The 71,032-nt window shown below is 40.9% G+C and overlaps 1 protein-coding gene across 1 annotated transcript; it reads left to right on the top strand.

The window, feature by feature from the left end:
• Positions 1–11,602: 11,602 nt before the first annotated feature.
• On the top strand, positions 11,603–48,002 carry CMPK1 (cytidine/uridine monophosphate kinase 1). Its single transcript, XM_006051659.3, has 6 exons — positions 11,603–11,906; positions 39,325–39,471; positions 43,317–43,469; positions 44,754–44,830; positions 45,067–45,163; positions 46,906–48,002. Exons 1-6 carry the CDS (start codon positions 11,736–11,738, stop codon positions 46,945–46,947), a joined length of 687 nt encoding a protein of 228 aa, XP_006051721.1. The 5' UTR covers positions 11,603–11,735; the 3' UTR covers positions 46,948–48,002.
• The last annotated feature ends 23,030 nt before the right edge of the window (positions 48,003–71,032 follow it).

Genomic DNA, 71,032 nt, shown 5'->3' with positions numbered 1-71,032 from the left:
GCGCCTTCACCGCCATTATCTTAATTGATTGTCTGAATAGCAGAAGTAGGTATTACTATCCCTATTTAACAAGGGAGGACATGTAGAAGATCACACAGGTAGATAGTGCAGAGTCCAGATTTGAAATGTCACTTACATTTCTCTAGACTTTTGTTAGTTTCCTGAGCAATGTGGGAGTGTCTTAATGTCTGAACTGCACTTTTAGGCTGTTTTGTACGACTGTGCATCCACCCTTTTGAGAGAGTGAAAACACTATCTTGAAAAATGTATCAAACAAGCCAAGAAATATGTGCTCCAGTGTCAATCTCTGCTTTCCTGGAAAAATTCCTAGAACCTAGGGAACACATTTTAAGAGAAATGCTGGTGAGTTCCTCAGATCTGGTGTATGAGCAGGAAGAGCCTCAGACAGTGATGCATGTCTGACAAAGCCTTGGATGACCCAGTGGAGAACTCTAGAGCAAAGATTGCCCATGAGAGGAATCCCACATTAGGCAGAAACGACCAGAACCCTTGCTGTGCCCAGTCATTGCCTGGAACTTACCATAAAGAGCAAGCACCATCGTTAAGGCAGATCTGGAACACCACAACAAGAGGCTGCCAGCCAAGTGTACTGTTTGCTGCTAATTGTCAAGTTCTTTCTAGAGATAGATCCAAGTGACACACTTTGATGGCTGCCATGGTTTACATTAAGTGCAAAGGCCCTGGGGTGAGCATTTTCTGACATCTTCAAGGAAAGGCAGGAGACCAGTCTGTGCTGAGGAAAATGGGTTAGAAGACTATCAACAGTTGAAGGACAGGAGGTGTTGGTAGATCATGGGGCATTTCAAGGACTTAGCTACAGTCTTGAGTTCTACAGGAAGCCAAAGGAAGATTTGAAATAGGGGACTGTCAAGATCTGATTTTAGGTTTTAAAAGCATCACTATGGAAGGGGACGACAGAGGATGAGATGGCTGGATGGCATCACTGACTTGATGGATGTGAGTCTGGGTGAACTCCGGGAGTTGGTGATGGACAGGGAGGCCTGGCGTGCTGCGATTCATGGGGTCGCAAGAGTCGGACACGACTGATCGACTGAACTGAACTGAACTGAACTGATGGTTGCCACATAGAGAATAAACTGTAGGGAGCAAAGGCAGAAGCAAGGAGACTAGTTAGACAGCTGCTGCAATGACATAAAGGAGAGATTGACAGCTTGAACTGGAATGGTGGCAATGGAGGTGGTGAGAGGTTATTGGATTCTGCATATATTTTGAAGGCAGATTCAAAATTTGATTAGAGATTGAACTTAGGATGTAAAAAATAACTTTGTGTGGGTGCCTTATGATTTATGGGTTTTTTTTTAAGAACTACTTTAAAATATCTGAAAGAGAAACATAAGATGATATGAATTAAACAAAAAGGAAGGGGCAAGCATAACACACAACTCCCTACTCCTTAGGTGTAGGCTGGGCATAGTCACATCTTTCCAAAGTGGACAGTATGTTAAGGAGCAGAGGAAAGAGTAACTTAACAGTGGAGAAACCTGACCATTAGTATTTCAGCCATGTGATCAAGGTCAGTATTAATAGTCATGCTGACATTGTGTATACTTGATACGGTATGATGAAAATGGCACTTCACCTGTGTGGTCTTCCTTCCAATAACCTATAAATCCAAACTTATCTTGAGAAAAACATCATACAAATTTCAACAGTGAGGAACCCTAATAAATGTCTGACCTGTACTTCTCAAAACTCAAGGTTATCAAAACAAGGAAAGTCTGAGAAACTAACTAAGAGGAGCCTAAAGAGATAACTAAATGTAATGTGGTATCAAGACTGGAATCATGAAAGAGAAAAAGCAGACCAGGTTGAAAACTAAGAAAATGTAAATAAATTCTGGACCTTAAGTAATAATAGTGACCAATATTGGATAGGTTAACTATAACAAATGTACCATACTAAATATGACCTGTTAGTAACAGGGGACTCCTGGGGTTGGTAATGAGAATCTGTACTATATTCTCAAGTTTCCTGTTAATCTAAAACTGTTCTTAGAAATAAAGTCTGTTTAAAAAGAAGAAAGGGGCCGCCACACTCGCCCTCTGTGATGGCGCACATTCTGTGGAGTGTGTTTCTCTCTAAACAAATCCACTTCTTACCTATCAAAAAAAAAAAAAAAAAACTAAGAAAGGAATGGGCAAGAGGAGAATTGAAGTATATGCTAATTTTTTGAACAACAGCAATAAATAAATGCCTTCTTTTATGCTTAATAATAGTTCAGTTCAGTTCAGTCACTCAGTCGTGTCCGACTCTTTGTGACCCCATGAATCGCAGCACGCCAGGCCTCCCTATTCATCACCAACTCCCGGAGTTCACCCAGACTCACATCCATCGAGTCAGTGATGCCATCCATCCTCTGTCGTCCCCTTATCCTCCTGCCCCCAATCCCTCCCAGCATCAGAGTCTTTTCCAATGAGTCAACTCTTCCCATGAGGTGGCCAAAGTACTGGAGTTTCAGCTTTAGCATCATTCCTTCCAAAGAAATCCCAGGGCTGATCTCCTTCAGAATGGGCTGGTTAGATCTCCTTGTAGTCCAAGGGACTCTCAAGAGTCTTCTCCAACACCACAGTTCAAAAGCATCAATTCTTCGGCGCTCAGCTTTCTTCACAGTCCAACTCTCACATCCATACGTGACCACTGGAAAAACCATAGCCTTGACTAGACAGACCTTTGTTGGCAAAGTAATGTCTCTGCTTTTCAATATGCTATCTAGGTTGGTCATAACTTTCCTTCCAAGGAGTAAGCATCTTTTAATTTCATGGCTGCAGTCACCATCTGCAGTGATTTTGGAGCCCCAAAAAACAAAGTCTGACACTGTTTCCACTGTTTCCCCATCTATTTCCCATGAAGTGATGGGACCAGATGCCATGATCTTTGTTTTCTGAATGTTGAGTTTTAAGCCAACTTTTTCACTCTCCTCTTTCACTTTCATCAAGAGGCTTTTTAGTTCCTCTTCACTTTCTGCCATAAGGGTGGTGTCATCTGCGTATCTGAGGTTATTGATATTTCCCCTGGCACTCTTGATTCCAGCTTGTGCTTCTTCCAGCCCAGCATTTCTCATGATATAATAATTCAGACTTCAATTAAACATTTTATTACCACTGGACTTCTAAGCAGGATATACATTCAATGCTATGGATTAAAAAAAATGCTATGGCTAGAGTGCTGCTGCTGCTGCTGCTGCTAAGTCACTTCAGTCGTGTCCGACTCTGTGCGACCCCATAGACGGCAGCCCACCAGGCTCCCCCGTCCGGGGATTCTCCAGGCAAGAACACTGGAGTGGGTTGCCATGTCCTTCTCCAATGCATGAAAGTGAAAAGTGAAAGTGAAGTCGCTCAGTCATGTCCGACTCTTCATGACCCCATGGACTGCAGCCTACCAGGCTCCTCCATCCATGGGAGTTTCCAGGCAAGAGTACTGAAGTGGGGTGCCATTGCCTTCTCTGATGGATAGAGTAGATATTCTTAAAACTGAATTACAAGTAATTACTGACTTCATTTTTGAATTGGAATGATTCAGCTTCATATTTAGGACAAGCTGGAGGAATCCAAAGGGCTTATTCCTTAGGTATTAAAAATTTTTTGGAATATGATACAATGTAACAAGCATTGACTTTGGGCATCTGGCCCCAGTTCTGTCATTTAAACTCTTTAAGATTGATTTTCCTTTTTTGCATATTGTACATCATCATAAAAAAGAGTTAAATCATAATAGTGTGAAAATTAATTAAAAGACTACCTATATATATTAAGTGTACCAGCTGTACTAACAACTGACAGTGTTAATAAATAAGCAACATATTGCTGTACATACATAAAGATTAAAGGAATAATTTGTTAAATTAGAGAAGAAGCTTAGTGAACTCAAATCTACAGATGCTCTACCAAGGATCTACTACAAATTAAGCTTTGTGCTAAATGGCATGGGGGATTGGAAGGATGTGTTCTTAAGCAAAGAACAAGGAAAGCCCAATTTTATAGGGGCGCGCAATAAGAGTAATTATCCAAAGCAAATATGAATTATTGTTAGATTGCAGCCTATTAGATAGACTGAATACATACCGTGGTATTCTTTGATCCTTGTTTATATAGGCTGCTGCTGCTGTTTAGTGACTAAGTCATGTCCAAGTCTTTGCAACTCCATGGACTGTAGCCTGCCAGGCTCCTCTGTCCATGGGATTCCCCAGGCAAGAGTGCTGGAGTAGGTTGCCATTTCCTTCTCCCAGGGATCTTCCTGACCCAGGGATCAAAGAAGCATCTCCTGCTTGGCAGGCGGATTCTTTACCACTGATCCACCTGTTTTATGTCATTTCAGGACACCATGGAATTGCTATGGCTATTGGCCCCTACACAGAAAAGCTATCAGTCTTATTTTTCAAATTTTAAGAGCTTTAATTTGCTTCACAGAGAATCATTTCCAGTATGTCATGCTTTTTTAAAAATGTGTTTTTTAAAGTTGTTGCACAGACAACACTATAAATTAAAAAAAAATGTAAAGGGAAAAATTAATCCAAAGTTCTACATTCTAACATAACAATTGTTTTCATTTTTCCTATTCCCTTACAGTCCCTGAACATATGACATGGTCTTTAAGATTAGACCTGGTAAATGTTCAGTGTTATAAACCCTGATGTGCCTGCTAACAGGCTCGTCATGGGAATTAAAGAGCTATTGTTATCACCAGGAACAGGGAAGCTGGAATCAGTTACCAGTTCTGCCCTTATTTACAAAACACCCAACTTTCCCTGTCTCTATTTACACTTCTAAGCTAAGCTGGACTGGTGCTTTTAGAAAATGACTACAGCTTTGCTTTTAAGGAACATCATATTTTTAAGGGGGATTGTTAATCTGTCAGTTTATGTAGAATTTCTTTGAGACTCAAACCTCTTGGGAGAGGTAATAATAACAATTAATGTGTCAAGTCATGTTGACTCATTTTACTTATTTTTTGAAAGCTTGGAGTGTTTTGGAATAAAGACAAGAAAGATCAAATAACATATTGGTAAATTCTCTGTAAATAATGGCTAAGCTGATTTTTTTTTTTTAACCATCATCCTGATTTTGCAGACAAAGAAACTGTAGGTATAAGCAAACTACCTAGGCTTGCAAAGTTGTAATAGGCAAAAAACGCTGGAAGACTTGCTGAAGACCATCATTTTCCTTCACTGGTCAGCCTGCCATTCTGCAGTATGCAGACTGAGCTCAGCTGACAGCGTCACTCCCAGGAGGGTAGGTGAATTGTCTGTTGCCACATTTGGCACATCAGCTTTTAAAAAATCATGTTTCTTTTAACCAGGGCTCTCAGAATCTTTGATAAAAGATACTTTGATAAAGCATTACAGCAATAACTGCAAATCTGAATAACATCGAGTCTTCATTTTAGAACCTCCATTAAGCATCGGGTTATGTAATGGGCTAAGCATCCCTCCAGGAAATAGATCACAATGTAATAGATGGCTATGAAGGCCTCAGGGCAAAGCATATGGCCTGCCACCTACCCACCTGTGCCACCCACACACCTGCCCTGTCTTTGCTCCATCACCCAAACTGATCCTAGAAACCAGTTCCTAGCTATACTCAAGAAAGGAATTACAGGGCAGCAGTTGTCAAAGACCACTGTAGATAGAACTTGAATGGCAGGAGCCAAGTTACATATTCTAAATCTTCTAAGAACCTTGGAGTTTCCTTAAGAAAGTAAATCACGTTGTAACAGTAACACATTTGTTATGTTGTACAGAATCATCAGACATAGTCTCTGCCTTCAAAGAGCTCTAAACCAAGTGTGTGGATACACGGTACACCACAGTGCTACAACAGAAGTAAACATGGGATGGAGTAAGTGTGGGCCGGGTGGTGGTAGTGGGGGTAGAAACACAAAAGAGAGGCACCTAACCCAGTCTTGCGAATTTAGAAAGCACTTCCCAAAGGAGGTAAAATCTGACCTGAATCCTGAAAAATGAATAGCACGTCAAACAGATGTTGTCAAAAATGGAAAAATCAAAGTATGGAACAGATATTTAAAGTGCAAGTATGATAAATAGGACATAAGTGGCGAAAAGGCCCTACTTCTTAAGACCCTTGAGAGTTCCCTACGAACACAGCTATACTCTGGTAATAGTATGCACATACTGAATATATGTTCCAAAGACTTAATGTACTTGATAAATAAACACATATGGGTAGGAGTGAGTTTTGAGGATAGCTCTTATTTTTATGTCTTTCTGAGATCAGTCTTCACATCTGTTACAGAACTTACTTTGAATGGATTTTGTGCCTATGGAACTTTTTACCTCCTAAAGGTTCAGTACTGTATAGGATGAATGCATATTTTGAAGCTGTACATTCTAAGTTTGAATTTGACTTTGCTAGCTAACTGCCTCTGTGTCTTTAAATAAAATACTTCCACTTCCTGGCTCTTTTTCCATCTGCAAAATGACAGCACTAACTTCATTATGCGGATTTTATAAGGCAAGGCTGATATTCAGCCAACACACAACTGGTAAGATTGTGTTGGTGGTTAAAAGTTAATTATTTCCATGTGAGTTGGATATAGCTACTTCCCTGAGAACTTGGGACACCTAGGACCTCCTCATGATCCCAGAACTAGAGGACTGATGCCTGGCATAGCAAATCCTGGCACAGAAATCGCAACAAATATTCTGATTGTATTAATTATTGAAAAGTTTGAATGTCATCCAAAAGCTAAGTAATAGAGTGAAATGCTTGGCACATAGGGGATATTCAATAGATATTAATCGAATGTATTTAATCTATGGATTCAATCTATGGATTTAGATAGGGAAGAGCTTCTACTAGGTGATAGCCATTTATTCAATATATACTCATTGGCACATTCCTATTGGGGGTCTGATTGTTTGCATCGAGGGGGAACTCACTGAATCTCTGCCACTCCAAAGATTAAGAGCACTGATATAAGGCTAAAGCAAAATGAATTCTTTGGGGACAAATCCAGGACTAAGGTGCTAAGAATTAGACCTTTCACTGTGGACAAGCAGACAGGTTAAATGTTCGAGCATCAGAGTAGCAGTGTCTTTTATGAATGCTTGCCTCCTTGGCTTGGCTCCATGGGAGCCATAATAAACAGGTGTTTCGGAAAACCTCTTCCATGTGTCTCCTCTCTACCCACAGCACTACTCACACTGAACACTCTGGTCACCAAAAGTGTGTGATACTTGGGCTGGGGGCAGGGTTCCCATACCAAACATTCCTTGTAATCCATTAAGGTTTGTTATATAGCAAAAGATAACCAGAGTAGGCCCAAAGAGACAACAAATAATACATTGTTTTCTGCTTAGCCCTGATCTTTCTGGAAAACCCTTGGTAGAGATGGGTATCTAGGTTTCACTTTTTTAATATCTTTCTTCTTTAGTTAATTTTCCTTAGTTGCCTAACATGGTTGGCAGGAGATGGGCACAGTGCAAGATTCTAAGTACTGAGCCCTTGTAGTCAAATTCCCAGGGAGTCAAAGAAAAGTTACTACAAATTGCTATAAGTATACAATGAAGTTTTGCACCCAGACTCCTTCCTATGCGGAATCCTTAGCTCTGGTGGTCTCTATCAGGGGAGCTAGAAAGATTATCTTTTTGTCTCTTTCCTAATTTATGTAAAAAGGGCACAAGCCCTTCATCAAAAACCAAAGAATAGCCTCCTAGACCCTTTTCCACAGATCCCATCCCTGTAACATCTTTCAGCTCTGGCAATTATACCAGATGAGATAGAGAAAAGTCATGCCCAAAAGAAAAGAGGCACATTTGCTTCAATATGGCCTTTTTTTGTACTCCTACCACCTCATAATAATATGACCAGTCATTCTCATTTTCAGCTGACATATATCCTACGTCCTCCTCCCTGGCAGGTGGAAGATTGGGAAACTTCCTCTGAGCTTGAATTGGACTTTTACCACCAGGCATTCTGCCAGGCCAGAGGGTAGCAACTATAGCCTGTGGGCACCTGTTTTGGTATAGAGTTAACACGCTAGCAGTGGTTTCTACATTTTTAAGTGGATTTAAAAAATGAGAGAATAACATTTTGAGACAGGTGCAAATTGTATGAAATTCAAATTTCAGTGTCCATAAAAAAAGTTTTTTGGAACATTATCACATTCATTTGTTTATGTATGATCTGAGGCTGCTCTTTACTATAATGGCAAAGTTGTGTAGCTGAATGGAGATGCTAAGCCACCCAAGACCTAAAATATTTATTGTCTGGCTTTTTACAGAAAAAGTTTGCAGATCCCTATGCTAAGTACCAGGACATACCTTCAAGAGGCACAGTAGCAGCAATTGGATAACTGTCCTTCTTCTCATCAAAAAACTAAACACAGTAGGATGGTGTGAGGTCATCTATACCAAGGCTTTCATTTCACCCTTCTCTCCATTTCCTAGTTGGAAGATGAAAAACTGAAGTTCCAAGATTAGCAGGAGTTTCCTAAGGTTACAGTGATTTATTGGTAGCATAGAGACTAAAACTTAGGTCTCCCTATTCTAACTCAGATGCCCTTGCCTATTAATGCTCCTTGAGTCCTAATATTTACTGTACTAAGTGGGAAAAGATCTTGGAGCAGGAATGTACTTTGTTACCTGTCACCATATGGTAACATGAAGACTTTGGACTTAAGAACCCTACCATTCCTTTCAGCCTTGATGTTCTCTGCTTTTAAAGGAGATAATGCTGACTCTATAGCAACAACAACGAAAACATCAAGCTGAATTCCAGTTCCTCCTGCTTACTGGCCAGCTGTCTTCAGACAACTTTTGGCTTTGGTTTCATTCACAAAATGAGTATAATAGTAACATCTATGTCATTAAATCAATACAATAGTAACTATGATAGGGCTCAATAAACAAGGGAAAAACAAGGGACTGAAGGGAGAAGGGATTAGAGAGGCAAAGAAAGAGGGTGGAGAGAAGAAATGGAAAAGAGAAGTAGATGGGGAGAAGGAGGGGAAGTCAGAAATGGGAAAAGAAGGGGAGGAGGATTGGAAATAAGTAAAAAAAAAAAGTGGATGAGATGGGGGAAAAGATGAAAAGAGGCCGAAAATAGTGTGTGAGGGAAGAGGAAAAGGGTTGTACAGGGAGAAAGAGAGTGGTGGTAGCCAGATAAGGCTGTGCCACCATCTTCCCCTCCTGTCTGTATCCCTTCCTGGCACTCTGCCCTCAAGAACTTAATTTCACTCTTGTAGTCTCTCTCTTCAAGCCAGTACTATCTCACTTAAACTTCTACCTGGATGATAAATTGAACACCCTGGCCTCTCAATTCTAATAACAGGGTGTGTATCTGCTTCAGTCTTCCACTCCCATGGGCTCATCCCAGATATCAGCAGCAGCAGAAACTCACAACCTCTGATACTTCAGTTCCAAACATCCCACTCAGATCACCGGCTCATGTGCTCAAGTACTCCACTGCCACCACTCTTTGACATCAGTACTTCTAATATCCTCCCTGGCTCCCGTCCACTTCTCCTCTGTTAGCCCTCACATGCCACCATTTGCTTTTCTGCCTGATTTTGATTCTGCATGTGCTGTGCTGGCGCAGTCGCTCAGTTGTATCCAACTCTTTACGACCCCATGGACTGTAGCCTGCCAGGCTCCTGGGTCCATGGGGATTCTCCAGGTAAGAATTACTGGAGTGGGTAGCCTATCACTTCTCCAGGGGAACTTCGAGACCCAGGAATTGATCCGGGGTCTCCTGCATTGTAGGCGGATTCTTCACCATCTGAGCTACCAGGGAGGTCCTTGATTCTGCATAAACCATCATAAACATTCTCTTGCAAACATTCCCTTAGTCTTCTCTCTTTCTGTTTTACTTGCCTAGCAAAACCCCAATCCTGGATTAGCCCAACTGTTTGCCTGCCCTTCTCTCTGCCTGTGCCTGAATAGTCTAATGTCTTTAATGATTTTAAATCCATGATCTCAGAAAACAAATGAGCTTTTAATACTTCCCAGAAGTCCTATTGATTAGTTTTCTTTAGAAAAACACATTTTCTACTATCAAAGATGTCTATTTCATACCTTTTCTCTCCTCAGATATTCTAGTCCCTTCCCCTTCCCCTCAGGTAATATTGCCCTTTCATTACAAGAAAAAGAAAGCTATCAGACAGGAACCCTTCCTACCTTCAAAACTTCCTGAACTCTACTCTTCTTGTTATTCCTGTTACAAATGAACATCTTCCTATCTAGGACTTTTAAGTCATCTCAGGTCCTCCAGGTGTCTTAGATGTGTCCAAGTCCTTTGGACTTGCTCATCTGATTTTTCTCCTCAAGGGGTTACCTCTCTTTCTTTCTTTCAAATCATTCCTAACCCCTTAAGCATGAGCTTGAGTATAGCTTTGACCATCAGAACTTTTTGTGATGACAGGGTTGGTATGTATGCTGTTCAATACAATTTCCACTAAACAAACACAAGTGATTACTGAGCTGTTAAAATGTTGTTATTACAACTGAAGAACTGAATTTTTAATTATTTTTAATGTAATTAATTTAAATACCCATATGTGGGTAAGGGCTACCATATTAGACAGCATGGCTCCTATCACCCATCCTAAATAAACTTTGTCTTGACCCTTATTTTCTCTATTATTTTCATTTACTCATCTCCTATCCACTCCATTTTCAATCAGGCTTCAAATTAGATATAATGTATGATTTGCTTTGGGCAGAACTCTTTGTAAGTCCCCCTGTTGCCAAATGCAGTTTTATCTGTACTCATTTGTGTTTAACACAGTGTTGACTACTATTCCACCACAATCCCACCCTGAACACTCTCTTTGCTGGAACAATGTATTCTGGTTTTCTTCTTACCTTTCTGGCTCTGCCTTCTTGGGTTCCCCCTCCACTCTCCAACATTTAAAGGTCTATTCACTAAGACTCATTCATTGAACTCTTTTTCTTCTCGAAAATTTTCCCTAATGCAAGGGGCAGGGAAATGGAGTTATAGTTAGAAGGACTTCCCACTGCAATTAGCATATAATTCAAACTCCTTTCCTTAACCAAAGGGCCTGACTGACCCGTCACCAGCCAAACTCTTCCACCTTTCATTCCCTCGCTCGTTTCACATAGCACTGATCTTATGGGCCTTTCAAGTGCTCTCACAGTTTAAAGTCTTAGGGGTTTTGCAAAAACTAGCCTTTTTTCTCTTTGTGGGACACTCTATCTCAGTGTTTGCCTAGCTTTGCTCTTTCCTATCCTTACATCTTGGCTTATATATCATCTCTTCAGAAGTCTGACTACCATAGCCAAATTACATTCATCTCTTGTTATTCCTCCGTTTGGTTCCTTCAAAGCCAATATTGCTATTTGCATTTATTTATTCGTGTTGATTTGTTCAGGTCGGCTGCCTACCCTCTGGAATTTAAACTTGCGAGCAGATATAACGGATCGTGCTCTCCCGTACGCCATGTGCCAGGAGCCAGCACAGGCCCTACACTAGCTGGCTCAACACCTGCAGATAGAACGAATGAATGAGCCCTCAGAGGGGCGGGGAGGACTCGGGCGCGGCCAACGAAAGAGCAGCGGAAGCCCCGCCCCTTCCGTCTGTAGCGCGGACGCCTCGGCAGCCACGGCGACCGGGCCGCGGCGGGCGCCGGCTCGGCCCGCCCCTTCTCCGCGCCCCGCCCCGCGCCAACGCCGGCCCGGCTGCTGTCAGCTCTCTCAGCGTCCAACCCAGCCGCGGTGCATGCTTAGCCGCTGCGGCCGCCGGTTGCTGCACGTCTTAGGCCTTAGCTTTCCGCTGCTGACCGGCCGGCCACTTTTCCTCTTCCCGCATCGCTTAATGAAGCCGCAGGTCGTGTTCGTTCTCGGCGGTCCCGGCGCCGGCAAGGGGACCCAGTGCGCCCGCATCGTTGAGGTGAGGCCCAGGCAGCCGGCAGGCTCCCTGGGCTTGACCGGACACCGGGCTGGCCCGTCCCGCCGCGCGTGGCTGTGCGCGCCACCCCCCACCCCACTCCCGAACCGCGGACTACGAGTCCCGGCGGCCGATGCACAGCGGACTTGGCGGTGGTCGAGGGTCCGCTGGCGCGCTGCATGTCGGGACTGGTAGTCCACGTCCGCCCGCCCCAGGGGCGCCCAGAAAGGAAGGGGATCGCTTGGGGTTGCTTTGTTCCTGCACCCCTCTTCCCTTACATTTTGGGGGCCAAGTCCGTCTCGAGAGTGGGCTGGGAGAGGGATCCCAGGAGGGTAGAAGGTCGGAGTACCACTGGTTGTGGGGCAGGTGGAGGCGGCAGCTGTGTCGATTTGGGTTAGAGGTCGGGGTGTGCCCACAGCTGCCTCAGGAGAGACCGGTTTTTTCAGCCCTCCCCTTCCCACAGGCCCTCTGAACTCTAAACAGGTAACTAAATTGGTCTTTACTCTAGAAAGGAGCCCCGGGTGACAGGGCTTTAGGTGTTCTGGGATCTGCTGATTGCTTTTTCTAAACCCGTCATGGTTAGTGCCCAGCCCGCTTTCGTGAGGTTGGAAAAGCGTGGAGTATGAGATGAAACTTCAACCTCTGGCCCAGCTGCCAACTCACGCCTAGTCTGTGGCCAGGTCACTTCCTCTCTCCGAGTCTCCGTTGTCCCCACTAGAATAGTAGAGGCTGTGCACGCAGATATAAACTCAATATGAAATGCCTCCCAACTCTAAAATGGTGTTATTCTCCCCCTCCCCCACAACGTGTGATAAGGTTACCGGTTCAATTCCGTTAACAATTTTCGAATAGATATGTGGTTAGCTGCAGTGTGGGTGAAAGACTTACTGGAGAATCCGGGGAATGTTTGGGAGAGGAGGAAGACAGGAGATATCTAGAAACAGAAGAGGGGACTAGTCGTGCTGTAAAACACCAGAGAATTCTTGTGAAACTCAGACCAAAAAGATTTTGACCCAGAACTTCTAAAATTATTCCCTCCTCTGTTCTAGGAAATGGCTTTTATTCAATTCGGTTCAGTTGCTCAGTCGTGTCCGTGGACTGCAGCACGCGGGGCTTCCCTGTCCATCACCAACTGCCCGAGCTTGCTCAAACTCATGGCTTTTATTAGCTTTGGGATTTTAGTCCTCTCTCAGGTTCATACAACCCACTCCTGTACTATATTTTATTCTCTAAAGAGCATCCAGAAATAGTCGGATGGTAACATAAATATCTTCATTATGTGTTTATAGCTGTATTGATAATTGTTGATCAGTTGTAGGAATATAAGTGGAACTAAATCAACCAAGAAATAGATAAAAAAAAAAATTCTCCTTATTTTTGTTGGTTCTTTTCACTTTTTAAAAGACATGACAATTTATTTCAAGTTTTTGTTGTATGTATGAAATAACTCACATGTAAATGGCATGATAGGGGAAGGAGAAAAGACTTTATTTTTGTTTGTTTTTGTTTTAATTTTTACTGGAGTATAGTTGATTTACAGTGTTGTGACAGTTTCAGGTGTAGAGCAAAGTGAGTCCGTTTTACATGAAGGACTGATCCTGAAGCTGAAACTCCAATATTTTGGCCACCTGATGTGAAGAACCGACTCACTGGAAAAGATCCTGATGCTGGAAAGATAGAAGGCAGGAGAAGGGGACGACAGAGGATGAGATGGTTGGATGGCATCACCGACACAATGGTCATGAGTTTGAGGAGGCTCCGGGAGTTGGTGATGGACAGGGAGACCTGGCATGCTGCAGTCCATGGGGTCACAAAGAGTCAGACACGACTGAGCAACTGAACTGATACATATATCCACCTATTTAAAGATTCTTTTCCCATACAGATCATCACAGAGTATTGAGTAGAGTTTCCTATAGTATATAGTATGTCCCTTTCGGTTATCTGTTCTATATACGTTAGTATCTAGCTTAGTTGCTCAGTCCTGTCTGACTCTTTGGGACCCCATGGACCGTAGCCCACCAGGCTCCTCTGTCCATGGGGATTCTCCAGGCAAGAATACTGGAGTGGGTTGCCATGCCCTCCTCCAGGGGATCTTCCCAACCCAGGTCTCCCACATTGCAGGCTGATTCTTTACTGTCAGAGCCACCAGGGAAGCCCAAGAATACTGGAGTGGGTAGCCTATCCCTCCCTTCTCTAGGGAATCTTCCCGAACTAGGAATCGAACCAGGGTCTTCTGCATTGTAAGTGGATTCTTTACCAGCTGAGCTACCAGGGAAGCATTCTATACACAGTAGTGTGTGTGTGTCAATCCTAATATCTCAGTTTATCCCTCCCTCATTCCCTTCCCCATTGGTAAGTTTGTTTTCTGTATCTGTGACTCTCTGTTTTGTACCAAATTTTTTGGATTCCACATGTAAGTGATATCATATGATTCTTGTTTTTCTCTGACTTACTTCACTCAGTATGACAGTTTCTAGATCCATTCATGTTGTGGCAAATGACACTGTTTCCTTCTTTATTATGGCGGATTAATACTGCATTGTATGTATGTATCGCATCTTTTTCATCCATTCCTCTGTCTGTGAATGGTTAGGTTACTTCCATATCCTGGTGATTGTAAATAGTGCTGCAGTAAACGTTGAGGTGCAGGTGTTTCTGAATCATGGTTCTCTCCAGATATGCCCAGGAGTGGGATTGCTGGATCATATGGTAGCTTTATTTTTAGTTTTTTAAGGAGCTTCCATGCTGTTCTCCATAGTGGCTGTACCAGATTACATTTCACCAACAATGAAGGAGGATTCCCTTTTCTCCACACCATCTCCAGCATTTATTGTTTGTAGATTTATTGATGGCCATTCTGACTGGTGTGAGGTGACACCTCATTGTAGCTTTGATTTACGTTTCTCTAACAGTTGGTGATGATGTAGTGATGCCTTTTAGCCATCTGATGTTTTCTTTGGAGAAATGTCTGTTTAGATCTTCTACCCATTTTTTGATTGGAATTTTTGGGGTTTTTTTTTTTTTATATTGAGCTGCATGAGCTATTTGTATACTTAGGAGATTAATCCCTTGTTACTTTGTTTGCAAATATTTTCTTGAATTCTGATGAGCCATTTACTAGAATTAAAACAAATGTAGGTTCAGACCATAACCCTAACTATTCCATTTGCTATCACTTTAGTCCCAGAGAAATTGTTACTTTTAGCTTGGTTCCTCTGTAAAAAGGGAGAAATAATACCTATCTGGTATGGCATTTGTGAATATAAAATGAGATAAAATATCTGGTATAAGTAGATGCAAATAATTTTTTACCTCTATTTTAGAGTTCCTGTTCTTAATTTATGAGATTGGTTATTTTTACTTCAAAGTACACTGTAGTATTACTTTTAAAAATTGGTTTATGATTGATATATTTGAAAGCATTCAAGTATTTTGTTTCTGACTCATAATGTGACTTTTAAGTGTCCACACCCAAGCTAATGATACCCATATTACTCCACTGGATTAAACATTATCTCTACATTCTGTAACTAGTATTTATTCTTTACTCTGATAATGGCTGGCAAGATTTTAAACCTGTTAAGAATTAGAAGATTTCCGTGATGAAATATGTTCTATATTATCCTATTCTTTAAAATTTCAACAATTATATGAACTTAAACTCTTTTAAACTGTTACTTTTTATTCCAAATAGTTTCTAATTTAGTAATTGCTGTCTTCTAGCAGATTAAACAATGGAATGTCTATGGTCAGTCAAGTCAGAGGTTTTTTGTTTTTGATTTTTCTTTTATGAGTCTATTGCATTTTGACTCAATGCTTTATTATACAGGCAAATGTAAGCTGAATCCCAGACAATATAATTTTTGGAACTAATTATTTTTCTGTAGGGAAAAAGTTATATAATAAAGGTTGAAGTCCCCAACTATCATGCCATTGCTAATTCAGCTCACAGGGTACCTGAAATGTGGCTGAAATAGAATTATTCCTTTGGGAAAATTAAATTAATTTCCAACTCAGGCCACCAGAAGTACTTCTTTGGGCCCTGGCCACAGAACCTGAGACTGTCTGGCTCTCTAATGTCCTGGGACTTTGGGATTGTGGTTGTGTCACAGAGGGAAGCTGTTGCTTATTGTTGTTTTGTTTTTCTGGCTGTGAATTCTAGCTCTGCTTCTTGCTCTCCCAGACCTTGAGGAAGAAAAGGCAAATCTGATACAGTATCTTCTGAAAGTGTTGTGAACTGGGAAGGAAAGATTGAAAGGAGGCTTTGAGGTTAAATTTTGCCCATTTATTTGAACTGATCTTTTTCAGTTTCCGGAGAAGGCAATGGCACCCCACTCCAGTACTCTTGCCTGGAAAATCAGTTTCATTTTATAACTAATTGTTTTAAGTCTGTTTTCTCATCCTCATTTTGTTTATGAAGATTAACCATTTCCTAAATCAGTGCAATCAAGACTCAAGTTCTCAGAGTGGAGTTATTATTATTGTGACTAAAGGGGACAAGAGAGGATGAGATACTTGGATAGCATCACCGACTCAATTGACATGAGTTTGAGCAAACTCTGGAAGATGGTGAAGCACAGGGAAGCCTGGTGTGTGGCAGTCCATGGGGTCACAAAGAGTGGGACATGACTTAAAGACTGAACAACAACAACAACAAAAATCTGATGTTAGGATACCATGTCAGTTTTTAATTTTTTAAATTAAGCTTTGTTTGTATTGTTTTGGCCCAAGAAAAATCATGATGCCATAACCTAAACTTGTCCAAAAACAATAACCACAATTTTGCATCTGTTATCTGAGATGTTTAAATCTACTGTCTTTTAAAGATGGTGAACATTTTGGTTAAATGAACAAATTATGCTAAAGCTTATATTCATGCCAAATTCCTTTTTGAAGCACCCCAACAGCATTTTTATCATCTTCTGTGTTATAATTTCCTCCAGGACCTCTATGAGTAGTTTATATTTTGTATTCTACATGCTGATCAGTTCAGTCACTCAGTCGTGTCTGACTCTTTGCAACCCCATGGACTGCAGCATGCCAGGCCTCCCTGTCCATCACCAACTCCCAGAGTTTACTCAAACTCATGTTCATCGAGTCGGCGATGCCATCCAACCATCTCATCCTCTGTCGTCCACTTCTCCTCCTGCCTTCAATCCTTCTCAGCATCAGGGTCTTTTCCAGTGAGTCAGTTCTTTACATCAGGTGGCCAAAGTATTGGAGCTTCAGCTTCAACATCAGTCCTACCAATGAACGGTCAAGGTTGATTTCCAGGATTGACTGGCTTAATCTCCTTGCTTTCCAGGGGACTCTCAAGAGTCGTTTTCCAAAACCACAGTTCAAAAGCATCAGTTCTTCGGCGCTCAGCTTTCCTTATGGTCCAACGTCTCACCTTTATATGTGACTACTGGAAAAACCATAGCTTTGACTATATGGACTTTTGTTGGGAAAGTAATGTGTCTGCTTTTTAATATGCTGTCTAGGTTTGTCATAGCTTTTCTTCCAGGGAGCAAGTGTCTTTTAATTTAATGGCTACAGTCACCATCTGCAGTGATTTTGGAGCCCAAGAAAATAAAGTCTGACACTGTTTGCATTGTTTCCTGCTGTACTTAGAAAGTTTTGGGTGATGCTGACTTTAAGTATGCATTATAGAAATCAGAAACTCTATTTTATTTATCTTTTTGTCTCTAGTGTTGAACATTGTGCCTGGTACATAATAGGTGCTTATTAAGTGTTCTTTGAATGAACAGTTATATAGCACACCAGTTTGTCTTGAGGATGTAAAAAAATTTAAAACTCAGTCCCCAGGGGGCGCCCAAGTAGCAGTGCTTCCAGTTTCAGGATCCTAAGTGTTTGTTGGAAACCTCTTTCTCTGATTTCTCATGTTAACACTTCAGTTTACTCTCAGTGAGTAAATGGTATAGTTGTAAAAATCTGATGAGCATTCTAAAATTATCAAACTCCTGATTACAAATCCCCAAAGCAAACTATCACTCATTAAAGAAACTAGGAAGATCCACTGGACAACTAGATTTTAAGTTTGTTTATTTAAAGAAAAGTTTAAATCATCTCTAAAAAGAGAGTCCATAGAATCCTCAACTCTCCCAGATCACTGTCATCTCATTAAAGGTAACTGTATTGTGGAGTTTTTGTTGTCCTTAAGAATTTGGAGGAGGGAGAGTATATTCAGATTATTTACTGTTCTTACCTTTGAAAACTTTATTTTTTTTTCTTTCCACTTTAAGTTACAATTGTAATACATAGTTGTTACAATTGTAATACATAGTTGTTGGTGGCTCTAACCTGAGGTCACCAGTATTAACTGTCTGGTATTAACTCTTTCTCAGTACTTTTACAAATAAAAGTGCGTATGTTTACCTTTTTTTACCTCCAAGTGGGATTATTCTGTTTTTTATGGAATGTACCATGGCTCTCCTCTTAACTCATTTTTATCAGTAGCTACAGAACAGTCCATAATATGGATGTTACCGTAGCATAGTTGTACCATTCCCCCACTATTGCTAGACATTTAGCATACTTTTCAGGAATTATTTTGCTGTTGCAAACAGTGCTTCAGTAAACTTCCTTGTACATATAATATTGCATATGGATGCTTTTATTTTTGCAAGCAAGATTCCTAAAAATAGGATTGCTAAGTCAGAAGATAAATGCATTTTTAATTTTAATTGATAATAGTTTGATTACTTTTCAAAAACATTGTACTTAATTACATTTCTACAGCGGTGTATGATTTTTTTTTTTTACTAGCACTGGATAGTTATCAGTCATTTTAATTTTTGCACATTTGTTAATCTCCTCCTCAGAGTTTTCCTGAATAACTCTTTTTCCCCAAGAAGTCCATTAAGGTGAAAGGCATAATTAGACTTAAAAAAAATTTCCCTGTACTTGTCGTTTATTCAGAAAACAGTCTTTGAGAGCTGGGCACTATGATAGTTGCTAAGGTGAATAAGGCATGGACCCTGCTGTCAAAAGTTTACAATGAGCTGGGACATATGAAAGTTAAACAGTGACTACTACAGGAAAAGAGTGGTAAATCCTATGATGGAAAGAAACCAAATAGACCGTTTAGATAAGGGACATTTAAATTATAGTTCATTTGGTCAGGGAAAGCTTCCTGGCGGGCAGTGAATATGTATGAGCTGACTTTTGAAGGACAGTAGGAAAGAAGCAGCCAGGAGATGTGTTGTACTGGAGAACACTTAAAGCCGAGTTACCCTTGCACAGAGGAGTTGGAGCTTTCAATTCTGAGAAAAGCCTAAGGAGAGTAAACTGATGCAAGTGAGACTGACCCAGAAAACACTTCCTAAATGCAAACTATTTGCTCTGTGTTGGGAAATACTACCCTCTCAGTTCAGTTCAGTTCAGTTGCTCAGTCGTGTCCGACTCTTTGCAACCCCATGAATCGCAGCTCGCCAGGCCTCCGTGTCCATCAACTCCCGGAGTTCACTCAGACTCACGTCCATCGAGTCAGTGATGCCATCCAGCCATCTCATCCTCTGTCGTCCCCTTCTCCTCCTGCCCCCAATCCCTCCCAGCATCAGAGTCTTTTCCAGTGAGTCAACTCTTCGCATGAGGTGGCCAAAGTACTGGAGTTTCAGCTTTAGCATCAGTCCTTCCAAAGAAATCCCAGGGCTGATCTCCTTCAGAATGGACTGGTTGGATCTCCTTGCAGTCCAAGGGACTCTCAAGAGTCTTCTCCAACACCACAGTTCAAAAGCATCAATTCTTCGGCGCTCAGCCTTCTTCACAGTCCAACTCTCACATCCATACATGACCACAGGAAAAACCGTAGCCTTGACTAGACGGACCTTTGTTGGCAAAGTAATGTCTCTGCTTTTGAATATGCCATCTAGGTTGGTCATAACTTTCCTTCCAAGGAGTAAGGGGCTCTTAATTTACAGTGAAGATAGACACGTACTTAATATAATTTCATGAGAAAGGATATGAAAGATTTTTGCAAATATTAAAGTTTAACAGATTGTTTTAAAATCGTTCATTGGGAGTTCCCTGGTGACCTAGGGGTTAGGATTCTGCACTTTTCACTGCTGTAGCCTGGGCTCAGTCTCTGGCCAGGGAACTGAGATCCCTCAAGCCATGCAGTGTGGCCAAAAACAAAACAAACGAAAAATTATTTATCTTTTAGTTATGCCTCCCAAACTAGATTGTAATGTCTTCAAGGATAGGGACCCTGTCTTTTGCTGTTGCTCATTCTACTGCATGGTGTTTGAAAAGCCTACTTATTCTTCAGTTCTTAGCATAATACGAAGATTCCCAAACATTCACAGTTCATAGTGTCCTTCGTGTCTCTGTACTTTTTTTTCACAAACAGCTTAGTTCAAAATAAATATATTTATTAAGTAATTATATTTATCTATTAATTAATTATATTTATCCAGTAATTAGATCCAAACAATGCTTAAGTATTTCCTAACAATCTAGTAGCTGTTTAAAGAAAAAGTACATATAAGCTAAAAGAAAAATAAAGCAGCTAAATAAATTTTAGCTAAATAAGCTAAAATAAAGCAGCTTTATTTCATTCTCGATCACTTACTAATATATGCCTGTTAGGCACTGTCCAATTTCTCATACCTTGGAATCAGATTGGCCACTTCCATCCTCATTTCCTTTTCCACTTTAATTTTCATGTGGTACTTAATTTTTATTACAGCAACTGCCCACCAAAAGGTCAGCATCACAAAGATGTGTCTTCAAAAAGAATGTGCATGATCTAAAGTTGAAATTGTGAGCTACCCTGAGCTAATAGTTCACATGATATCTAATAGATGTTCAGTATTGCTCTATTTCCCTTAAAAATGTAAATCCAGGGCACTCTTGTGAATTTGCTGCAGTGCTCCAGGGCACTGTGGCATACAGTTTGGGAACCATGAGCTAAAAATGACTTCCTCAATGAAAATAGCCCTCAATTTTTAGACTAGGTCAGATTTCTCAATTATGGGCTCTATCAGTTGTAATTTTTTTGTCCTTTATGATAGTTACCAGTTTTTAATTATGTTGTCCTTTATAACATATATCAGTTTGCAGGCCACCTTTAACTTTATGATTATTGGATTGTCTCCTCCATTAGACCATAAGCTCCATAAGGGTGAGAGCCTTAAGATTTCTAAATTTACTCTCACATCTTTAGTGTATAGTACAATGTCTGGCATAAGTTGATGCTCAATAAACATTTGTTAAGTAGATTTTGAAGCCAGTCATAAAAGATTTTTGCCATTTTGTGAGTTATTTAAATTTTTGGCTCTTTGGTTTTCTCCTCTGGACATTTGTGATACCAATCTACTCTATAGGGTGATTATGAGGATTAACCAAGAGAATCCACGTAGTAAAATGTCTGGCACAGTGCCTGCTCTGTATTAGTCACTTCTCATAACGTGGGCATCTCTCTCCTTTCCTATTCTGTGCTTGCCTATCCATAGTCAATGAAGGAAGTGTCTTGAGCAATGTAAGTAGCTACACTTTGGTTGGCATTCTTGTTGTTAGACTGAAGAAAAATGGATTTGAAAGGACATGAACAAATGTCAAACTGTCACACTAGTGTATTGTCTACTAGGCAGTATGTAGAGTTCAGACTCGAGAGTTAGACTGTCTAGTGTGTGAGATCTTAGCAAAGGTTTAGTTTCTGTGCCTCAATTTCCTCACTTGTAAAATGGGAATATTAATAATATATACTATCTACTTCAGAATGGTTTGTGAGGAGTATATGAGCTAATGTACATATAGTACTTAGAGCAGTGCCTGGTACATGGTAAGTCCTTTATAAATATGTTTATTATCATCATCATCATTTTACTTTTCCTGTGTTAGTTTTGCCTACTCTTCTGCCACCCCTACTTCCTCAACCTTCTTTTGAGTTGCTTAAGATTTTTTTCCCTCGTGATTTATTCCTTCCTACTTTGGAAGCTCTACAGTCTCTTTTTAGTGGTTACACTAGAAATTTTAAGCACACATATTATTTAACTTGAGTCTAATATTAATATTTTTACTTTTCTCTAAACAGTGTACCTTAGGACACTTGACTCTATTTTCTATCTTATTCTGTTTTCTCTTTTTTTTAGGATTTTGACTTTTTTTTTTTAATCCCTACAAATGACCTGTTAATGTTTTCTACAAATGTTTGTTTGGAATAATATGCATGCTGCTGCTGCTGCTGCTAAGTCACTTCAATCGTGTCTGATTCTGTGCAACCCCATAAACGGCAGCCCACCAGGCTCCCCCGTCCCTGGGATTCTCCAGGCAAGAACACTGGAGTGGGTTGCCATGTCCTTCTCCAATGCATGAAAGTGAAAAGTGAAAGTGAAGTCGCTCAGTCATGTCCGACTCTTCGAGACCCCATGGACTGCAGCCTACCAGGCTCCTCCGTCCATGGGATTTTCCAGGCAAGAGTACTGGAGTGGGGTGCCATCGCCTTCTCCGGGAATAATATGCATAATTATAATAATAATAAATTGTTATAATAAAAATACATACCACTTTATTAACCATTTATTTTTGCACCTCAGACCTTCTCACTGAGATCATTTTCTTTCTTGAAGTATATCCTTTAGAAGTTTCTTTAATCAGTATAGGCTTGTAGTTAGGACATTTTGCTGTTTTCTCTGCTGGTAGGTTCTCTTTTCCTAGGTCAAGCACCAAGGGTATCATGGTTCAGAGGTCCTGACTTTATGTGGAACTCATTGATCCGAACTCCAGTCCTACTTAGGCCTCAGTCTTTGTCTCTTCTCCCTTCTTTGTGGCCTATTAAATCCTAGGCTCCAGCCACTTGTGATTTGGGGATGGGGACATCCCCAGGGCAGCCACAAATCCAGCACTCTCTCATTCGTCTGGACTTGTGCTTTCTTATTTATATGAAGTTGAATTAGTCTTTTTTGGCCAGCTCGGTCATGCTTTGAAAGGTAATAATAAATTATATGTTAATAACTACATGAGTGTGCTGTGCTCGGAGGGATTTTGAATGAATATTCTGGCCCCATCAAAATTAGACACCTCTACCTAAGTCTGCCCTAGCTCAGAACACCTCTTTAGTTCTGGTTCTTCCTCGTATCCTTACTCCCACTGAAATCTACTTCATTTACATCCTTCGAGTTAATGTTTTTAGTGACGGTAGTCAATTAAAACACCACATTCTAGTTAAGATGCTAATAGGAGAGAACTGCAATCTGAAAGCTCTCCGAAAGTCACAAAGGAGTACAGTATTTTTTTTTTTAGGATTATAGTATTTGTAACAGTGTCCTTCTGAATTGAAATTCAGAGCATTTCAGAGAAACCTCTCTTGTAGTGAGACTTTTAGACCAGATAAGGGAAAAAGGGTGGAAGCAGGAGTTATTGTCCAGTCTCTAGGTCATGTCCTACGCTTTGCAACCCCATGGACTGCAGCACCAGGCTTCCCTGTCCTTTGCTATCTCCCTGAGTTTGCTCAAACTCACGTCCATTGAGTCAGTGACGTCATCCAGCCATCTCATCCTCTGTCACCCCCTTCTCCTCTTGCCCTCAGTCTTTCCCAGCATCAGGGTCTTTGCCAGTGAGTTGGCCCTTCGCATCAGGTGGCCAAAGTATTAGAGCTTCAGCTTTGGCATCAGTCCCTCCAATGAAAATGCAGGGTCAATTTCCTTTATGATTTACTGATTTGATCTTCTTGCAGTCCAACAGACTCTCAAGAGTCTTCTCCAACACCGCAGTTCAAAAGCATCATTTCTTCAGTGTTCAGCCTTCCTCATTTCTTCAGCGTTCAGCCTTCCTTATGGTCCAACTCCTACATCCTTACATGACTACTGGAAAAACCATAGCAGGGGGCAGGGGATAACTGTCTTATTCTTTATGTCATCACACTGACTCTTCTTAGCTTTAAAGCTAGTACTTTTAGCCCAGTTACCATATGAAAATGTATTGACTCTAACATTTCAGTGAAATTAAGAACATATTTACAGACTAAACATGCGATAAGAGCGTTTAGAATTTAATAGGGAACAGGTGTGACTGGACATACTGTTTGCTGACAGTTTGCTGCTGCTTGTTGAACTTTGGTAAAGGAAGAAGCCCCAGTTACTATGTTCCATTCTCAGAAACTTTGAGGGACTGGGTCCCCCCAAAATACAGGGTTCCATGCTTGGTTTCCATCAGCCATCTCCAGAAGACCAGTAAGTTGGTTCTATTCATCATTAGGGTGTATTCTGTACCAACAAGCAATTAAATATGCTCAGTTTGGGACTTCACAAAAAGACTCCTTCCTTGCTCACTTTTTGTTTGGAACTTCCATGATGTATCAGTCGGTGTTTGTCACTGGAAAGTTCTGTGTATTTACTTTGGCCTATAGGATTTACCTTTATAATCAAGTATAGTTTAGGTAGATCTTGATCATAACATGAATTTTTTCCTCTTGGTGTCTACTGGGAGTAAAGAGACAGCCCAGTTATTATGTAATTGGGAATTGACTTGATGGCTAATTTAGTTTTTTATTTTTAAAATAATTTTCATTTATTTATTTTTGGCTATTCAGGGCCTTCACTGCTTTGCATGTACTTTCTCTAGTTGTGGTGAGCTGGGACTACTCTTTGTTGCAGAGCACAGGCTCTAGTCATAGATTTCAGTAATTGCAGCCCCCAGGCTCTAGAGCTCAATAGTTGGGGCACACAGGCTCAGTTGCTCCAAAGCATGTGATATCTTCCTGGACCAGGGATCCAACCCATGTCCCCTGCCTTAGTAGGCAGGTTCTTATCCACTGTGTTACTAGGGAAGTCCTAATTTAGGTTTTTAAATTGGAAATTTTTATTTGCTACTTATTGAATGATTATTGGATGAGGCAAGTGGAAATGGTGTCAAGAGTGGGAAAAGGCAAGAATGAAGCAAATGAAGCAAGGATGGTCAGAGTCTGGCTGAGTGGTGGGTCAGATATGCCTAACTCTGTGTGTGGATAAAGTTCCTGATCTCATCTCCCTGCTAGGATACAACAAAATGATAAAGTCCGTCAACTTGAAGTCTCCCTTTTAGTTTCCACTAGCAGATTCTGCGGAGAAGGCAATGGCAACCCACTCCCACACTCTTGCCTGGAAAATCCCATGGGCGGAGGAGCCTGGTAGGCTGCAGTCCATGGAGTCTTGAAGAGTCGGACAGAACTGAGCGACTTAACTTTCACTTTTCACTTTCACACATTGGAGAAGGACATGGCAACCCACTCCAGTGTTCTTGCCTGGAGAATCCCAGGGACGGTGGAGCCTGGTGGGCTGCCATCTCTGGGGCCTCACAGAGTCGGACACGACTGAAGCGACTTAGCAGCAGCAGCAGCAGATTCTGACATGCAAAGGCCACAGTAGCTTGATGGCAAGATTCTGTCTCCTTGTCTGTCACCTAGGAATTACCTCAGAGGTCCACTGTGGAGTAATAGTCACTGAAAGTCACAAGACCTGGGATCAAGTGCCAGTTTCCGCTAATTAGCAAGTCAGCTTATCTCAGTTTCCCCTTTTGTAAAATGAGGAGTTTGAAAGTAGATAGTCTGGACAGCCCTAAAACAGATCTGTATACCCAGACTTCAATGTTAGATAGTAATCCTGTAATCCTGTGTAGTCACATTCAGGAGGTATATTATTCAGTCACTATGAATAGGTATATATTCTTTGCCATTGTATGCTATATGAATGGGAGCACCAAGGAATTGTACTTAATAAATTCCCACTGAATTTCATATTTACATAGAACTTCAGAGTGGTAACAAAGTATGTATAAAGGCGGGAAAAGGAATAGCTTTTTGAAATGGAACAATTGTGTATGTATGAATTTTTTTAATTAAAAATATTTAAGAAATGGGATGTTGAGCCAACTTTCTTACAATATAGTATAGTATTAGAAAGAATGTAGACTTTGAAATCAGATGTTGGCTCAAATCTCAGTCTGCCATTTATGGCCATATTGCTTAACTTTTCTGATTCTGTGTCTTCATTTGTAAAGTGATGATAATAATGCCAGCTTCACTGGGTTGTTATAAAGATGATGCCATAATGCATCTACTGTGTTCAGCACAGTACATGGCCCTCAGTAAAATGTGTAAAGAGTAACATTATTTTAGAAAAGGTCTATGGTAAAGAGCTCAAAGAGTAATTTAGATTAAAGTAGTTTAAGGAAGCATTGTATTCCCATTGTTTACTATGGCATAAGGAAATGATTACCCACACTAGTCAGTTTACAGATTTTTAAAAACTCAAGGTGGTATTTTAGAGTCTACCAAATATGAAAGGTCTTTCTACTTAGAGAAAATATTTGGAGTTAGCTTAGATTTAAAAATCCTAGAATGGGCAACTAGATTTAGGGAAAAGCTTATAGTATAAAGTATACTATAAAGCTTATAGTATAAATGCTCTTTATATTCAAAATAGGTTACTCGATGCCAAATGGAGCGAATGACCTAATGATTGGGTGTCATAAGCTAAACCTGTATATATACCTTAACTGTCCTCTTATTAACGATGCAAGTGCTTTTACTTTTGGTTACTTTTTAATTATACAAATAGTACACATACGTTATAGAAAAATTAGAAAATACAGATGAGTAAAACAACAGTGTAAAAATCACCAGTAATCTTACCACCCAGAAAAGACCACCATTAATGAATATTTTGGGACATATATTTCCAGAGATTTTTTTTTTTTAGTAGGCTCATACTCTGGAAACCTGCTTTTTACTTATAATATCACAAGCATATTATCATGTTAGTAAATGTACTTTTACCACATAATCTATATGATGATATCATATTCTATAGATTACATACATTAATTAGTTGGTTCTTTGTTTTAGACATTTTGTTTCTGATTTTTCAGAAATCATATTCTGTGTTTTTAAAAAAATAACTTGGAAATATAATTTACATACCACACAACTCATCCACTTAAAGTGTACAATTCAAAGGCTTTGCTATGTTATTATGTTACTAATTTTTTTTAAATTGTGATAAAATATATCAAGGGTTTCCCTGATGGCTCAGATGGTAAAGAATCTGCGTGAAATGCAGAAGACCTGGGTTCAGTCTCTGGGTTGGGAAGATTGGCCTGGAGGAGGGCATGGCAACCCACTCCAGTATCCGTGCCTGGAGAATCCCCATGGACAGTGGAGCCTGGCTGGGCTATAGTCTATGGGTTCGCAAAGAGTCAGACACAACTGAGCGACTAAGCACACACACAAAATATATCATGAAATTTGCTATTTCAACCACTTTAAGTATGTAATTCAGTGGTATAAATTGCATTTATAATGTTGTGCAACCATCACCACGATTTCTAAGACTTTCTCTTCACACCAAAGACTCTACCTTTAGGCAATAATTTCCCATTTCGTCCCTTCCCCCAGCCACTAGTACCTTCTAGTCTAATTTTTCCTCTGAATTTGCCTGTTTTCGGTACATTGTGTAAGTAGAATCATACAGTATTTGTTCCCCCCTGTTTTGTTTTGTTTTTTTCACAGCTTATTTCACTTAACATAATGTTTTTAAGTTTCATCCATTCCTTTTTATGGCTGTATGATGGTTCACTGTATATGTATATTACGTGTTGTTTATCCATTCATCTGTCGTTGGATGAGCACTTGCACCTTTGCACTATTTGGAGTCGTGCTGCAGTGAACACTGACATGCAAGCATCTGTTTCAGTCGTTTGGTTATATAGCTAGGAGTGGAATTGTTGGATCATATAATTCTGTTTAACTTGTTTGAGGAACTGCCAAACTACTTTCCCCAGCAGCTGTGCCATTTTTCCTTCCTACCAATGATGTGTGGTTTCTTTATCTTCACCAACACTTATCATTTTATGTTTGTTTGATTGATTGTCACCACTCTAGTAGGTGTACAGTGGTGTCTTATTGTGGTTTTGACTTGCATTTCCCTAATGCCTTAATGCTGTGAGCATCTTTCATGACTCACATGGCCTTTTTTTTTTTAAATAGCCATTTGAAATGAAATTTCTGCAGTGACCACATAGGGAGAGGAAATTCACATGAATAAATTGCTTGAATCAAGGCATAAGGAAAATAAATAAATAGCCATCCTAATGGGTGTGACTTGGTATCTCATTATGGTTTTGATTTGCATTTCCCTGATGACTGATGATGTTGAGCAACTTTCCCATACTTATTGGCCATTTCCGTATCTTCTTTGCAGAAATGTCTGTTTGGATCATTTGTCCTTTTTCTTCCCTGCAGAATATTGCATTTTAAAAAACTGTCTTTTGTAACTTTTAAAGCTGGGTTGTTTTTATTACTAAATTGTAAAGTTTTTAAAATATATTTTTGGTATAAGTCCCTTATCCAGATATATTATTTGTAAATGTTTTTTTCTATCCTTTGGGTCATATTTTCATTTTCGTGGTAGTGCCCTTGAAAGCACATAAATTTTAACTTTGATGAAGTCTGATATCTTGCACTTTAGAACATACAGTATGCTTTCTATTGCCTATGGAGCAGAGATTAAAGGATTGATAGTGAGGCCAAAACTGTAAAAGAGGTATAATTGGTGAGTGTCTGTATTGTGCCTGAGACTGAGAGTTGAGGGTGGAAGAGAGAGGGGATAGTGTAGGTGGAAAGGAAGAGTGGGAGTAATAGATTTGTCTTACTTCCTTGACTGATTCCAGGGCATAATTGGGTCTAACCTCAGTTGGTAAAGAATCTGCCTGCAATGCCAGAGACCCCTGCATTCAATTCCTGGATTAGGAAGATCCGCTGGAGAAGGGATAGGCTACCCACTCCAGTATTCTTGGGCTTCCCTTGTGGCTCAGCTGCAGAAGAATCCGCCTGCATTGTGGGAGACCTGGGTTCCATCCCTGGGTTGGGAAGATGCTCTGGAGAAGGGAAAGGCAGGCTATGGTTCATGGGCCATAAGAGTCGGACACAACTTAGCGACTAAACCACTACCCACTCCAGTGTTCTGGCCTGAGAATTCCATGGACTGTATAGTCCATGGGGTCTCAAAGAGTCGGGCACAACTGAGCAACTTTCACCAAGTCAGACTAGAGAGGTGGGAGAGGTTGTCCATTTTTCAAAATGATTTCCAGCATTCTTCCTGTTGTGTAGTTACAGCAGGGAAGACAGTTTTCCATAAAAATTACCCATAAACTTATCACTTATTAGGACATTTCCTGCATGTGAGAAAGTCAGATTCTCATCAAGAAACAAGAATCCCTTATATTCTGGTCTACATTATATAAATGGGTATAGTTGTCTGTTTAGTTCAGTTCAGTCGCTCAGTCGTGTCCGACTCTTTGCGACCCCATGAACTGCAGCATGCCAAGCCTCCCTGTCCATCACCAACTCCTGGAGTTTATTCAAACTCATGTCCATCGAGGCGGTGATGCCATCCAGCCATCTCATCCTCTGTCGTCCCCTTCTCCCCCTGCCCCCAATCCCTCTGAGCATCAGAGTCTTTTCTAGTAAGTCAACTCTTCGCATGAGGTGGCCAAAGTACTGGAGTTTCAGCTTTAGCATCACTCCTTCCAAAGAACACCCAGGGCTGATCTCCTTTAGAATGGACTGGTTGGATCTACTTGCAGTCCAAGGGACTCTCAAGAGTCTTCTCGAACACCACAGTTCAAAAGCATCAATTCTTTGGCACTCAGCTTTCTTCACAGTCCAACTCTCACATCCATACATGACCACAGGAAAAACCGTAGCCTTGACTAGACGGACCTTTGTTGGCAAAGTAATGTCTCTGCTTTTTAATATGCTATCTAGGTTGGTCGTAACTGTCCTTCCAAGGAGTAAGAGTCTTTTAATTTGTCTGTAGTCAATGTTAAATCCCAGGCCGGGCTAGAATTTGATAGCTGTACCATCAAAAATATGTATTCGTAGACTGACTGTAATTTTCGATTAAGAAAAATGTAATCATAAAGGTAAATTTTATACCAAAGTTTTTTAAAAAACATGTACTACTTTTTAAAAAATATTGATTTTCTTCACACCTCCTATTAGCACAGGTTGATGAACTAAAAATGAAGATGATTCTTTGTTGTCTAAGCTAGATTAATTTTCTCTTTCTTAAAAAAAAAAAGAAAAAACAGTTGAGAGAGGCTGGCACAGTAAAGTTCTGAAAATGCTCCAAGGGGTCATTTTGGAGACTAGAAGTAGTGTGGTTACATTGTCTGCCATGGCGGTGTCATTTCCAGAACATCCTGCTTATAATTTTGAACTCAAGTGCCTAGTGTATGGCTTCACTGAAATATGTTTCCTTTTAAAATTCTGCTGCTGTGCCTTTTGGATCCTCTCAACTCAGTGTGTCTCTAAATTTCCATCTGTTTCTAGGCTATAAAACTGGACTGTTTTCTGTCTCCTTCTATAACTCTTGACTTCATGCCCATGCAGTGTGTTTCTGTGTTGCTGTATTATACTTTGTTTCTCCTTTGTTTGAGGAATGAATCACTTTCCAGGGAAACTTTTATCCAAACATTTGAATTGATTTTTGCTGCTATTCTCAACAGTGATTTAGTTTTAAATTCTAAATAAGTTTGTGATTGTGCAGGTACTGTTTTTCTTTTTTCATGGAATTGGATAACTTTTTATGTAGAAATATTTATTCCTAATGTTAGGCTATTTATTTTGCTGTTCTCTTAGGATCTGGTATTAATAAAACACTTAAACCATCAGTCTTACTTTGTGATATTTGCCATTTAGAGACATGTAGATAGAATATAACCTTTTTTAAATTAAAAAACTTTAAAGTTTATATGTATACATGTACTTTGAGATTCAAACAATTTGAAAGTACATAAAGTAAAAACTGAAAGTTCTCTAATTAACCTTAGCTTCCTCTCCTTATGTAATCACCTATCAGCATTTTTATGTGTGGCTTTCTGGTCCTTTTTTGATATATTTATACACAGATAAAAATGCATGCACAAATACTGCCTTTTGTTCCATGCCATGCATTTCTTTGCTTAACAGTATATCTTGGATAGCTTTCCATATCAGCACATGTAGATAGCTCTACTCCATTCATAATATATACAATACTCTATTTAACTATTCATGTATTTGTAGGCATTTAGATTTTCTGTTTATAAATGATGCTAACATCAACTGTCATGTACATGTGTCTTTATGCACATGCACAACTGTTTCAGTAGCATAACTCCTAGAAATGGCATCACTGAGCCAAAGGGTATACAGACTTAAATTTTGTTAGACTCTACCGAATTGCCCTCCAAAACTGCTTAGGCAGTTTATACTCCCACAAACTGTCAAGGTGCTGGGTTCTCCCCCACCCCTGGTCCTTGGCATAGCCAGATACATCTTTTTATTTTAACCAATCTGACGTGTGAAAAATGAAATTACTTTGCTTTAATTTGCTTTTTCGTGATTACCGGTAAGGTTGAGCATCTGTTCTCTCCTTTTCTCTGAATTGTTTGTTCTTATCCTTTGCCCACTTTTGTATTGAGCATTTTTCTTTGTTAGTAGGACGTCTTTATATACAGTGTATATTACCCTATCACCTTTATATGGTGAAAATATTTACCCCCAGTTTGTTGCTTGTCATTTGGTTATATCTATGTTGTCTTTCTTTGTTCAGAAGTTTTTATTATTTATATGGTCAAACATGCTGTTTTGATTCTTATTTTGGAGTGTCTTTCTCACAATCTTATTTCCCCCTGGTACTATCCTGTGATTGGGTTTTGTTGTTGTTTTGTTTTGCTTGTATTGGGTTGTTTTAGAACTTTAATTTACCTGAAATTTAGTTTTGCATATGATGTGCAAGAATCTAATTTTTTTTTCAGATGGTAGCCAGTTGCATAGTATCATTTATTAAGTAGTTCATCTTTTCTCTGTTGATCTTTAGATAATAACTATCATTTATTGAATTCCCATTTATACTTAGGTCTGTTTTTGGACTCTGTTGAGTTTCATTGTTATGTTTGTCTATTTTTAAACCAGTATCATACTGTTTTATTTATTTATTTTAAATTCATGTCCATTTAAAATTAAAAAAAATTTTTTCATACTGTTTTAATTACTATAGCTTTATAATATTTTATGTCACCTGGTAGGACAAGTTTACATTTGTGTTTGTTAATATTTTAGAGTTTGGTCATGATCTCACATTTACCTCTTCTGTTAAACTTGAGAATCAACTCATCAAGTTTCATTAAAAAATAAATAATCCCAGTTGAATTTTGATTGAGGTTGCTATCAATTTATAGATTAATTTGTGGAAAATTTATATATTTACTGTATTTAATCTTTCTATCCATTATCTATGCCTTCTTTTTATGATATTGATTTTAAGTGTTTCTAGTTTCTCCATATAATTCTTACATATTAGTATCCCTAAATTTAAGTTTTTAGTACTGTTTAGTACCATGTAGGATTTTTTAAACTGAGGTAAGTTGACTTGAATAGGATCTTTTAAAATGTACATTTTCTAATTAGCCATCGCTAGTTGATTGGAAGGCTATTGACCTGTTTGTTTATAAGAAGAAAGTAAACAAGATAAACACATTGTTATAGGTTCTCCTAAGTTTTTTAGTGTACTTAAATACATCTATGATGCCAGTTTTTGGAGCCTGTGTGTTTGAGGATATTTGCATAGTGAATTGGATTCATGTATCATACTTTCCTTATTCTGTAGTTACTCTTTGACTTTACACCTTTATTGGTATGTAATTTGTAGTTTAGCCACTGGTTATCCTGGAGTTTGCTCCAAGAATAGCCTATACAAATTACTATAACTCTTCCCTGATCTGAGTACTCTCATGGTAGGTCTTGAATCTAGTAGTGTAGACCACATTTTTAGGAGTGTGTTCTTCAGGAGAGGCTTCTGATTTTAACAGCTGACAATGATGTTTGGCTGTGGCTGATTGTGTAGTACAGTATAGGTATGATTTCTGGTAGTATAGATATTATTTCTATTTTAGAAATGAAGAAACTGAGATCTAAGAAAGGTTAAATAAATTTCCTGAATTCTAGGCTCTTAGACCACCTGCAACAATATTTGTGTTGTGCTGATGTAAGTGTGTTGTTTGTAGGCTCTGCAGTGACTTTAAGAATTGATCATTTAGTTACTAAGATAAGTGTTTAAGATTAATAAGACCTCTGTGCCTATCCATTAATGTTGGAAATTTTCAAAATATTACCCCTAATCTCCTGGAACCACTGGAGTTTCTGGGCCTCATCTTCCTTCATCTTCGACTGTTTTCCATCCCTTTTTGATATAGGGACTGTGGATTAATTCCGAATGGCTGAAATGACTTAAAAGAAATAAAAATACTGGAAATGACCAACTAAAATGAAATTTGAATGTGAAAATTCCAATTCACAGTTGCTGTAGGGGCCGTTTGGTATGTAAATCAGATGCTAAAGTCCTCAGTGTTCTGAGAAGCCGCCTGCAAAATGTTAGAGGAATATTGAGGCCTACACAAATGAAAGAACAGTCTGTTTCATAGCTTCTAAATCAACCATTCTTTAAGTTTTATTTATTGTTCTGTTAGATTGGTGCAAAATAATTGTGGTTTTTGCATTTTTGAAGTTTGCTATTTGATATTGAAATACATTCTTAAATGTGGTTATGTTATACATCATTTAAATGCATATTTCTTTGCTAATGACTTATTACTTGTTTAATATTTATTTTAGACTAGGGAAATGATGTTAAACAAAAAGCAAATTTGAATGATTTTCTTATTTGAGTTCAAAATGGGTCGTAAAGCAGCGAAGACAACTCACAACATCAACAACGCATTTGGCGCAGGAACTGATAACGAACATATAGTACAGTGGTGGTTCAAGAAGTTTTACAAAGAGACGAGAGCCTTGAAGATGAGAAGCACAGTGGCTGGCCGTCAAAAGTTGACAGCGACCAATTGAGAGCCATCATTGAAGCTGATCCTCTTAAAACTACGCAAGAAATTACTGAAGAACTCAACGTCGACCATTCTACAGTCATTTGGTATTTGAAACAGATTGGAAAGGTGAAAAAACTTGGTAAGTGGGTGCCTCATGAGCTGACTGCAAGTCAAAAAAATCGTCATTTTGAAGTGTTCTTTGAAGTCTTCTTTTACTCTGTGCAGCAACAATGAACCATTTCTCAATCGGGTTGTGCTGTGCAATGAAAAGTGGATTTTATACAACAACCAGCAATGACCAGCTCAGTGGTTGGACTGGCAAGCAGCTCCAAAGCACTTCTCACAGCCAAACTTGCACCAAAAAAAGGTCATAGTCACTGTTTGATGGTCTGCTGCCTGACTGATCTACTACAGGTTTCTGAATCCTGGCAAAGCCATTATACATGAGAAGTAAGCTCAGCAAATCGATGAGATGCACCGAAAACTGCAGTGCCTGCAGCTGGCATTAGTCAACAGATAGGGCCCAGTTCTTCTCCACAACAGTGCCTGAGTGCACGTCGCACAGCCAACGCTTCAGAAGTTGAACGAATTGGGCTACGAAGTTTTGCGTCATCCACCGTATTCCCCTGACCTCTTGCCAACTGACTACTGCTACATCAAGCATTTCAACAACTTTTTGCAGGGAAAATGCTTCCACAACCAGCAGGAGACAGAAAATGCTTTCCAAGAGTTCTTCGAATCCCTAAGCATGGATTTTTATGCTACAGGAATAAACTTATTTCTCATTGGCAAGATTGTGTTGATTGTAATGGTTCCTATTTTGATTAATAAAGATATTTAAGCCTAGTTATAATGATTTAAAAGTCACAGTTCAAAGCCGCAATTACATTTGCACCAACCTACTAACCTTCTTATCATTCCCCAAGCAGACAGTGCTGGTAGAGACTGAATTCCTTGAGGAAAGTTAATGCAAATATGAAAAATTGACTTTATTAATTAATAGTAGAGTTCAACTCACTTTAAATATGTAAATCACTATTACATCCTTTGTGAGTATAACCTAAATATCTCCCCAAATTAGCGTTTTTGCCTGGCACTTTGTAGAGACTCAGTAAATACTTGTGGATTTAAAATAAGTTCCACGTATTGCCTGAATTAAGGTTTTCTTACATGAGTAGCAAACATTGAGGAAAATGAAATAGTGCTTTAATTGTCTACAGTTGAATGGGTTATATCCCTCCTCTTTTCTCTTTTGCAGGATGTAAGCTTTTAAAATATCACTCTTTAATTAGAGAAAGAAATATGCTTCATGTTAATTTGGAGTCTGTCTGCTAAAGATTTTGCCTAAGAAAAGATTTAGCTTGGTTTATAACTTTCATAGTTTGTAGTTAATGTGCCGATTTGTAATTAAATAGGCATGGTCAAATGTGATGTACATATTTGGAAATACAGTGAGGGCGAACTAAAAATGAGATTGGAAATCCACTGGCAATTTGAATCAGATATTCTTTTTAGCCTTTCTCCCACTGGGTAGTCGCTCTGTCTTCTTTCCTTCCTTTCATCCCTCCTTCCTTTTCTACCCCCTCCCTTTCTCTCTCTCTATCCATGCCTCTTTCTCTCTTTCCTAACCACCATATAATGGTGATGATAAGAAAAATCCTTTTTTTAACCCTCTCTGGGTAAAACTGGAAGGAGCCCTGAACAGTTGACCAGTTTTAAGCATCTGGGCACTGTACAGCAGTTCTTACAGTCAAAAGTAAGTTCTCCAAGACTGGCAGATAAAGTTACTGAAAACTGCTAGTCATACATTTCAGTAATTGGAAGAAGTTCTATTGGAAAAGCCTTTGAAGTAAATGACAGCCTTACATGAAATGTTGCTGGGATGCCCTAAGCTCTAAAGCTATTGTTTGCAACAAGTGCCAAACCGATGAGTCTGAATGGCCCCAGGTAGCATTTCTAGGCATTATGCTGAAGGTGCATTGTTGACAGTACAGAATCAGAACTAGATTTTTGAAGTTCATGAATCTTACAGGGAGTGCAAAGTAAACTTAGATGCTTCATTTACATGTGTCAGCTGTTTAAAGGACACCAACAGTTTTAACTCACTTGGTTGCTTTAAAAATACATCTGTATCTGCTATCTCTGCTGCGTTCCTTCTACTTTCTAATTGCCATACTCACAAGAGGAATTGCCTGGCATCTGGATTTCTTCCTGCCCCCAAGGACTTGCCATTTATGCATCATTTGTACCTTGAACTTGTTTTTTTTTTCCTTTGGTTTTGGTCTTGATTGTTTTTCTTGTCATTTTTATTCACGTAGAATGACATTACCTGAATTTAGAAAGACGGAAAGAGAAGTTATTGAGATAATTTGAAATTTGATACTATAAAGTTGTCAACATTTGTCTAGTTGTAGTAACATAGGGTGCTATTCTGTACTTGTTGAGAAGTAGTGCTTTTTTCCTCTCTCCTAATCTTAGTGCCTGATTTGTAGAAGTCATTGAGTTGTTTCTCAACATCTTAAAGAAGAAAATGAAAGTAAAAATTTTAATGATTACTCTAATTAATGAATTGTTTGTACATTTGTCACTAGAAAACTACTATTTTTAGCTGAACGGTAGCCTGTAATTGCAGTTATTATAGTTTATAGTATTTATAACCTGCTGTGGTTTGAATGTTGCTTTTAAGGCTATAATTAGTAACCTACTAGATTTTAATTACTAGGAAATTTCAGAGAATGTGAAAACGTTTTGATTAAACCTGAGAAACAGCCATTCTTGCTTTCCTTAAAATTGGCATCAGTGACTACTTAATGACAGCAGAATGCTTTGAAAACATGCTGTTTAAAGTCTACCTATTATTAGATACCATAATAACTAGTGTGTAAGTGATAGTTCCTTTTTTGTTGTAGAAACTCTGTGGTAAGAGGAAAGCTTCAGCAAAATCCTTAAGGAAAATATAGTATAAAAAAGTAACTGGTAGATAGAATAGTTTTTATAAATGAATGTAGATGAGAAATAGAAAGATATATATACAGATTTGACATGATTATATTTATTTAAATTCCTTGTCTCCTTGAACTTTGCAAATAAGGTTCTTTTTTATGTAATTAAAAAAAAACATTATTTGTACACTTCTACAATTTACAGCTAGTCTCTCTTTTTAAAAAGTGACATGCCAAAACCCATTGTAATGTAATATAAGCTTGCAAATTTGAGCTCTTCAGTGTCAGGAAACAAAAAGTGTGTATACTAATTTCTAAATTACTAGCTGGGTTTCCGAATGTATGTGTTGTTCCTCCATCCAAAGCAGTCTGTACAGAGCGGTCTGTATCGTTGGCGTTTCACTGAGTGTTTGCCATCGGGTAGTACTGTTTGTCTCTGCATTTATTCAATATAACCATATGCTATCATCTCTAGACCAGATGAAAGCATCCGGCAAGCATAGACTTCCAAGTAGGAGCCAAAGTAAGCAGTTGGAAATGAAGCTGCTATAAAATTTTGTGGACAGTAGTTGCAAAATGCTTTCTGAAATTTGTACATAGTAAATGGCAAAGTAGGTCACATCTCATTTTTCTCAGTAGTCTTTTCCATACTCGTTTTTCAAAAGTATACTTGGTATAGCTTATACTTGGTGATAAAAAATCGGCATTTTAAAATGGTGTGGTGTGAAGATAATTTTAAAATAACAGTTTAAATAATTAGGTACTTTTGTATTTCCATTTTCTGTAAATGATGGGAGTGTTTTTAAAAGCCTGTTACAACAACTGAATACACTTTGGATCATTTCTTCTAATGCAACGAGCTATATGCCTAAGAGAGACATGAGCAATGCTGTGGTTTTATTTACTCTCATCAAACTTTATATCCAATTTTAGTCAGCAAATAAACTATTTAGAATTTGTTTTCCTTTGCTGACTACCTTATTGTTAGCTTACTTTTAGTAAACAAGAGCAAGTTTAGCCGGCAATTTTTGGAAATGGAAAAGGGGTAAAGAATGTGTGGCTTCTGCAGTCCAAAAAAAGAGAAAAACACAGAGAGAAAATTCACTATAGCATGAATAATTGAGAGAGTTATTTTTTTTGTAAAATATATGATTGAAACATTCTACTTTGGAAGGAGAATGGTGGGAGTGTGACCTGTCTCAAATCTTAACACTGAAATTAAAGATAAAATTTATCAAATGTTTACTGTACATTTAATATGGATGAGATAAAAACTCATTTAGGGAGTTTTAAGAGTTTGGGATGTGATGATTGTTGTAACTGAACATTGAATATAGATCTCAATATCCTGATATTTGAGAGTAAAAATAGATTTTAAAAATAGATTTTATAGCTCTTTTGATTTAATAAAAGGAAACATGCAAGTTCATGTGGGGGAAGAAGCTTTTCAGTAATTGTCTCTCAGGTCTGTATTGGTTTCACTTTCTAGCCATGCAGAAGTGGCAGAATAACACTATATCGTTTTATGTAATAGTGAACTATTAACCTATACCCTGACCTAATACATCATTTGTAAACCTCAGTAATACAGTCATCACAGTCATACTAGCCATACTGCTACTGTACTACTGACCCTCTGCCATGTATTCATATCTGTTATCTGGCGTAAGTCCTTTGATTGGTCTTTCTAGCTGAACCTCTAAAGTGAATACATATACATCACACAAACATATATATAATAATATAAGATGGTGTGTATATACAGTACAAAAATGTTTCCAGATTATTTAAGTATCTTCATGATGGCAAGGAGATAATTGTTGGCTTTTATCTCCTACTATATATCAGGCTCTTTGGTAGGCATTTTACATACATTATCTTATTTAATCATCACTACTAAATGGTAAAATAGGTATCTGTATTCCCATTTTACAGATGAGACCTCTCTAGTCACATCTAGAGAGGTAGGAAATGGCCTTTGAGAATGATAAGGAAAACACTGATCTAGATGGAGAGACAGTGATATTCTAAGACACTATTTAATTGTGTGTCCACTCTCCAGAGTGGTCAGGAAAGCTAATTTTGTGGAGGGGGTAGGACTTGTACTGTTTACTGAGAAAGGGAACAAAGCAGAAGAATGGGGTTTGTGTAAGTGCTGACAAGTTCAATTTAGATGTGTTGAATTTAAGGAAGGAAAGGAAAGATTTTACAGAAGGTGGGTACAGCCAACTGTGGTAAGATTTGGGCGGCGGGTGGGGGGAGGGGTTTGCCTTGAATTATATAGATTTTTTTAGGCCTTTCTTTGAATATTCTTGATTACATTTAAACTTTGTATTTGTGAAGGTATATAATGAGCTATTAATCCTTGAATAGTTATATAAATTTTGGGATGATTGCATGATTTTGAACATTATAGCTACCATGCCCTATGTAGGTTAAGGATATTTTTTAAGCAAATGGGATTGTATGAAATCTCTCTAAAATTTTTCCTTATTATTTATTTTATTATATAAGCAAAGCTTGTTTGTTGTAGAAAAATTAAAATATAGAAATTTCCATGAAGGGAAAAAAGCAATAGTCCTATCACTGGGTTGAATGTATTTTTATTTTTTTCTATGTGTTTTTTCTTTCAGAAATATGGCTACACACACCTTTCTGCAGGAGAACTTCTCCGTGATGAAAGGAAAAACCCAGATTCACAGTATGGTGAACTCATTGAAAAGTACATTAAAGATGGAAAGATTGTGCCAGTTGAGATAACCATCAGTTTGTTAAGGAGGGTAAGGAGTGTGAATGCCAACCAGTTTAAACCAACAAGAAAATGAGAAATTAAATCTTCCCTTTCTTTGAGTAATGGAAAAATTAGAGTATTGAATTTCTCGCTTGTGGAGGGTGGTCATGGTATTCGAGAATTGGCAGAACTGGAAATTCCACTTTCACCTGGGAAGCAGTTGGGACAGTAGGAAGCATTCTCTGCCTTGGTCTAGGATCAGCTACAACTCAACATTCATATGTGTGCACTTGACCCTTCCCAGTGTGCAGACAGTCCATCCTCCTGTTTCTGTTTCTTCTTCCTTTTCTCCTCCTCTTCTCCCCCTCCTCCTTTCTCTTTTCTGTTTCCTTCCTTCCTTTCTTCCTTCCCCCTGTCCCTCCCTCCCGTGACCCTCCCATTGTTGCCATTCTCTCAGTCATGATGTTTCCTTTTCTGGTATATTCATCCCCATCTTTAGTGCTAAATGCTGAGACTAACAGCTATCAGACTAAAATAGGTCCCATCTGAAAACCAGATACCTTGGGTCTACATGACTCTCCACTAAAGATTCTCAAGATTATAGTCATTAATAGGTATTTTCACGTACAAGAAATGTGAAGGAGAAATGGATAAGTGGGAACAGCAAGAAATAGTTGAAAGTTGATGGAAAAGAGATGTATGAGCTTCTGACTGGAACCAGAGAAACTTGAAGAGTGGCTCATTCACACACATTCTTACCTCTTGTCTCAGAGATTAGAGTAACCTGCTACCATTCAGAGTAACAAAATCCTCTCTCCTTATTCTCTGAATATAATGCCCTTTCTCCACTTTTATGCCTAGTTGTGAAAGAGTAATCTATATTTTTTACTTTTTCCGTTTCTGCTCTTCAGCTCTTGGCACCAAGATTCTATTTCCCTTTTCACCTAAACTATTCTGATGTTACCAGTGATCTTCTCTTATCAAATCTAGGGGATATTTTCAGTCATTTTTCTTTTAACTTACTGTCTTTTTGAAACTTGTTCCTCCTTGTTCTCTGTGACACAATGTCTCTTGATTCTCTTCCTCCTTCAGTGACTGCTATTTCTTAAGTCTCCTTTAATAAGTCTTCTGGAAACCATGATGCTTCTCAGGTTTCATCCTTGGTTTGCGTCTTATTTTATACATTTCTTGCTGGATGGTGTTATCCATGCCCAAGGTTTTCACTGTGCTAATGATGCCAAAATCTGTAACTCTAGCACAAATCTTTTTTTTCTGAACCAGACCTATGTTTCTAACTATTAGGCATCCATCTGAGTGTCTCAACAAGTGTCTCAAAATCATCATGCCAAAGGCTGACTGTATCATCTAAAATGTGATCACCCTTTATTTCGTATCCTGGTTAATGGTTCTGCCATCTACCCAGCTGCCCAGGCCAGCAATCTGGGATCCATCCTTTATTTCTACCTTTTCCTCACTTTCCCAAATCTGTTCAGTGAGTAGATCCTTTCAATTATCTTTCTCTTTACCCTCTTCTATTTAGCATTTTTTCTTTATGGCTACTATCATCTTAATTCAGATCTTCTCTTTTTCTTACTTGGACCATCACTAGAGCCTTATCATTAGTCTTTGGCCTTTGATCCATCTTTGTCCCTTTATTCATCCTTTATGGTGTGGTCAGAGTTGTTTTTTTTTTTTTTAAGGTGATGGGAACATGTTCTCCTACTGCTTAAAATCTCTCAGTGGTCCTGTATTGTTTGCAGAATAAAAACCAAATGCTTAGTGTGGTACAAGTTTTTCATTAATTTTGGCCCTACCCACTTTCTAGTCTAGCTTGCTTCTTGGAAGGAAGGCTATGACAAATCTAGACACCGTATTAAAAAGCAAAGACATCACTTTGCCAACACAGGTCCATATAGTCAAAGCTATGGTTTTTCCAGTAATCATATATGGATGTGAGAGTTGGACCATAAGGAAGGCTGAACACGAAAGAATTGATGCTTTCAAATTGTGGTGCTGGAGAAGACTCTTTAAGAGTCCCTTGGACTGCAAGGAGATCAAACCAGTCAATCCTAAGGGAAATCAACTCTGAATACTCATTGTAAGAACTGATGCTGAAGCTGAAACTCCAATAGTTTGGCCACATGATGCGAACAGTCAACTCGTTGGAAAAGACCCTGATGCTGGAAAAGATTGAAGGCAAAAGGAGAAGAGGACAGCAGAGGAAGAGATGGTTGGATGGCATCACCAGTTCAGTGGACATGAACTTGGGAAAACTTGAAATGGTGAGGGAGAGGGAGGCCTGGTGTGCTACAGGCCGTGGGGTCTCATGGAGTCGACATGATTTAGTGACTGAAAAAACAACTTTCTAGTCATATCTCCTGCCACTCTCTACATGCATCCTAAGGTTCACCTCTACCAGCTTATTTCAGATTCATCAAAGCTGTTATGCTTCCTCATTTCTGAGCCTTTAACATCCAGTTGACACATTCTGGAGTACCTTGATCCCTGCCTGCCTGCCATTTTATTATTCAGAATTCAGCTTCACTGCCATCACTTCAGTAAAACTCTTTCTGGTGGTCTCACAGGTAGTTTGTGCCGGCTTTTGGGTTTTATCACAGCATCCTTGCATACCTCAGTATAGAACTTAGCACACTGACTTACACATATTTGTTAACCACTGGACTATAAGCCTTCCAGAGGCCATGACCTTGCTCTTCATGTTCCGTGATGGTTAGACCTTGAATGAGTGTATGTTGAGTGAGTAGAGTATCAGTGTGCCTCTTCAGATATCTTCTACTACCATAATTGGGATAGAAATGCTATAGCAGGGACACAAAAGCATTCTGTGAAAGTTTTGTGAATATTGGAGATGCTAGATACTAGGATAAAGCCAACCCCCAGATAAAGGAATTTACGTCCCGACAGCCATTGTTCTTCTTGAGGAACCAGGATTGTTTGAGCACTGAGGGAACTGGTTGTTGGTTTGCTTTAGAATAGAGACTCCTCTGGAGTTTGCCAAAGTCATACATCTGTGCTTATCCCATGGTGGTTGATAGTGAAAGAATTAGAGATTCAAGATCTGTATCTCCCATTCACAGATTTCCACATTCTACCTGAATTCAGACTTTGGAAGAGGATGGTGAAATAATTCTTGCTATCTTTCTGAATGTATTGTTTCTCTTGCTACCTGTGTTTTGGGATAGCCAGTGGCATTTAGGTTTATTTATTTATTTTTTAATATTTATTTATTTTACTGCACCAGGTCTTAGTTGCAGCATGTGGGATCTAGTTCCCTGACCAGGGATCAAACCAGGGCCCCCTGCATTGGGAGCTCGGAGTCCTTAGCCCCTGGACCACCAGGGAAGTCTGGCATTTAGGTTTAAATTGGCTTCAGTTATGAAAAAAAAAGTATTTACTCCTACACTAATAATTAATGCTAACAGTCTATATGTCCAGAGTTTTTTGCAGTTGTACTTGAATTACTGCAGAGAATCTGAGTACCTATAGAAGCAGTGTACTTCCTACCATAGCTAAATGACTTGGGAAGAGGAAAAGGAAAGTATGATATGGGTCTCTAGTAGCTGGAGCAAGAATATTGATTAATGCTTATTTTTCTTTTCTTGCTGTTAATAATTTCATGAAAATAATATATGCTTACTATAGAAAATTTTTAAACTATAGAAAAAAAATTGTGTGTGTATGTGTATAAAATGGGAGAGGGATACATACCCATAACTCTTGTTGGCTGGAGGCAAACATGTTATTTCCTTTACATTTTTTTTTCCTGTGTACTCTCCACATTTACGATTTAAAGAATAATAATAAAACATACTCTGCTTAAGAAATTGCATTTTGTTAATGTAGCATTGAATTCAAATCTTCCTTTTTTTTTAGGAAATGGATCAGACAATGGCAGCCAATGCTCAGAAGAATAAATTCTTGATTGATGGGTTTCCAAGAAATCAGGACAATCTTCAAGGCTGGAATAAGACCATGGATGGGAAAGCTGATGTATCTTTTGTTTTGTTTTTTGACTGTAATAATGAGGTAATGAAAATCTTCATCTGCCAACATGGGCATTTAAACAGCTGATGGTCAACTATTAGAGAAAAAGAAAGTGATTTATTTTACTTACATTTACATTTTATATTGGCAACAGTATTTTTTGAACTGGTAAGTTGGATGGACAGAACAGCATTGTCTTACTGTTGAATTATTGAAAGCTGTTTGGCATCAGCACCTTGTGGGCCTAAAATTTGCCTTATTTTCAAAATAACAAGAGCTTGTTTTGTTTTGAATTAAGAATTGACTCATAATAATATTAGGTAATGAAGCTGCACTGTTACTTCTTGAGTAGACACTATTATCAGAGAGTATCTTGTCTTAGAGTATTGCTTAGTGGAAAAGAAACACATTTTGGGGAAGTTGGGAAATCTTTCTTTTTTAAAGAAACATCTAAGATAGCCTGATTTATCTTTTAAGAGTGAAATGATATTGAAAAAAGCAGGAAAGAAGAATTTCTTTCTGGCACTTCTAATAACATACTCAGACATACTTTTGAATAGCTGAATGAATTTCTTGGAATCCTTTTTTAGGGGGGGAATCATTTAATTAAAAGACCTGACTCTGTTTGACAGCTGTAATATAAACTTTATTAAATCAATGCCAACAGCCTGAAAGAATAAGAATCAGCAGTAGTGCCTTGAAGGAAGTTGACTATTCTTAGGTTGAATTGCAAATGCGCTTGTGGTGGAGAGACTTGCTGCAGCTTTTGAGTTGTTTTAAAACGTAACTCTCTTCTTCCAACCCCCAAAAATATGTTTTCACTTACTCTTCAAAGTTACTTTTAGAATGTTACCACAGCTTTATAACTAAGGAATGTTTATTCACGATTAACAAGGGATACTTTATTCAAATGCAAATATGTTGACTCAAGTATTTAGATATTTATGGAATTATTGAAAATAAGCAAAAATGGAACAAAGTTTGAGGCATGTAATTCATACCTAATAAGTTAATAATATATCCTAGATGGAACCATACACATAGAGATCATCTTTTTATTGCGGTTTGAAAAAAAAAGTACACAGGAAAAACTGAGTCATGAATGAATTCTTATTATGCTCTGTACTTATTTAACCTAGTTTATATAAATTGAACCACATGTTTCAACTTTGCATGTTGATTAATGAATTAGACACATTGGGTTTAAAGCAGGGTTTTGTTGGTAATCTCTTCAAACTTTCTTCTCTTTTCAGGTTTAAAAGATTGCCAAAAGACTGCCAAATTAATATCTTTTAAAAAATAACTTTTATATATTTATGTTTTTAGATCTGTATTGAACGATGTCTTGAGAGGGGAAAGAGTAGTGGTAGAAGTGATGACAACAGAGAGAGCTTGGAAAAGAGGTACTTTGCAGTTTTTACCCATACCCACTGTGCCTCAGTTTGAAACTTGAGTAACAGATTCAACACTTAACGCATTTTGGTCCAGAAAAAGAAAATGTCACGCTTAAATATAGAATGGCTTGTCTAAAAAGATGATAAGGGAGGGTGTCATTTGGGTTTTATTCTGTGTTGTCCCTTGATCTATAACCAGGGAGAGAAGTATACTTAGGACCTTGCAATATTTGCTTCTTTTGCAGAATTCAAACCTATCTTCAGTCAACAAAGCCAATTATTGACTTGTATGAAGAAATGGGGAAAGTCAGGAAAATAGATGCTTCTAAATCTGTTGATGAAGTGAGTACCCCTAGCCTGCCTAAAAGTAAAGTAAAATGTGATTTTGGGAGGGGAGGGAAGCAGTATGCAGGAGAAAAAGAAATACAGTGTTATGACAGATTATTTTGCTTTTCAGAACACTGGAGACTGAAGGAAATGCTAAGCTTTTTCTTTTTTTTCTAATTGAAATATGTATGTTTTATTGATCCACAATATTGTGTTAGTTTCAGGTATATTTTTGAATAGATTCTAAAGTTGGTTTTACAATTTCAGACTTGTTCTTTGTAAGAAGTAGGTGGTTTATTATTTCTAACCTCTTTTTTTGAGCACTGGAAAATTGGCATCTTCAGAGCTGTGATTTGGACCATGATCATTTTTGAAAAATCTGTAACATGAAATCATCTAGCTGAATCGCCCCAACTGTTTTCACCACTTCCATCCTAGAGTATGTAGCTCCAGAGGTGCAGGGTTTCCACAACTCAACGTTTGTCTCTTCCTTCATGAATCAGTGGTCTCTGAACTGTGGTTTGCAAGCCCTCAGTGTTCAGTCACTATTTCTAGTTTCTCTTAAGTCCTAGTGTCTCTGATTCCCTGAATCATCTTCCTCTGGACTTTTTTTTTTTTTTTTAATTTGCTTATTTTAACTGTGTTGGGTCTTAGTTACTGTGCACAGGATCTTTCACTGGGCATGCAGCGTCTCTGGTTGTGGTGCACGGCCTCTCTAGATGGAGCTCACGGGCTCAGTAGCTGCAGTGCACGGCTTAGTTGCCCCGTGGCATGTGGGATCTTAGTTCCCCAACCAGGGATCAAACTTGTGTCACCTACGTTGAAAGGTGGATTCTTAAACCCTGGACCACCAGGGAAGTCCCTGGACCTTTTTTTTTCTTTACATCATATAGTCATTTCTGACTTATTATCCGTGTTCGCTTCCTATAGAGGTGAGGTAATAAAAGCAGAGATATTACTTTGCCAACAAAGGTCCGTCTAGTCAAGGCTATGGTTTTTCCACGGGTCATGTATGGATGTGAGGGTTGGACTGTGAAGAAAGCTGAGCGCCAAAGAATTTATGCTTTTGAACTATGGTGTTGGAGAAGACTCTTGAGAGTCACTTGGACTGCAAGGAGATCCAACCAGTCCATGCTAAAGGAGATCAGTCCTCGGTGTTCATTGGAAGGACTGATGCTGAAGCTGAAACTCCAATACTTTTGCTACCTTATGTGAAGAGTTGACTCATTGGAAAAGACCCTGATGCTGGGAGGGATTGGGGGCAGGAGGAGAAGGGGACGACAGAGGATGAGATGGTTGGATGGCATCACCGCCTCGATGTACATGAGTTTGAGTGAACTCTGGGAGTTGGTGATGGACAGGGAGGCCTGGCATGCTGTGATTCATGGGGTCGCAAAGAGTCAGACACGACTGAGCGACTGAACTGAACTGAATACATTAGAAGACATAGTGTTTTAGAATCAGAACTAGGAAGATAAGCCACTTTACTTTCTATCATGTTATTGGTAGCCTGTTAAGAAGTTTGTTTTGTCCTAAAAGCACTAATAAAATTGAAACATCATGTTCATAATTTTATATGTATTGTTTATGATATTGTACTACTGTCTAAAGTAAAGCAGATGAAACTAAGAAATTATCTGTTTTTTAATGATCCATTTTGAAACTTAATATAAAATTTACTGTTTTAACAGAAACTTAGCCATACGATGTTTTAACAATATCTGCTTTTTTAAATTATTATCTTTTTGCCATTTTAGGTTTTTGATGAAGTTGTGAAGATTTTTGACAAAGAAGGCTAACTCTGAACCTGAAAGCATCCTTGAAATCATGCTTGAATATTGCTTTGATAGCTGCTGTCACAACCCCCTTTTAAGGCAATTTTAATGTTTCATAATTATATCTCGATTAATGGCTGGAAAGTATGTAGTAAGACAAATTAAATTTTTTATCTTCAATTTAAAAAGATTTTTTTTTTTTTTGGTCACGGGAGTAGACAGTAAATTTGAGTCTAACTTCATCTTAGCTATGGTGCTCACAAAACAAAGAAGGGTATTAAGTAGTTCTTTGTTTTTATTCAGAAAGAATATCCCTTATATAGTTTGTGCCTTTTGTGAGCAAAACTTTTTAGTATGTGTGAATATCCCTGTAGTAATTGCAATATGTTTGAATTAGGGATTCCCCATGTCTTCTTTCCCTTGCAGGTTTTAAATTTCCAACCTGCGTAAGTGAATTTGTGGACCAAATTCCAAAGGAACTTTTTGTGTAGTCAGTTCTTGCACAATGTGTTTGGTAAACATACTCATAAAATTAAGTCTTAGAAGTGTTTTAGTATTTATCAAATAACTGACCGTTTCCTATAGAAAGGTAAGAAAATTTAGACTTTGTTTTACTACAGCTTGTACAAAGTTGTGTGACAGGGCATAGTCTTTGCTTCCAGGATTGAGATAGGGGCACTAGGGGTTCAAAGCCTGGTGGAATTGTCAGCTTTATTCTGATATAAATTTGAGGGTATTGGTCAGGGATCACATCTAACAACATGTGTTCCTTTTGCTCTATTATATAATGTTATTAATGATTAAACTGATCTTAACAAAATTCATAGCAGTGGAACCTTGAAATGCATGTACTTAGATTTATAAAAGTGATTCGGTTAGTGTTTTAGTAATACTTCAAAATGTTTTTGTTTATTTTCTAGATTAAGTATAAGGTTTAGTACAAAGCAGAAGAAATTTAATGGTTAAATTTTCCATTTGTATTTTATTGTCTTGAATACTTTTTTTCATAGTTGTTTAAGAAGATTTAAAAATCATTGCACTTTGGCCAGAAAAATAATAAATTTATCTTATAAATGTTTGATTCCCTTCCTGGCTACTTTTATTCAGTAAATTCTTTTTTTTTTTTTTTTTGGCATCATGTTGAAGAAAAAGGTAGAGAATTTTTAAAGAGCTATACAATCCAAAGGAATTTTCTCTTAAGTTTATTCTTCCTTTAAAAATCTCTGAAAATTTTGTTTTCTCCTTATCTTTTTCTGCCATCACTAATGCAGAGTGGTATCCAAAGTTCTTAATATGAAATTTATTAAAATATTTCTCATTTTCAGCACTTACACTATTTGGTATATGGGGTTAAACTGGGCAAGGAATGTAGACTCTGTGTAATTAGATTTTATATTTAAAGTCATTGGGAATAGTGAGGACAGTTTATGAATGTTCTTATATTGTAATAGGTTTATTATTTCTATTATGAAATTTATTAATGATGAGTTTGCAACATACCACAGAAAACAAAGTATCCATAAGTACTGTAACATATTGACCACTAAAATCTGTGTTAAGATTACCTTGGTTTCTTGGAAGAGATTGTTAAGAATTCTTATCTAGTGATTCAGTCTAGCCAATACTGAGGATTTTATTGGTAGTTCAAACATCTGTAGTCTGAAGCAAGAGTAAAGACTTAAGATTTTTGAGACCATTCCTACTCACATAAGTGAAGAAATCCCCATCTGATGGGAATCTAAATATTTACATTGATATTGTGAAAGCAAACTAAGGTTTTTAAGAAGACTGCTGAGACTAGGTGCTTTGCTTCCCTTCATTAAATATCTTTCTGTGGCATTTAAGAACAAAAACCCAGAAACATGGTAATTAAATTACTGAATTATGAGGCTTTGCTTTTCAAGTAGGAAAACATGTTAGCAATATTGAGTTTAGGAGTTGATTGAGATACATCTGACTTCACTAGTTTGGTCGTTCCATTTATTAAAGATAGTTATCAAGAACCTTTTGACTTTAAGGATCCCAAAGAAATCCTTGTTGTTTTTAAAAAAAATTAGCCAACATTATTTTCATTCAGTGATACTGGATGTGTATGAATTATTTAGTGAGTAATCCCAGTAAATTTTGTGCTATGGCCTTTGCCTTTTGCTGGTTCAGATTTCTGTTCTCTCAAGCATATTGAAGATCAAGAAGTATCATATTTGGCATGTGAGTCCTCAAAGGAAAAGCAGAGTTCAGAATCCAAGAGAATTTTCTGCTCTGTGTGTTATGTTTATGTGTCTTGAATTAAGCAGAAAGCATGACTTTATCCCGTTCTTTCAAGACGTAATCAAGATTGAGGCACAAGTAGCCTAATTCATTACTGGCCTGCAATATCAATTGCTGTCTCTTTGAGGGGGAAATTGGCAGCAAGCAACATGTATCAGGATGCAGGTTTTTTTGTGGGCCTATAGCTTTGTCCATGTAATTTAAGTGGTTGCCTGACATTCCAGTGGTCCCTGGAGATAATAGTGGCTGACAGTATTGGCCAGACAGGGTCAGCGTCTTGGAGGTTTGGTGCTTCATCTACAGATATTTACTAATTGCACAGGCCATAGTGCTACAACATATACTCTGTCTTCCAAGAGTTTTCTGTATGAAACTAAGACTCTGATACAGGTAGACCCTCAGATGTTTTCTGTTGGCTAACTTGTCATTCTTATGTAGCTTATTACAGTTTTCCATAGCCTGCTTTCATACTTCAGCTTAATTAAGTACTTCTTAATTCTGAACACTTTTTTAAATGAAAAAAAGGAAGTTAATTCATTGTATACCAAAGGAAAAGGCAAAAATGGTCTTAATCACTTATCCCTTTATTTCTTCATCTCTGATTTCATACTCTCTTGGATTTAAGTCTACTTTCCTTTGAAAAGGTGTGGCTATTTTGATTGTGATTTTAATTCTGAACCCTAGCTAAGTTCTGCAGGTCACCATCTTTCCTGTTCTGGGGAGAGCTGAAGGAGTAAGTTGAATTTCTGGCTACTATACTATGCTCTATGTCAGCCATGTCAGCTGTAGGCTATCACCAGGACTCAAACTTTTATGGGATCCCTGCCATCTTATTCATTCTTTAAGAGGCTTTTATGACTTTGCCTAAGACCCAGGCATAAGAGAAGAGTGCTCAATTTTTTTGTACTATTGAGGGAGACAAGGGTAATAAATCAGCATTTCTCTAGGTGGTGAGGTTCTTGCAGTCACAGGAAATTGTGGTTTTTTTTTGTGATACATTTTGAGGTAACTTCATGCAACTTCCTAACACTGGCTTTTGACACCAACCAGAGGAATAGCAGATTACTATATCCTAACACTAATGGGAGATAACCCTAAGAAACTTTAAGAGCTGTCTTCTCCACAGTGAAATCAAGCAGTTAAGCAGCATACTGTGGAAATAGTAGATATATTCTTATTTGGTTGATTAACCACATTTAAATTGAGAAAGTAAAATTCAAAAAAAGCCATGTATGGGACTTTTCTGGTGGTCCAGAGGTTAAAGACTGTGTTCCCACTGCAGCGAGTGAGGATTCAACCTCTGGTCAGGAAATAAAATCCTACATGTCACACCAACCAAAAAAAAAAAAAAAAAAAAAAAAGCCATGTATGTGAGCTTTGGGAAGACTCATATAGTTAGTTTTAAAAGGCTCCCTGGAAGAAATATACTTTCAGTAGCAGCGTCTATGAAATTAAGGAGGGAAAATGGCTACAGTGGACTCAGGATGGACTTCCAAGAAAACTCCTGAATTGGATAAGTTTCCTTAGTAGTTGGTAAATCCTTGCAACCCTTTGAGGACTATGGGTAGAACTGGCCATCCCACAGCCAGCTGGCTCCAAGGGCTTCCTGAGCCAGAGGGGAAAGACATTGAATCGGTCCAGCAATTAGTGCTGAAAAGCACAAAGCTGTTGTGCATGGCTCACCCTACGTTGTTTATTAGTTTTATAAAGAAGCATTTTCATAAGTGGCTCCAAAGCAGCTTCCAGAACTTGGCCAGAGTACCTATGAGCATTACAGAGCTGCATCAAAATGGCTTTGTAAAAATATGCAGAAAAGCACAACCATCATCCTGTCCTCATCTGGGATGGTGGTCAAGATGAACACATTATTTACATTATTTGAGGGGGAACATGCTTAAGTTTCATGGCTAACTTTTAGATTGAGTCAATATTCCCACATCAAGATGACCAAGTTAAAACAATGGTATCAAAAAACCCCTGGCATCAAATGCTGTGTCAGAATGTCTTTGTCATATTCAGTATCAAACATGGTTGAGCAGAGACTGTATCTGTATTCCTTCCTCTGTTCAGGGCCTTTTAGAGAAGGAGCTGACTTGAGGCTGTCGTTGTTACTGTGTGCTAATGGAGGATTCACAAATTTATAGGATGGGCTAGGGTAGGGAGGGTAGGGAGAATAAAACCATTTGTATAGAGAAGTGGATTTGATTGAGCCCTGGCTGGGAGAAATATCAATAACCTCAGATATGCAGATGACACCACCCGTATGGCAGAAAGTGAAGAAGAACTAAAGAGCCTCTTGATGAAAGTGAAAGAGGAGAGTGAAAAAGTTGGCTTAAAGCTCAACATTCAAAAAACTAAGATCATGGCGTTTGGTCCCATCACCTCATGGCAAATAGATGGGGAAACAGTGGAAACAGTGGCTGACTTGATTTTTCTGGGCTCCAAAATCACTGCAGATGGTGATTGCAGCCATGAAATTAAAAGACACTTACTCCTTATCACCAACCTAGACAGCATATTGAAAAGCAGAGACATTACTTTGTCAACAAAGGTCAGTCTAGTCAAGGCTATGGTTTTTCCAGTGGTCATGTATGGATGTGAGAGTTGGACTGTGAAGAAAGCTGAGCGCCAAAGAATTGATGCTTTTGAACTGTGGTGTTGGAGAAGACTCTTGAGAGTCCCTTGGACTGCAAGGAGATCCAACCAGTCCATCTTAAAGGAGATCGGTCCTGGGTGTTCATTGGAAGGACTGATGCTGAAGCTGAAACTCCAGTTACTTTGGCCACCTGATGCAAAGAGCTGACTCATTGGAAAAGACCCTGATGCTGGGAAAGATTGAGGGCAGGAGGAAAGGGGAACGACAGAGGATGAGATGGTTGGATGGCATCACCGACTCAATGGACATGGGTTTGGGTGAACTCAGGGAGTTGGTGATGGACAGGGAGGCCTGGCATGCTGCAGTTCATGGGGTCACAGAGAGTCAGACACAACTGAGCGACTGAACGGAACTGAACTACTTCATACATGTTGGCTTTTGTAGGAACTTACTTATTCTACCCATAATCACTCCTACCAACCACCAATTCTTAATCTGTCAAGAAGTCTTCCTGATCATAAATCTCATTCCCACTCCACTCCATGAGTGTTTTGTCAATGAAAATGGGTTTCAGCTGTTAAGGTGATGCCCTTAACACCATCTGTCTATTTACTTTTAACTTTTAGTAATTTCATGATGTTTCTGAGTTTAGATTGTGTCTTTGACTTAAGAAAGCAGCCATTTTATAGTCAACAGCTAAATCATTCTTTTATATGATAATACACAAATTATGGCCAGTTGCTAAAATAATAGATGCAACAGGAGGCATTATTACAGTGTGTGATTACATTCATGCAAGGGTCTGCCATCTTCATTGAGTTAATTGATCACATAGCAAGCCAAATGTCAGAGATGCTAACCCTGTGACTGAGATCAGAGAGTCGGTTAAAAATCTGGTCATCCATTCCTTCAAAATATCTTTGAGGCAGACTTGTTAGGAATACAGTATACGACCCCTGGTTTCTAAACTGTCTTCTGTTTCTGTAGAGTGCCTTTAATTATGGAGAACCTTTTTACCGCTGATCTAATTTTGTTTTCCCAACAAGGCAGGTTGCGATGATTCACTTACCAACCTGTTTCATGGGTGATTAAACTGAGGTCCAAGGAGCCCAAGTCAGTTGCCCCATGATCTTTACAGCTTGATAGTTGTGAGTCTGGAGCTGGAGCCCAGACCTCTGGACCTTGTCACATCTGCCTCCTGTCTCTCTAGTAGTCCCTGCTGCCTTGTTCTTAAGCCCAGTTTTGAAGTGTGACTCTAATAGCTTACCAGACTTCCTCTGTCACTAGCCCATTACCCTCATCTATCTTCTCTATTGCACATATGCACAATTTATGAAGTTTTCTCGGTTGATCTATGCTAGATTACAAGTGCCAGGAGAGCAGAAAGGTTGTCTGTCTTGTCATCTCTCTTTTCTTTTCCAGGACCTGCACATTGTTGTCACTCAGTAATTATAATTATATAATAGTTCTTGATAAATGGAGTCTTTGGGAAAGAAGTCTCTAAAAGGTCTTAGTTGTATTTCTTTATTCTCTTAATTAACTTGGCACAGAGTATATTCTTAATAGATTTTATTATTAATACATTTTATTGGTATTGAAAGAAGGAAAGTGTCTTCCTCAATGCCCCCTGCCCCCAGTTACTTAGAAGCAGAATTAGGCCTAGAACCAGCTCCATTGCTTAACACCAGTATGCTATTATCCCCGTCATCACTGTCAAGGACTTGGGAAAGCAAGCAATTCATCTTGTGATGCACCAGAACCTATAGTTTTTAATAGATTTTATTCATGTGCTTCAATTTTAGTCAATGTCTTTTAAACCATTTTTTTTTTTTTAAACCAATGCTGGACTTCCCTGATGGCTCAGTGCCAATACAGGGGATATGGGTTCAATCCCTGGTCTGGGAAGATCCCACATGCCATGGAGGAACAAAGCCCATGTGCCACAGCTACTGAGCCTGTGCTCTAAAGTCCAGGAGCCACAACTACTGAGCCCTTGTGCTGCAACTCCTGGAGCCCGCATGTCCTAGAGCCTGTGCTTAGCAACAAGAGAAGCCACCGCAATGAGAAGCTCACTCATCGCAACTAGAGAGTAGCCCCTGCTTGCCACAGCTAGAGAAAAGCCTGTGCAGCAATGAAGACCTAGAACAGCCAATAAATAAATAAAATTATAAATAAAACTCTTGAAAAAAAGAAAAAAAAAAAAAAACAATGCCTCAGACTCCAGAAACTCTGATTTAAGGGTTCCCCAGGTGAATCTAAACCAGTGGTTCTCAAACTTTCAAATGTATCAGAAGCATTTGGAAGGCTTATTAAACCCAGATTACTGGCCCACACCCAGAATTTCTGTGGTTCAGTCTATTTGAGGTATGGTCCAAGAATTTGTATTTCTTTTGAAGTTCCAGGTGATGCTGGTATAGGTACTCTGAGAACCACTGTGCTAAACAGAGTGGCCAGAGGCGATACTGGAAATTCCCAGCCTTGCTTCTTTACAGGCAAGGGACTACATGTTCTTGGTATTTGTTTCCGTAATGCCTAGCATGGTGCTCAATGTGATGAATTGACAAATTGATAACAATCTTAATGGAAGCTTACAGATCAAACATTTGCCTAGCCTGCCATTCCTGAAGCTCATGGGTTTAGGGGAGAGAAATACTTTTAGAAAATCACAAATGGTCCCCCACTAAAGAAGTTGTCAAATGAATGCCAACTTGACATAGTGAAGCTGCCTTCATCTCATTCAGCAGCTGTCACTGTCTTGAAAGTTAAGGTGAGCCCAGGAGGCCTCTGTCACTTTCTTTAGCCTAAAGAAAAACGGAGTAGCTATGTTTAGTGTGGGCTTGCAGGCAGAGCAAGGGCTCCAGAAGCAACGTAAGGAAGACTTTTGAAAGTCAAAGCCACCCAGCGGTTAACTGATCTGCTTGAGAATTTGATGAGTTTCCCATCACTGGAGGAAGCAGAGCCTAGGAGCCTGTGCTGCAGGATGCCTTAGATTCTTCTAGCCCAGCAATGTATTCACAGACCATCCTGTTCAAGTTGTAATCTCAGTCTGATGTCCACCTGAACCCCAGCCACATTCTCTGATCTCTCCTGAAACCCAGGACACAGAACAGCTCTCTGTCCATAGAAGTGGGGAGGAGAAACTGAGAAATGAGACTCTGCCTTCACATAAGAACTCAAAGCAAAGTTTCCCTAAACTTCTATTTCTGTCTCCCAGGGCCCCTTCTCAGCACCTGGGATAGGTACTCATTGAAGTTTGCTAATGGTAATACTGCTGTGGTCAGGAGGTACCTGGTTTGCACTGGAGGAGAGAAGTGTGTTCCAAGAGAGGGAAAGAAACAGCACTAGCAAAAGGATGGCAGTGAGACTGCTTGAGGGGCAGGGGAGCCCGTGTTCCAAACAACAGGAGACGGGAATATGCAAAGAGAAGGCGGGGAAATAACAATGAACAAGCCATAAAAAACTAAAAGAATATAGATTTGTCCTGTGTCTGTTTAGCTGCATCCAGACCAGACCCTGGATAGCTGCTAGGCTGGACGAGCTGGTGTGACAAACGCTTCTCAGATTTTGGAGGCTGTACTTTTCCTCCCCTCAGCCCTCCTCTTTATTCTTCTCTTTCTCCTCCTCAGTGTAAGCTGTCCCTTGAGTTCTATTCTGAACTCTTAATGGTTTTTCCATCTCGCTGGGGACAATGTGCAAACCCTCCTTGGCTTGGCCTGGGTTGGGGCTGGGCCCAGTGCCGACTCAGGCAAGCCGGAGAGAGGAGGTGGCTCCCAGCAATAAGCAGCCCACAGAATTGTGTCTTTTATTTAAGAAAAAGTTTCTGGGTTTTCGGCTAATTGCAAAAATACATAATGGATGCTTTGTGCATCTGCTAGTTATTCTCAAACAGGCCTGCATCCAAGAGCAAACTTTAAACAAACAATAAGATTATGGAGCTTAACTATTTCAATGTGTGACAGAAAAGAAAGCCAAGGCCCCCAAATTTGCATTAACACACATGCTGTCAGACACGAGCAATGGGACAACAGATACATATACAAATATACAGATGCACAAGCTGGCATCAGCGCACACAAATGCATGCTTGGGTGCTAGTACATACACGCATGCAAAAATAAAAATGCACCTAATCACAGGCATCAACACACATACTCAGACACAGACAAATGCACTCACATGTACTCATATGGGCTTCCTTGGTGACTCAGATGCAATGCAGTAGACCCAGGTTCGATCCCTGAGGTCGGGAATATGCCCTGGAGAAGAGCATGGCTACCCACTCTAGTATTCTTCCCTGGAGAATTCCATGGACAGGAGCCTGGCGGACTATATAGTCCATGGGTTGCAAAGAGTCATGTATATACTTACACATTGGGCAACACAAGCAGACAGACACACAACCCCAGATACTAATGCAACAGGTGGCCTCCAGGGTGGGTGAGCGGGTCCTCCCTGTCCAGAGGTAAGTGAAATACTCTGCTGGGCACTGGCTATGCCTGGGTGTCATCAGGTGCAGTTATTCAGTGTGGCCACCAAGGGGCACCCAGGATCCATACTGCATCCACTTTTTTTGCTGGTAGTGTTCCCGGTCAGTTTTTTCTATACCTACAAGCCTGCACCTTCCTGTATTCATTCTCACCTTGTCCCTGTCTCGAACCATGGAAACAAGCACATGTCTCCTTCCCTCCTCCCTTCTAGCTGAATGCATACTTCAGAACCCCCTGCGCAGTCCTCAGAGTGCTCTTTGGAGAATTGGATCTGTCAGGTCTTGATCATAAACCTCTATCAAAACTTCTCTCCCAGGGGCACCTGTCAAAATCCCACCTACTTTTCAAAGTCTACTTCAGCATCTCCCTGCGTGGGACAGCCAAAGTTAACCATGTGTGTTAAAATAATTGAACAGATGAGTTGATGCCCCGCTCACACCTGACTCTGCCTCTTCTACTGACTTCAGCTGGAGAGGTCGCTCACCATCTAGCACCTGCCTCCAGGCTTTTTGTGTGCTTTTGTGGAATGGATCCCAGCATCAAAACGCAGTGAAGGCAGAAAGAACCCAGATGTCATGAAGTCAACCCTTTCCAGCACTCCCTGACAGGTAGCTACCCTAGTAATAGAACTTACCCTTCCCTGAGCAGCCCCCCTCACTGGGTCTAGAAAGTGCCTCTGTGTTCTTCTTCAATAAACATTCTCAGCACTCTTTCTTCATGACAGGGGCTATGGCAGGCTCCAGACAGACCAGGATTTTGCCCTTCAATGAATTAGCAGTCTCAGTTCAATTCAGCCACTCAGCTGTGTCTGACTCTTTCCAACCCCATGGACTGCAGCATGTCAGGCTTCCCTGTCCATCACCAACTCCCAGAGCTTACTCAAACTCATGTCCCTCGAGTTGGTGATGCCATCCAACCATCTCATCCTCTGTCGTCTCCTTCTCCTCATGCTTTCAATCTTTCCCAGCATCAGGGTCTTATCCAATGAGTCAGTTCTTCACACATGGCCAAAGTACTGGAGTTTCAGCTTCAACATCAGTCCTTCCAATGAATATTCAGGACTGGTTTCCTTTAGGATGGACTGGCTGGATCTCCTTGCAGTCCAAGGGACTCTAAGAGTCTTCTCCAACACCACAGTTCAAAAGCATCAATTCTTCGGTGCTCAGCTTGCTTTATAGTCCAACTCTCACATCCATACATGACTACTGGAAAAAACATAGCTTTGACTAGACAGACTTTTGTTGGCAAAGTAATGTCTCTGCTTTTTAATATGCTGTCTAGGTTTGTCATAGCTTTTCTTCCAAGGAGTAAGCATCTTTTAATTTCATGGCTGCAGTTACACTCTGCAGTGATTTTGGAGCCCCCCCCCAAATCAAGTCTGTCACTGTTTCCACTGTTTCCCCATCTATTTCCCATGAAGTGATAGGACTGGATATCATGATCTTCGTTTTCTGAATGTTGAGCTTTAAGCCAACTTTTTCACCCTCCTCTTTCACTCTCATCAAGAGGCTCTTTAGTTCCTCTTCACTTTCTGCCATAAGGGTGGTGTCATCTGCATATCTGAGGTTGTTGATATTTCTCCCAGCAATCTTGATTCCAGCTTGTGCTTCTTCCAGCCCAGTGTTTCACATGATGTACTCTGCATATAAGTTAAATAAACAGGGTGACAATATACAGCCTTGACGTACTCCTTTCCCAATTTGGAACCAGTGTGTTGTTCCATGTCCAGTTCTAGTAACGGCTTTAATTAGTACAGTATGAGGCATGCAATAATACAGTAAGTACAAAGTACAGGAGAGAATGTAATAAACTTTCCAGAGGCGTGAGGTGGGGAGTCAGGGAAATATTTACAGAGGGAGTGAGAGCTGAACTGAGACTCACAGAATGTATAAGAACAATCATCATAGTTTTGTTTATTGAATGTTTACTGTGTTCATGACTGCTCCTCTTCACAGAGGTGAAATTCTAATTCTAGCCCAGGTCTGTCTAGCTGCAGTCTGAGAGCCTGTGGGCTAAAATACCTCTTAAAACATAAATAAACTAAGAGTTTGGGGGAAGCAGGAAAGGGAAAGGCATGCCAGATGTCTTCGTTTTGTATTGCTGCCTAATAAATCATTGCAAACTTGGTGAATTTAAATGTCACCCACTTGTTACCTCACAGTTGTATAGGTAAGAAATTTGGGTTCTCTGCTCACAGTATCACAAAGCTGAAATCAAGGTTTCATTTGGAAGATCAGGAAATAATCCACTTCCAGGCTTCCACACTGTTGGCCAAAGTCAATTCCTTGCAGTTGTAGGACTGAGATACCTGTTTTCTTGATGACCATTAGTCATGGGACACACGAAGTGCTAGAGGCTGTGCTCAGGTCCTATCCACGTGCCCCCTCCATTTTCCAGTCAAGAAAGACATAATCTTCCTCATGCTTCAAACTCCTGACTTCCTCTTCTGTCACCTGCTGGTCTATCGTCGTTAATGCTTTGTTTATAGATGCATCCCCAAACTTAGAAACTAATAAACTGGTTTGCATGTAGTTGTATTACCATCATTCATTGAAGAGGTGGTAATTCCTGGAATGCGTATTCTTTTTTATGCCACTTTTTCCTTTCAAATCCCTGCCTCTTAGCTTTCCCGCATACTTATCCGGTCTCTCTTTCACCCAGTCTCCCTCTCCCCCCAGAGACTTCCTTCCAAGGCCTTCTAGTGTCATGCTCTGTCGTGCTCTGCTAGTGTCCAAGCCTGCTGGATATCTGTCACTTCCCTTCACAGCTTTCTATGTGGAGTCCACCGTTTTCTGAAACACAGTTTCTTCTTTCATGGTTTATGTCCACGTTTGTCTAGAGCACATCCTCTAAGTAACCCTGAGGAAGGGTGCATAGGACATTAAAATTCTGAATCCTGGCATCTCTCTCTCTGTCTTTACTATATCTGTATACTTGATGGTTCATACGACCCTATTCCTTCAGCACTTGGAGGTATTTCTCCACTAACTTCTACTATCCTGTGTTGCTGCTGAGACTTCTGAAGTCACTCTGATTACCATTCCTTTGTGATCTTTTCCCCTGTTTTTATTTTTCTCCCCTCTGAAAGGTTTTAGATCTCCTCTTTAAACCTGTGTTTTAAAGTTTCAGGATATGCTATCCGAGTGCAGACCGCTTTTTCACTCATTGTGGGGGCACATATTGTGCTCTTTTAATATGGAGGCTTGGGGTTTCCTTGGTGGCTCAGTGGTAAAAAGAAAATCCACCTGCCAAAGCAGGAGACATGGGTTAGATCCCGTGGAAGATCCCATATACTGTGGGAAAGTAAGCCCGTGTGCCACAACTACTGAGCCTGTGGTCTAGAGCCTGGGAGCCACAAGACTGAGCCCACATGTCACAGCTGCTGAAACCCACGTGCCCTAGAGCCCAGGTCTGCAACAAGAGAAGCCACTGCAATGAGAAGCCCACCCACTGCAACTTGAGAGTAGCCTCCACTCGCTGCAAGCACAGAAAAGCCTGTGCAGCAATGAAGACCCAGCACAGCAAAAATAAATAAATAAAATTATAAAAAATATGGAGGTTTGGTGAACTTTGTTTATGGGAAATTTTCTTAGGTAACTTTTAAATAATTTCTCCATTTTTATCTGTTTTTGCTAGAATTCCTATCTGTTGGATTTTTAACTTCTTGTATTGGTCCTTTGTGTCTCATCTTTTCTCTCATATTTACTACCTCCTTATCTTTTTATTTCACTCTCTGAGAAATTTCAACTTGAAAACATTGAAACCTGTTAAAATTTAAAATATATATTTAAATTTTCAAGAGCTCTCTCTTGTACTCTGGTTGTTTCTTTTTTCTTCATACCATCTAGTTTTTATTTTATGGATATACTATCTCCTTGAATCTCCATGAGGATGCTATTAAGAGTGTGGAACTTTTTTTTTTTAGTTCTTTTCTGCTCCCTGCATTACTTTCATTTCCTCTGGACTCATGTTTGTCTTACTCTCAGTTTGGTGGCTTTCCTCAAATGTGTGGCAATCTTTGGCTATCCATTCACATTTACAAATGAAGCACTAAAGAGCTGCTAATTAGTCTGTATGCCTCAAGTTGATTGGGCAGTCGGTCAGTCTATAGCAGTGGACTTCCTCCACTCCCAACCCTGATGCTAGAACATGGGAACGTTAGATTGTTCCAGAAGCCCCCTGGTCTCCCCCTGGAGAGTAGACCCTGTTCTCTTGGTGCTCGGTGCCCAAGGTTGGGGAGATACTGTTCAATGTAGACTTTTAATTAATCTGCAAGTCAAACTGCCTCATTCCTTTACCGTATCTTCCCCTCTGTGCACTCTGTCCTAAGGCTTTCTCTGCTCACTGCATCAGTTCCCCCTCCATCGGCTTTCTATTGTCCTGAAATTTGTTGTAATATCTGTCTACTAAGGTTACCTCACCCATTACCTTTATTGTTGTGGGTTTACATCCTTTGTATTCCTTAATAGTCACTTTAAAAGTCTCTCAAGAAAAAGGGGGATAAAACAAGCAATCAATTTTATCATCCTCGGGGATATGTCAGCCCAAAGCGCTTTCTCATTATCCAGCGGCTGGTAACACTGACCCAGCTGTGAGGTCCTCCAAGTGTGTCTCCTGTGCCCTCTCTCCCCTCCCCTGGCCCCAGGCCCCTCTTTCTTACCTTTCAGGGCTCCTCCTTAGGAAAGGACTGTAAACTACTCTGAGGTTGCCTATCAGATTAGAACTTCAGAGAACACAGTCCCATTGGCTCGAACCCAATGGTGGGGGACTTCCTTAGAAGTCCAGTGGTTAGGGTTTCATGCTTGTGCTGCAAGAGGCAACGGGTTCACTTTCTGGTTGGAGAACTAAAATCCCACATGCCTTGTGGTGATGCTAAAGCTGAAACTCCAGTACTTTGGCCACCTCATGCGAAGAGTTGACTCATTGGAAAAGACTCTGATGCTGGGAGGAATTGGGGGCAGGAGGAGAAGGGGATGACAGAGGATGAGATGGCTGGATGGCATCACTGACTCGATGGATGTGAGTTTGAGTGAACTCCGGGAGTTGGTGATGGACAGGGAGGCCTGGCATGCTGCAATTCATGGGGTCGCAAAGAGTTGGACACGACTGAGTGACTGAACTGAACTGAACTGTGGTGTGGCCAGAAAAGGCAAGTGAATGGTGGGATCTCGGTTCTAGGACTTAGCTTAGGGAAGCTCTATCTCAGGCATAAGTATGTATCTTCCATGCCTTGAGGTGCTAAAATGATCCTACTGGTGATAATATCACAGATTTATCTCTCCCGGAGAACTGAGGGCTTCCCACCGTTGGTAAAGAATCTGCCTGTTAATGCAGGAAACATAAGAGATGTGGTTCGATCATAAGTCGGGAAGATTCCCTGGAGGAAGAAATGGCAACCCACTCTAGTGTTCTTGCCTGGGGAATCCCACGACAGAAAAATGTGATGGGCTACAGTCCATTGGTTGCAAAATCGGACACGCCTGAGTCGGACAGAGGACTGAGACCGGCCAACTATGGCTGGAGAACGGCTGCTACTTCTCTGTACTACACCCGCTGCCCCTGGGCCTGGATGCGCAGCCTGAGATGGCTGAGGGACTGTTGTTGTCCCTGATTTAGAGACTGTAAAGCCAGGTTGCCCTGGAGGTGGCTTTGCATCCCAGGCCTCCCCAAGGAGGACTCCCTAAGTCCTGGTGTGCTCCAGCCAGGGGACCCTCTGCAGAATGGTGTGCTCCAGCCGGAGGACCCCCTGCAAAAGGAGCTGACTAGCCAGCCTAGTTTGCCCTGTACTGGGCAGCTCCCCAGATGATGTGGAATTTTCAGTGCTAGGACTGACAGGACATGTGCAAACTGGAACAAATTGGTCACCACGCCTGCAGAGGATGGCTCCCTGTCCCAGCTTGGGCTGGTTTCCATAGAGGAAGGCCTCACCAACTACTCTAAAGCTGATTGCCCAGGGTCCCACCCAGGCCCCTCCCATCAGCTCCTCTTCCTCCTTACTGAGCTCTAAGGGGCAGTCCGTCTTCTCCCAAGGCAGAAGCCCTTCTGCAGCCTCCCCCACGGGGCCCCTGAGCTCTGCCTGTGCCCCCAAAGGTGGAAGCTGGGCACTCCCAGAGGCAGCTAAGTCCCTCACACAGTGCTTTCCTGACACATCCCCTCAATAGCATCAGCAATGATGTCAGGAACCACACATAGCAAGCTGGGTTTCTCTTCCTCATCTCAATAACATGATAAAATAACGATGATAAATAACATTTACAGACCACTTACTCTGTGTCGGGTCTCATGCCAAGCTCTTATTAGGTATCATCTCATTTAATTCTCAGAATGAACTTAGAGCCAAGTTTTATTATTCCTAGTTTACAAATGAGGGAATTGAAACTCACAGAGGCAAACTTGCTCAGAATCATATAGCTAGTAGTAAATCCAGAACCTGAACTCAGACCTAGGAGTATCTGGTACCAAAGTCTAAGAGTTTGAAATGATTTTGAAATGTCCAGTTTAAGCCCCACCTTCTCCAGAAAGTCTTTCCTGATCATCTTTGCTTCTTGCTTTGGACTTTGACAGAAAATCCAACTTATTATGGCTTAAGCCTTTAGAACATTATTTACTTAAGTCTAGAGACTGTGAGGTAGCTCATAGGTAACAAGGACCATGACTCTTTCCCTCTTCCATATAATCATCCTCAGGGTGTGGGTATGGCAGATTACATTTTCCAAAGATGGAAGCAATAATATTTTCCATGCCCCTTGCTCTTCTGCAGTGTGACCCTGCCATGTTTTCATCAAGAGCTGAAAATGGAATATTACTCAGCCATAAAAAGGACATAATGCCATCTGCAGCAACATGAATGGACCTAGAAATTATCATACTAAGCAAAGTAAGTCAGAAAGATAAAGACAAATATATATCACTTCTTTGTGGCTTCTAAAATGCACCACAAATGAACATATTTATGAAACAGAAGCAGACTGACAGACACAGAGAACAGACTTCTGGTTGCCAAGGGGGAGTGGGGCGAGGAGAGGGAAGGCCTGAAAATTTGGGATTAGCAGGTGTTATATAGGACCTGGCTCCTATATAAACTATTATATATGGGATGGATAAACAGCAAGGTCCTACTGTTTAGTTCCCTACAGGAAACTATATTCAATATCCTGTGGTAAACCTTAATAGAAAAGAATATATATATATATTATAGTCACTTTACTGTACAGCAAAAATTAATAATACAATGTTGTGTATCAACTATACTTCAATAAAGTTTACATAAAGAGATGGAGTCTAATTCTCTTCCACTTGAATCTGGGCTGGCCTTAGTGACTAGCTTAACCCATAAAATGTAGTGGAAATGACATTTTGAACTTTGAAGTTTAGGTCATAATCCTTGCAGCATCTGTCTGGGCCTCTTAAATGCTTAGCTAGTGCTTGAAACACTCTCGGACATCCACACTGGGAGCCACCCAGGCCCCATGCAGAGGCCCTGTGCAGGCGTCCTGGTCAGGAGTCCTGGCTGAGCTCTCACTGGACATCCGGCAGCAACCGCCAGCTATGTGAGGGAGCCACCCAGGATGTCTGGCCCAGGTGGGCCTGTAGATGCCTCCTGGCCTAGCCTCTACCAGAGGAGACCTCAAGTGAGAACCATCTATTTGAGCCCAGCCAATGTACCAAATGGCGAAGGATAATATGAAACTGTTGTTTTAAGACTCTGAATTTGGGGAGGTAATTTGTTACATAGCAAAAGATGACTGGAACAGTTGGCTTTCTTCCTTCAGCCTGTTGCCTCAAGTTATAAGATGGCTGCCTCAACTATGAGCATCATTATAAACAACCACATCTAAAAGCGGACATGACAGAGTGAGTATGGAGCAAATTTCTCCTTGAGTGACTTTGACCTTTGTCTACCCAGAAGTCCCCCAGCAGAATCCCCCATATTCTCAGTTGGCCAGAACTGGATCACACAGCCTCTCCTAACCACAAGGCAGGCTGGGTATAGCCTCTTTAGCGGGAGGCCAGCAAAAGAATAGGAGGCCGGGAATCACTATTGTGTGGGCAGCCAACAGTGTCTGCTCTACTTGTTGATGAGATGGTTGTTCTAGCAGAAAGAAGAATCAGGTGGGGAGATGACCCTATGCTAAAGAAGGAGCCCTCACTGTTCCTTCCAGAAGTTGCCTCAGTGGGTACAAGCTTATCGAAAAATCCTTCTTTAGATGGAAGCATGGTATACTGCCTGGAGACCTACTCTGGGAGGCAGGGACCTGGCTCTAGAGCTTGCTGCTGCTGCTGCTGCTGCTAAGTCTCTTCAGTTGTGTCCGACACTGTACGACCCCATAGACGGCAGCCCATCAGGCTCCCCCGTCCCTGGGATTCTCCAGGCAAGAACACTGGAGTGGGGTGCCATTGCCTTCTCTGCTAGAGCTTGCTAGTGGTGCAGTATTAGTGGATGAGTCCCCCATCCTGTGCTTGAGTTTCCTCATCTGTACAATGGAAGGATTCCTTCCAATTCCTTCACGCCAGGAGAAGCCAGGGCAAGAGGGAAGTGCTGGACGCTTACTGTGTGTGGAGGCTGTATGCTGCCCAAGTCAAGTTCAGCAGAGCTTGCCTCTAGCCACAGATGTTGGGATTTGCCAAACAAACCCTAATCACTTAATGAGAAATGAAAATGGTGCCTGGTTCCTCCACTTAATTGCCCCTTTGAAAACAACACACGGGAGATTTACAGTAATCACCATAATCGCCTCGTAAAAACCCAAGAATTTGAGGACTGACACGCCTCATTTCTGGGAGGAATTAGCGGCAAAAAATTAAGGCAAGGAATTCTTGGCCCGCCTTGGCCTTGGCTCCCTGGAATCCAGGACCGTGCCCACAGAGAGCCTGCCACCCTCAACAGCCTCCTGGCCCAACCGAACATCACTCCAAATGCCTCACCACAGTATTTCCTTGAAAGCCTGCTCCCTGGGCCTCTTTGTCACTGGTGCTGCCTGAGGAAGGCAGACAAGTGCCCGAGGGCCCAACATCCCTGAGGCTCGGCTGGAGGACCTCAAGGAGGAGAGAGGAATCTTGCTGTGCCCACTGGCAACATCTGAGCTAAAGGATGGGAGGGGAGGGGAGATCCCAAGGGGGGAAAACAGGTGGGCCCTAGCTCATGGAAAGCCACCTCTAGACCTGCTAAAGGCAACAGGACTCCTTGACAAGTGGGCAGCCGTCCGCAAACTTGGTTCAAGTGCCCACTCTGTCTCTTCACGACCACTCACCCTAGGGCAGTTCACCTCAGGGCCAGAGGACTATGTTCTGTTGAGTGAATGAACAATGGGGAGACAGCAGCGGAAAAGATACAGCCCCTCCCCTCATGGGACTCAGAGTCTGGTGGCAGAGGCAGACATTAGGCAAATGGTCACCTATAGGACGGGCTTCTCAGTGGCTCAGTGGTAAAGAATTTTCCTGCCAATGCAGGAGATACAGGAGATGTGGGTTTGGTCCCTGGGTTGGGAAGATCCTCTGGATGAAAAAATCGGCAACTCACTCCAGTATTGTTGCCTGGAAAATCCCATGGACAGGGGAGCCTGGTGGGCTACAGTCCCTGGTGTCACAGAGTCAGACATGACTGAGCACGCAGGCACACACCTGTAGGACCAACTGACACAACTGCAGTAAATGCTGGTGAGCACATGGCAGGTAGAATGAGGGTGACTTGACAGAGGGCCAGGCAGGCCAATTGGCGGAAAGCTGGCATAAAAATTCTGCTCGTGAGAGTATTGGACGTGTAGCATCATGAGGATTTGGGGCATGAAGTTTTGGGAAGAAAAAGTGCTGGAGAAGCTCGGGGTGCCACTTCTAGAGCCTCTAAAGACAACAGGATTCCATGACAAGAGGGCGGCCATTGACAGACTGGGTTCAGGTCCCCGCTCTGCCTCTTCACAGACACTCACCCTGGGGCAAGCCACCTCAGGGCCAGAGCACTAGGATCCACGTCTGTGCGCTGGCGACGGGACAGCTAGGCCTGTTGGGAGGAAGGGAAGGAGTGCTGGTCAGAGCTGGAATCTGTAGGTGCTCAGCGAGGCCAGCTTGTCTCTGGCCCCTTTTCTCTTTGTCCAAACTTTCAGCATCCAGTCTCTTTTTCATGCGGCTGCTCCGCCGCCTCTCCATGCCGCTCACAAGCCTTGGGGAGCAGTGTGAGGAAGGGAAGCATCTAATTAATCTGACTGTCAACTGCAGGTTAACAGAGATGAACAGGATCTTTGGGGGCATCGTGTGACAGAAGATTAGATTGATTTCTGCTGAGCCCCAGCCCCTCCTGGGCTCTGAGCCAAATGGGGTTGGCTCTGGAGCTATTGACTACGTCTTCCATCAGCCTCCAGGCCTGATGTCTGCTAGCCCAACAGAAGACCATGTGACTAGAACGACGCTTGGGGCCAGGGGTGGCCACTAGCTAGTGACACAGCTAGTGCTGCCAGCTGCCAGCTCTGGGGGGAGCCCTCCTTGACTGACAACCTAGAGAGAGCTCCCAGCAGACACCCGTGCACACATACACATGTGCACACACACGCACGCACACATAGCCCCACACAGCTCCCAACTCCACAGCCCTCCATGGGAGGACGAATTCCCTGCTCCCTCACATCTTGCTCTCTCTCTCGATCGGTAAGTGGGGGCGGGAGGTTAAGGAGGCAGCAAACATACCACTTCTTCCCATGGTTAGCGTGGACGATGGCCACCCTCGGGTATGTAGCAAACTTTCCCGTACTGGGGGCCAACTCCACTTGTGGGCAATAGATAAGCAATGAATCAGATCTGAATCCTGGCCTCAGGGCTCACATTCTAGTGGGGGAAACAGATACTTACACAGATAATTACTATGTAAACGACACAGTAGAGGGTCCAGGTGGGAACCACATAAAGCCTGGATTACACTTCCGGGGTTGGGGTGGTGGCAGGAAAGGCTTTGGGTTAAGGTGGCTTTGAGCTGGGCTGAGATTGGATGGAAGGGCTCCTAGGCTGGTGTGTGTATGTGTACTCAGTTGCTCAGTCGTGTCAGACTCTTTTGCGACCCCATGTAGCCTACCAGGCTCCTCTGTCCATGGGATTTTCCTGGCAAGAATACTGGAGTGGGTTGTCATTTCCTCTTCCAGGGGATCTTCCAACCCAGGGATTAAACATATGTCTCCAATGTCTCCTGGATTGGCAGGTGGAGTCTTTACCACTGAGTCCCCTGGCTGGTAGAACTGCACAAAGTCACAGAGGTTGGAGAGTGAGGGGCTGGAGAGTGAGAGGCTGGCAGGAAATGGCAAAATGCCTGATGTCAGCCTAGAGCACAGGTGGGATGTAACTGCTTTCACCGCAGTGATTCAGTTTGTAACCAACTTTGGCCACCCCATGCGAAAAGTTGACTCATTAGAAAAGACTCTGATGCTGGGAGGGATTGGGGGCAGGAGGAGAAGGGGACAACAGAGGATGAGATGGCTGGATGGCATCACCGACTCAATGGACATGAGTTTGAGTGAACTCCGGGAGTTGGTGATGGACAGGGAGGCCTGGCATGCTTCGGTCCATGGGATCGCAGAGCTGGACACGACTAAGCCACTGGACTGAACTGAACCCTGAGAAACCCTCCCAGGGGCTAATCCCTCCCAATCCTTCCCTGTATCCACTAGACATCCACTGGAGCTCTTCATGGCTCCCAGGGGACCAGAAGAGCACCATCCTTCTTGTTTGCTCCTTCACTGCTCTGCTTAGCCCTACATTTGACTCCTTCAAATTAGCCTCTCTTGCATCATCTCAAGTGTCCCCTGGAAGTGCTCCTGCCTCTTCTTGCCCTGCTTACATGCATCCTATCCTTCAAGGACGGACAGAGGAGTCCTGCTTGCTCCAGTGAAGCCCTTCTGACCACTCCAGCCTACACAGGCCTCTTCACCAGACCGCCTGAAATACCTGAAGTAACCATGTGACTTCACTCAGTGACCACCCCCCGCCTTTGAGTAAAGGCACTTTGCCACATACTGTAGAAGGATGCCACTTTCCACTAGTCTGTTTAATATATGTATATGTATAATGGATTCACTTTGCTGCATAGCAGAAACCAACACAGCATTGTAAATCAACTATACTCCAAGAAAATTAATTTAAGAAAAGAAATCCACCAGAGTCTGTTTAAACACAGGAAAGGGGGGTTGATTACAAGGTACTTAGAGTCTCAAGTGACCTAACGTGGTAAAGGACTTTACCCAGCTCATGACCACAGGGGTGGGGACTCTCCCCGCCTCTGTCTCTGCCTCTCTGTTCTTTTCTCTTCCTGAACTGGCCTCCTCTGCCCCTCTGATCAGATGGGGGAAACGTGGCTGCTCACAGCACCTGTCATGTCCAGCCACGTGAAAAGAATCTCCGCATTCCCAAGAGAGGATGATTGAACCAACAAGAGCTGGTGTCCCACTCTTGGCCCAACCGGCTTTGGAAGGAGAACAGGGCCACATTTTGCTAACATGACTGCCAGACTACCCTCTGGCGTCATTCCTCGTAGCCCTGGGGATTGGTGGGTGGGCTGTTCTGAGAGAAGGGAGTTGTCATGAGCAGAGCAGATACCCAGAAGAGGCCTGTTATGTATATAAAACTGTGATGTGACCACGTGCTCATGAATTCCAGTTCCAAACTATGCTACTGACCTACTCTGTGACTTCAAGCAAGTCCCTACCCTCGTGGGTGGCTGAAGGCTCTTCATTTATACTCAGCGGAGGGTGGGACTAAGTGTCTTACTGGGTTCCTTAACTCTCTTAGACTTTGGGCCAATTGTCCTCTTCAAATCTAGGTTTTCTCATTTGTGAAATGGGAGTAAATAGATCCACCTCACAGAATTATTGTAAGAGAGTGGGTGGGAAAATATCTAACATGGGTGGGGTACAGAGATGCTCAACAAATGCTAGTGACTCTAGGGGATGTAAACGGTGGCGGCTGCCCAGTCCACATTGCTATCCCTCAAGGGTCATGGCTGGGATGCCCTCGTGTGTTTGGGAGAATTGCTCCTCCCTCAGTTCGGAGCATCCTCTGACAGTGATTTGCAAGGCGTGAGCATGGGTCCCAAATTGGATCATTCAAGGTGCCTCTTGGGGGATTTTTTTCAAGTGCAGCTCTTTTGTCTCTGTTTGTAGAACTGTGAGAGATTGGGGCTTGCCAACAGCCAGGTCTCAACCTTGTGGAGAAAGTGGTCTGGGACAGTGATGCTGACATAAAGGGATGTTTGACTACTTGGTCCTGACGTCCCTAAATCCAGTTTCATCCTTGCCATGATTAATGCGCCAGTACACCCGCCTTGTTTTTCTTAAGTTAGTTTGACTTGGTATTCTGTCGTCTGCAACCAGTGGCTCCTGATCATGCCTTCTCCCTTCCCTTTCTAAGCCTCACTCTCCTTATCTGTAAAATGATGGGGCTGATGCCCCCTTGATCTCTGATGCTCTATTACTATGTTCATTAATTTATTCTTTCTATCAATTAATCAGTCAGTATCACTTGTGCATCTATTCTGTCCCTGACCCCATGTTCGACACGGACTATTGGTAAAGGAATAATTCCCATCCCCTGTTCTCAAGACTCACAGAGTTAGGCAGGGGAGGGAGTTAGGCAAGCATTTGAGTACTGAGTGAGGTAATGGCTTTGGGAAAGGGAAGCACAAACACTGTGGGGAAGTCAGAGAAGGAGACGTATCCCCATTTAGAAGGCTTCCTGGAGGAGGTGGCATGAGCTGAGTTTTTCAGAGAGGGGTGGATGTGGAGAGAGGAGGAAAGGCCCTCCAGGCAGAAGAACCTGGCTTGTAAGGGCCTAAAGGAGAATGGGAGAAAGTGGCTGCCTAAGGCCAGAGGGGAGGGGACATAGGAGTTGACCTTTTATTTGTATTTTCCACCCATTTAACTTCTGGGAGAACAAGAAAAAACTCCTTTTTTTTTTTTTTTTTTTTTTTTAAAGCTTGTAAAATGCCCAGGGTGAAGTCTTTGAACACGGATAAAAAGAAGTGACTTTAGACCACAGAAAAGCACTGGAATGAAGGATGCTTCCCCTAGTAAGCTGCTCCACTGATCCTTGGTACCATCATGAAAGCCATGCTCACAAGTGCATTCGGCCGCTGGTCCCAGAGCTGTTGGATCCATCTAAAAATAGGGAGGCCTGGAATCTACGGCCAAGCAGATGACAGAAGAGCAGCCCAGGCAGGCCTGGGAGGAGTGTAAACATCCCCACCTCGTAGGAAACATACTCATTACATTCTGAGCAACAGTGGTTCACAACGCACCCTGGAGAAAATATGCAGTTATTGTCTTAAACATGCCAAAGCCGTACTAATGACTGCGCACTTGCTCCAAAGCAGAAACTGTTCCAGATGCCGCTTCTTGCTTCTTGCCTCTAGGAGAGCCCTTCCTTCTTCCTGCCCAAGGTTCTGGACTCCTCCTTGGATTCTAGTCCTTAGGGAGACATAGGGTGGCCTGGGGTGGGCAAAGTGATTGCCCTTCTGGGTCTCATAAAAGCAGTCTAGGGGAATCTCTACAGACTGCTGTGGACATGGCCCCTGCCCACCGGGGGTAGGGTTGGGGGAGAAGGGCGCCCGGTGGGATGCTGGGCGCCAGCACTCCAGGTGACAGTGGGGTGGAGGTGTGCATGCTCAGTCAGTCACGTCCGATTCTGTGTGGGCCCGTGGACTGTAGCCCTCCAGGCTCCTCTGTCCGTGGGATTCTCCAGGCAAGAATAGTGAAGTGGGTTGCCATTTTCTCCTCCAGGGGATCTT

This window comes from Bubalus bubalis, chromosome 6, assembly GCF_019923935.1.
Source record: "Bubalus bubalis isolate 160015118507 breed Murrah chromosome 6, NDDB_SH_1, whole genome shotgun sequence".
Lineage (NCBI taxonomy): Eukaryota > Metazoa > Chordata > Mammalia > Artiodactyla > Bovidae > Bubalus > Bubalus bubalis.
This window is presented reverse-complemented; position numbering and strand designations above follow the sequence as displayed.

What these genes read in the sequence shown, in the direction of transcription:
- CMPK1 (XM_006051659.3), top strand. Translation starts at nt 11,736, where the DNA reads ATGCTTAGCCGCTGCGGCCGCCGGTTGCTGCACGTCTTAGGCCTTAGC. An exon ending in AGTGCGCCCGCATCGTTGAG is followed by an intron (nt 11,907 to 39,324) that starts GTGAGGCCCAGG and finishes TTTTTCTTTCAG; the next exon opens with AAATATGGCTACACACACCT. An exon ending in AGAGAGAGCTTGGAAAAGAG is followed by an intron (nt 44,831 to 45,066) that starts GTACTTTGCAGT and finishes CTTCTTTTGCAG; the next exon opens with AATTCAAACCTATCTTCAGT.